The 67,336-nt window shown below is 43.6% G+C and overlaps 23 non-coding genes and 36 pseudogenes across 23 annotated transcripts; all 59 read right to left on the reverse strand.

Annotated features, from left to right (window-relative positions):
* Positions 1-15,375: 15,375 nt before the first annotated feature.
* On the reverse strand, positions 15,376-15,490 carry LOC136729867 (U5 spliceosomal RNA). Its single transcript, XR_010809129.1, has one exon. It is a non-coding gene; the product is annotated as a U5 spliceosomal RNA (small nuclear RNA).
* A 6,508-nt stretch (positions 15,491-21,998) lies between these two features.
* On the reverse strand, positions 21,999-22,117 carry LOC136730098 (uncharacterized; annotated as a pseudogene).
* A 221-nt stretch (positions 22,118-22,338) lies between these two features.
* On the reverse strand, positions 22,339-22,457 carry LOC136730346 (uncharacterized; annotated as a pseudogene).
* Positions 22,458-22,666: 209 nt separating this feature from the next.
* LOC136730227 (5S ribosomal RNA) lies at positions 22,667-22,785 on the reverse strand. The gene has a single exon (XR_010809268.1). It is a non-coding gene; the product is annotated as a 5S ribosomal RNA (ribosomal RNA).
* Positions 22,786-22,991: 206 nt separating this feature from the next.
* LOC136730352 (uncharacterized) lies at positions 22,992-23,110 on the reverse strand (annotated as a pseudogene).
* A 215-nt stretch (positions 23,111-23,325) lies between these two features.
* Positions 23,326-23,444, reverse strand: LOC136730080 (uncharacterized; annotated as a pseudogene).
* Positions 23,445-23,663: 219 nt separating this feature from the next.
* On the reverse strand, positions 23,664-23,782 carry LOC136730092 (uncharacterized; annotated as a pseudogene).
* A 217-nt stretch (positions 23,783-23,999) lies between these two features.
* On the reverse strand, positions 24,000-24,118 carry LOC136730195 (uncharacterized; annotated as a pseudogene).
* Positions 24,119-24,333: 215 nt separating this feature from the next.
* LOC136730304 (uncharacterized) lies at positions 24,334-24,452 on the reverse strand (annotated as a pseudogene).
* A 222-nt stretch (positions 24,453-24,674) lies between these two features.
* Positions 24,675-24,793, reverse strand: LOC136730015 (uncharacterized; annotated as a pseudogene).
* A 209-nt stretch (positions 24,794-25,002) lies between these two features.
* Positions 25,003-25,121, reverse strand: LOC136730140 (uncharacterized; annotated as a pseudogene).
* Positions 25,122-25,337: 216 nt separating this feature from the next.
* On the reverse strand, positions 25,338-25,456 carry LOC136729997 (uncharacterized; annotated as a pseudogene).
* Positions 25,457-25,666: 210 nt separating this feature from the next.
* Positions 25,667-25,785, reverse strand: LOC136730127 (uncharacterized; annotated as a pseudogene).
* A 218-nt stretch (positions 25,786-26,003) lies between these two features.
* On the reverse strand, positions 26,004-26,122 carry LOC136729947 (5S ribosomal RNA). Its single transcript, XR_010809205.1, has one exon. It is a non-coding gene; the product is annotated as a 5S ribosomal RNA (ribosomal RNA).
* A 208-nt stretch (positions 26,123-26,330) lies between these two features.
* Positions 26,331-26,449, reverse strand: LOC136730315 (uncharacterized; annotated as a pseudogene).
* Positions 26,450-26,666: 217 nt separating this feature from the next.
* Positions 26,667-26,785, reverse strand: LOC136730237 (uncharacterized; annotated as a pseudogene).
* Positions 26,786-27,339: 554 nt separating this feature from the next.
* On the reverse strand, positions 27,340-27,458 carry LOC136730111 (5S ribosomal RNA). Its single transcript, XR_010809257.1, has one exon. It is a non-coding gene; the product is annotated as a 5S ribosomal RNA (ribosomal RNA).
* A 216-nt stretch (positions 27,459-27,674) lies between these two features.
* Positions 27,675-27,793, reverse strand: LOC136730296 (5S ribosomal RNA). The gene has a single exon (XR_010809274.1). It is a non-coding gene; the product is annotated as a 5S ribosomal RNA (ribosomal RNA).
* A 224-nt stretch (positions 27,794-28,017) lies between these two features.
* LOC136730228 (uncharacterized) lies at positions 28,018-28,136 on the reverse strand (annotated as a pseudogene).
* Positions 28,137-28,351: 215 nt separating this feature from the next.
* On the reverse strand, positions 28,352-28,470 carry LOC136730181 (uncharacterized; annotated as a pseudogene).
* A 220-nt stretch (positions 28,471-28,690) lies between these two features.
* On the reverse strand, positions 28,691-28,809 carry LOC136730064 (uncharacterized; annotated as a pseudogene).
* Positions 28,810-29,025: 216 nt separating this feature from the next.
* Positions 29,026-29,144, reverse strand: LOC136730123 (5S ribosomal RNA). Its single transcript, XR_010809258.1, has one exon. It is a non-coding gene; the product is annotated as a 5S ribosomal RNA (ribosomal RNA).
* A 210-nt stretch (positions 29,145-29,354) lies between these two features.
* LOC136729906 (5S ribosomal RNA) lies at positions 29,355-29,473 on the reverse strand. The gene has a single exon (XR_010809167.1). It is a non-coding gene; the product is annotated as a 5S ribosomal RNA (ribosomal RNA).
* A 220-nt stretch (positions 29,474-29,693) lies between these two features.
* LOC136729849 (5S ribosomal RNA) lies at positions 29,694-29,812 on the reverse strand. The gene has a single exon (XR_010809111.1). It is a non-coding gene; the product is annotated as a 5S ribosomal RNA (ribosomal RNA).
* Positions 29,813-30,036: 224 nt separating this feature from the next.
* LOC136729846 (uncharacterized) lies at positions 30,037-30,155 on the reverse strand (annotated as a pseudogene).
* A 216-nt stretch (positions 30,156-30,371) lies between these two features.
* LOC136729922 (5S ribosomal RNA) lies at positions 30,372-30,489 on the reverse strand. Its single transcript, XR_010809181.1, has one exon. It is a non-coding gene; the product is annotated as a 5S ribosomal RNA (ribosomal RNA).
* A 221-nt stretch (positions 30,490-30,710) lies between these two features.
* LOC136729932 (5S ribosomal RNA) lies at positions 30,711-30,828 on the reverse strand. Its single transcript, XR_010809191.1, has one exon. It is a non-coding gene; the product is annotated as a 5S ribosomal RNA (ribosomal RNA).
* A 210-nt stretch (positions 30,829-31,038) lies between these two features.
* On the reverse strand, positions 31,039-31,157 carry LOC136730003 (uncharacterized; annotated as a pseudogene).
* A 218-nt stretch (positions 31,158-31,375) lies between these two features.
* LOC136729949 (5S ribosomal RNA) lies at positions 31,376-31,494 on the reverse strand. The gene has a single exon (XR_010809207.1). It is a non-coding gene; the product is annotated as a 5S ribosomal RNA (ribosomal RNA).
* Positions 31,495-31,705: 211 nt separating this feature from the next.
* LOC136730037 (uncharacterized) lies at positions 31,706-31,824 on the reverse strand (annotated as a pseudogene).
* Positions 31,825-32,035: 211 nt separating this feature from the next.
* On the reverse strand, positions 32,036-32,154 carry LOC136730075 (uncharacterized; annotated as a pseudogene).
* Positions 32,155-32,383: 229 nt separating this feature from the next.
* LOC136730022 (uncharacterized) lies at positions 32,384-32,502 on the reverse strand (annotated as a pseudogene).
* A 215-nt stretch (positions 32,503-32,717) lies between these two features.
* Positions 32,718-32,836, reverse strand: LOC136730323 (uncharacterized; annotated as a pseudogene).
* Positions 32,837-33,051: 215 nt separating this feature from the next.
* On the reverse strand, positions 33,052-33,170 carry LOC136730105 (5S ribosomal RNA). The gene has a single exon (XR_010809256.1). It is a non-coding gene; the product is annotated as a 5S ribosomal RNA (ribosomal RNA).
* A 211-nt stretch (positions 33,171-33,381) lies between these two features.
* On the reverse strand, positions 33,382-33,500 carry LOC136729850 (5S ribosomal RNA). The gene has a single exon (XR_010809112.1). It is a non-coding gene; the product is annotated as a 5S ribosomal RNA (ribosomal RNA).
* A 209-nt stretch (positions 33,501-33,709) lies between these two features.
* Positions 33,710-33,828, reverse strand: LOC136730230 (uncharacterized; annotated as a pseudogene).
* A 539-nt stretch (positions 33,829-34,367) lies between these two features.
* On the reverse strand, positions 34,368-34,486 carry LOC136729982 (5S ribosomal RNA). The gene has a single exon (XR_010809239.1). It is a non-coding gene; the product is annotated as a 5S ribosomal RNA (ribosomal RNA).
* A 209-nt stretch (positions 34,487-34,695) lies between these two features.
* On the reverse strand, positions 34,696-34,814 carry LOC136729989 (uncharacterized; annotated as a pseudogene).
* Positions 34,815-35,039: 225 nt separating this feature from the next.
* LOC136729972 (5S ribosomal RNA) lies at positions 35,040-35,158 on the reverse strand. Its single transcript, XR_010809229.1, has one exon. It is a non-coding gene; the product is annotated as a 5S ribosomal RNA (ribosomal RNA).
* Positions 35,159-35,373: 215 nt separating this feature from the next.
* Positions 35,374-35,492, reverse strand: LOC136730122 (uncharacterized; annotated as a pseudogene).
* A 220-nt stretch (positions 35,493-35,712) lies between these two features.
* LOC136729859 (5S ribosomal RNA) lies at positions 35,713-35,831 on the reverse strand. Its single transcript, XR_010809121.1, has one exon. It is a non-coding gene; the product is annotated as a 5S ribosomal RNA (ribosomal RNA).
* A 223-nt stretch (positions 35,832-36,054) lies between these two features.
* Positions 36,055-36,173, reverse strand: LOC136729847 (uncharacterized; annotated as a pseudogene).
* A 216-nt stretch (positions 36,174-36,389) lies between these two features.
* Positions 36,390-36,507, reverse strand: LOC136730039 (uncharacterized; annotated as a pseudogene).
* Positions 36,508-36,728: 221 nt separating this feature from the next.
* On the reverse strand, positions 36,729-36,846 carry LOC136729933 (5S ribosomal RNA). Its single transcript, XR_010809192.1, has one exon. It is a non-coding gene; the product is annotated as a 5S ribosomal RNA (ribosomal RNA).
* Positions 36,847-37,056: 210 nt separating this feature from the next.
* LOC136730004 (uncharacterized) lies at positions 37,057-37,175 on the reverse strand (annotated as a pseudogene).
* Positions 37,176-37,393: 218 nt separating this feature from the next.
* Positions 37,394-37,512, reverse strand: LOC136729950 (5S ribosomal RNA). Its single transcript, XR_010809208.1, has one exon. It is a non-coding gene; the product is annotated as a 5S ribosomal RNA (ribosomal RNA).
* Positions 37,513-37,723: 211 nt separating this feature from the next.
* Positions 37,724-37,842, reverse strand: LOC136730038 (uncharacterized; annotated as a pseudogene).
* A 211-nt stretch (positions 37,843-38,053) lies between these two features.
* Positions 38,054-38,172, reverse strand: LOC136730077 (uncharacterized; annotated as a pseudogene).
* A 228-nt stretch (positions 38,173-38,400) lies between these two features.
* LOC136730023 (uncharacterized) lies at positions 38,401-38,519 on the reverse strand (annotated as a pseudogene).
* A 215-nt stretch (positions 38,520-38,734) lies between these two features.
* Positions 38,735-38,853, reverse strand: LOC136730324 (uncharacterized; annotated as a pseudogene).
* Positions 38,854-39,068: 215 nt separating this feature from the next.
* LOC136730221 (5S ribosomal RNA) lies at positions 39,069-39,187 on the reverse strand. Its single transcript, XR_010809267.1, has one exon. It is a non-coding gene; the product is annotated as a 5S ribosomal RNA (ribosomal RNA).
* A 215-nt stretch (positions 39,188-39,402) lies between these two features.
* On the reverse strand, positions 39,403-39,521 carry LOC136730308 (5S ribosomal RNA). The gene has a single exon (XR_010809275.1). It is a non-coding gene; the product is annotated as a 5S ribosomal RNA (ribosomal RNA).
* Positions 39,522-39,740: 219 nt separating this feature from the next.
* LOC136730380 (uncharacterized) lies at positions 39,741-39,859 on the reverse strand (annotated as a pseudogene).
* Positions 39,860-40,075: 216 nt separating this feature from the next.
* LOC136730193 (uncharacterized) lies at positions 40,076-40,193 on the reverse strand (annotated as a pseudogene).
* A 220-nt stretch (positions 40,194-40,413) lies between these two features.
* On the reverse strand, positions 40,414-40,532 carry LOC136730368 (uncharacterized; annotated as a pseudogene).
* Positions 40,533-40,747: 215 nt separating this feature from the next.
* On the reverse strand, positions 40,748-40,866 carry LOC136730042 (uncharacterized; annotated as a pseudogene).
* A 212-nt stretch (positions 40,867-41,078) lies between these two features.
* Positions 41,079-41,197, reverse strand: LOC136729952 (5S ribosomal RNA). Its single transcript, XR_010809210.1, has one exon. It is a non-coding gene; the product is annotated as a 5S ribosomal RNA (ribosomal RNA).
* Positions 41,198-41,410: 213 nt separating this feature from the next.
* On the reverse strand, positions 41,411-41,529 carry LOC136729953 (5S ribosomal RNA). The gene has a single exon (XR_010809211.1). It is a non-coding gene; the product is annotated as a 5S ribosomal RNA (ribosomal RNA).
* Positions 41,530-41,753: 224 nt separating this feature from the next.
* Positions 41,754-41,872, reverse strand: LOC136730285 (5S ribosomal RNA). Its single transcript, XR_010809273.1, has one exon. It is a non-coding gene; the product is annotated as a 5S ribosomal RNA (ribosomal RNA).
* Positions 41,873-67,336: the final 25,464 nt, after the last annotated feature.

The raw sequence follows: 67,336 nt of genomic DNA on the forward strand, positions 1-67,336 counted from the left end.
AGAATTCTTTTAAAGGACTTTATTAAATAAAGAACTTTACAGACTGCGCTGCCCGCCTGTGCCCACCTGATCAGTGGAGTTTTACAGCTGGACAAATGACTAAGTCGACTGAATACGAAAGTGTCAGTCATTTAAATAGCTATTTGAGTTTTAAGAAACTTGACCCTTGGAACAAACAGGGCCCTGCTTTCCTCAAAGACTTTGTCTTCAAGTAACTACGGTGGAAACCTGCTTACAAAGAAGATTTTGTGCACAACCTTGGAGCCTTCAAACCAGTGGAAAATCTGTTTGGAAACGACTCTACTTTCGCGAAACCCCAACTTCCAGGTGCATCGACTGAGTGGAAGTTCTTGGACAAAGCCGAACCGGACTGCCTTTGTTCCAAACCACACGGACCTCGTGCCGTGTGCTGTTATCTGAGCCCGAAGGCAGAGAGGCCTCTCTGCGACGAAGTTCAGATAAGTTTAACAGTTTGGAGTTCATGATTCATGACATTTGAGAAATCAATTAGAAATGTTAATCTGTGATTCATAACTCTAGAATGTGTAATATCATTTAGTTTTCTTAAATATAAATGTGTGTTGCATTCAACTGTTTTGTTGATAATTTTAGAAATAAAATCTGTCAACGCCGAGAAATATCTTCTCATTCCTGTTTAACTGTTTAGTCTGAAATTGACACAAGTTAATAGACACCAGATTATAGGTGGCCCTGCCTATCCTTAATCATTGAATAATAATCAGTTAAGGGAAATTGTGGTAACAAGTAATGATAGGATCTTTCTCTCCACCTAAACGTTAATGAGACTGATATATATATAACGAGAAGTTACCTGACATAAATACTAACCTGCGTAGTTATTTAATGTCTGACTAATAATACTAACAAGAGACTCACCTTCATCTTACTAACTGGTATTGTAGTCAATGTGTTTATAACCTCTTTTGTTTAACGATTTGTGTTATCATATGCGATCCCATGGTCTTTGATTTGGTCACGGAAGTGATTTGTCTTTGATTTGTTGATCTAGAGTTGAATTTTAATTAGTTTTTCCCTTTTGTATAATTAGTGTAGTGCTACATTTAGTCTTTGTTTTGAATAAATTTGACAATTTATATCTTTGGAATTGGTGTCTGTGTCCAATTATTACAGAAATTGAGTTCTACAAGATTCCAGGATTCGTGATAAGGTGATACTATAAATTCACTTCTTTAATTGAAATTTATAAGTGTACCTTACGCTACAGGTGGAACGGGAGCTTCGTGCCCTGGATGTGCATCCCACAAATCTCCATCAACTGCAAGATGCTATCCTATCAATATGGGCCAACATTTCTAAAGAATGCTTTCAGCACCTTGTTGAATCAATGCCACGTAGAATTAAGGCAGTTCTGAAGGCGAAAGGGGGTCAAACACAGTATTAGTATGGTGTTCCTAATAATCCTTTAGGTGAGTGTATATGGAAAAGGAACAATATGTGTACATCTCTGCATATGGTGCCCTAACAGATGTGCAAGTTACATGACAGACAGACACTCACACACACTTTCAAAGACAGACAGACAGACAGACACTCACACACACTTTCACACACTCACTTTCACAGACAGACAGACACAGACACAGACACACTCACTTTCACACAGAGACAGGCACATTTTCACACAGAGACAGACACACAAACACACACAAACAGACACAGACACATACTTTGACAGACAGACAGACAGACAGACACATGCATATTATGGGTCTTTGTTGGGTAGTGAAATGGGTAGCATCAGTCGCAGTGTGGGTAATGTCAGGGAGCCAATCATAGTCCCCCTTATTTGCATATTGTGGCGCAAAGCATTCTGGGAAAAGCAACTAAACACGTTTAGTCATGTATTTGTCCATAGTTTACACATGAGATGAAAGAGACAGTATGACGTATTGAGCACCTGGGATTCCTCATGTGTATGTGAGGGGCAGAGGAACCGGATCCCAAGTGTGCGTCCCAGGTGCTATAGGTTTCAAAGCATGCAGGGGAATAGGCACCCCACCCTGACACGTATATAAGATTGGATAGGGAGATATAAATAGCAATGGGGAGACTCTTGTACTTGGTGTGGCTCTATCCATATAGTGGGGCCAGCAGGTGCAGCAATAGAAGCTCAGCCTGGGGAGACTGGATTTAGCATTTCCTCTCCATTTTGATAACTATCCATAATCATTTCTGCAAAATACTTCTATGATACCTATGTATGTTTTTTACTTGTACTATATTATACTATCAAGTATCAGTGTACACATACAATGTGACCTGTTACATTAATACAGAGGCCACGGAAGGCCAGATCACTAATAGCCACTGTCCCCTGATATTACACTTTTTTACAATCACTTTGGCACTCATTTCAGAACCTTGATGTCATTTTTCAAAACTCTAGACACTAAACTCACACCCGATGATCAAAATGCACATTTTTCAAAACTCTAACACTTTTTTACAATTGCTTGGATACAATACACATCAACCTCAGATCATTTGTTCATTGAACTAAAATGACACAACTTAACATCAAAGTATTACCATTTCAAAATGCAATTCACACATTACATCTGAGATCACTGTCTATTCATTTCATTACAGAGATCTAACTATCAATTGATACAGCTGCTCAAAATGATAAGTGACTGTTGCATTACTCTTAATGCATAGTTTTATGGAAACTGACAAACAGTATTCCATGTTTCGATCATGAAAGTTTCAGGATAATGAGATCCATTGACACCAATAACCGAGGAGCATGGTTTCTTAGGGTTACCATAGACTTGACTGTGTCTTCTTGTTTGTGAAGGAACAGGACTGTGTTTTCCTGTCTGGGTTCCCGCAGGCTTAAGTGGGTTTGACCTACTATTAGAAAAAAAAAAAAAAAGGAGCGCTAATTAATTGTTAAATATCTGATACGCCGGTGATAATATAAAATAACGTGTTTATAGTTTATAGAAGTTTATAGTGTTTATGGTAAATGAAGAAAAGTCATTAAGTTATATACAAGTTCTATAAATGCAAACATTGAAAAGCATGTTTGTTGTTATTCCTATATAGGATTTAGTATTATTTGTGTTTTCTTGTTTTTTGCTATGTTTTCTCCCCTGTCGTTTATTGTTATTTTGCGGGCTTGCACGCCTTGGTTGTTGTGTACAAAACGATACATAGAAAATGGGAAAACGTGTTACTGTGTGGGAACAGCTCTAGTAAGACGGGCGACCCGCCACTTAAAGGTACACATGTAAGGTACATGTATGATAACTATGGAGTGAAGCGGTGCGTTTGACTGGACAATAGGTGACAGAAAATTAAGGTTTCCAGAAGATGGGACTTTTGATTCAGATAGACTTGAGCACCTAAAAACGGTTTTGCAAAATAGGAATACAAAGCATTAAGAAATGAGAAACCAAAGCTAGCTATCTTAAAACATTTGTTAGAGAAAAGAAAGAAAAGACAACAGGCATAATTCAATCTGAATGCCCCGAAGACAAATTAAAAATATATATATATGTTTTTCAGTATAAATGACAGTCCTCAAGATACTGAAGGAAAATTACTAGATAAGTAATAAATAAGGGTAGTTTGAGACACTGCAGGTCAATATAACATGCCAACCAAAACCATGGTATCTGAATTTACTATGGATATAAATTAATATGTGTCTCTTTGTATGTTTGTACGTTTTCAGTTTGCGCAAGGTAAATGTCCATATTTTTACTTTTTCATGTACTGTATAGTCCAGAATATGACTAAGAGAGTCATAAGTCACAAATAGTTACAGAATGATAGCTAAAAAACACCAGTTAAATATGTTGTAATAACAGACCTACAAGAAAGTCAGCATTTAACTGTACACAGAATGCTATTGCAAACAGAAATAATAATACAAAATTAAGTTATTTAAATAGGTCTTACGAATACAGAAGTTAAAAGTAACATGTTAGAAATGGAATTAGAGCCAAATTTAGAAATAGGAATCCGAGGCAACCACAAACATTCGGTGAAGGTTTCTTACATATTGATAAATAGATAACCAGATACTCCAGGAAATTAACGATGTGCTCATTTGGAAGCTATGAGTTCCACAATGAAGAGTTTTTAAATCCCTAGTAATAGATCCCTAAATACAATGTGTAGGTAAGAAATTAACTATTGATCAGTTCAATCTGGATTCGGGAACAGTTCTTCTGAACCTGTACTGGTGTAGATTGGACTTCAATAGGAGGAAGTGACACAATAAAGACATGAGCCGCGCAGGAGGACAGTCTTAGTGCCCACGCAGGTTCTTAGTTGGGGAAATCATTGACTGGACACATTTTTTGAAAATGTGCTTTCCTGAAGTACCTGGACATCATTATTGAGATCAATGAAAAGGCTTATTTTCCAAAGATTAAATACATTCATTAACTACAATAATGTAGTGAAATGTATATAAATAGTAATAATACAAATCGATCAAATATAACTTGCATTTTCTTGTAAGAAATTAGGAATAGGAGAAAGAACAGCTGTTGGGATGCAGTGCGATGTTATCCAAAATTGAAAGCGGTTGAGAAAGGAGAGTTTGTTCTGTGTGAGACAAATGTACTGCCACGAGAGACTCTGATGGTGATTGACTGGAATATGAGGGAAAATAATGAAGTTACTACAGGTATAACTAAAGGTGTAACATAACTAATTTAATGAAACATAGTCATGGCAAGTTATAAAACTGTTTGGAAATAGTCCTTTCACAAACAGAAATACCCTATCAATTAGGAAGAGGGGGGCAGGGGGCAAGGGCCGTATGTGCTCCTCTGCTCCCCCTGTTCGCCTGAGCAGACAAGCAGCCTGAGATGAGAGAGAGAGAGAGAGAGAGAAGTCAGAGACAAGGCAGAGACTGTAAGTACGTGTAAGGGTTCATAACTTATTACAAACAGAGCAAGAGTGTAATGAATGGTAATTTACACTGCTTGTATTAATAATGATAATAATATTGATGTTGATACAGACGAATACATCACATACTAGATGACAACCGCATAAAACTAATAATAATGAAAATAGGAATAATAGGAGTATGGAAATAATTTCAAATTATGGTTTATTGGTAAAAAATGAATTGAGAAACAAAGATTAATAACTGCCATCATTTACCCAACTACTATTAACTATGGTGTTGAAGGAGCTGCTGTAATAGTTATTGTAATGTTCTCAGGTATTTAAGTTAGATAAAAGGACAAAGATAAGCACATTGTTTTGAAACTTTGACAACTCCACACAAAAAGAGTATCTACACTAGGAAGTAAAGCTGATTCAATAAACACAGGAGATATGATGCTGCTGACGACAGCTGAGTGCTGTACTGAAATAATTTGATAAATGAGATAAATTGGAATCAAGATTATTATTATTTTGAATTGTCCCTTTACTAGAAACCTTATAGATTGTGCGAATGTCAACTAATGTGATAGAGATGCCTTTTATAAGGACGATCTCTGATGTTGTGTGAACCACACATTGTGTCTTCAGACTGATTTATTCCACATGGCAGATATGCATATTATGAATCGTGTCCTGAAGGAACCGATGTCTGACCCATATGGAGAAGATGCTGGTGTTCTTGTTGAGACACAGTAGGCCGAGGGCGCAGCTTTAAAGACAGCCTCACAGCAACTTGAACAGACCAATGCTGAGGTCCACTACGCTGAAGTGATGCTTGACTCAGTGGAGAAATAAGTTAAAATACTATAATTAAAGGTTTTCCAGATTATAGGAATCTACAATATATTGTGAAACTGCTCAGATGACGTCCGCAGTAGCACATATTCTTCTATTGATAGTTTAATTTATAATGTAGTGGAGATGTCACATTATTCAAATGAATAGAATGACAGCCATGAAGTCAGAATCAGTCCATTGCCCTTCACTTAAGATTTGTACAATGTATAATGTTTATAAATCAAAACGCAACAAATATATGTACAATACAGTTTACAAACTGAATTTGTAAAAAAGAATGTTTTGCTGACTTTTGTATTCTCTTTGAAGCAACAAAATGTATGTGTTATGTATGTCGTAACTAGGGTTTGACTTTTATGACCTGGGGCTGGATGAAATTTAATTTGAGATGCACTGTAAAAGCTCCAGGAAATTGCAACTGGCCACTGCACCTTCCATAAGAGAGCTCAAACATTTGCTAATGCATTGGTTGCCTCACAGGCACTCTTTCCCTGGTTTGCCCATGTGGCGCATGGTGTTGGCCACACGGGCAAAGGGGGGATGTGTGCATCAGTCTTTTAAATTGGTTTGCCCCAGGTTTTATAGTAACAGCTTAGCAATATTGTAGAACTTGCCACATTTGTCAAGCTCATAATCCTGCAATATGCAAATAGATTGTGTTCAAAAGCTTAAATGTTGTGGATATGAATATATACTTGTAATAATATATAGGTGTTCTAAATGGGTTGAAGCCTATCCCGTAGGAAGGCTTAAGTAGTAAAAGTAGCAAAAATACAGTTAAGGGATGTTATATGTAGATTTCGCATTCCAGGGAAATTTCCAGTGATAGGAACACTCACTTCACTGGGACAATAGTGCAGGAACTATGCAAAGCCCTGCGAGGTAAACAACATTTTCACTGCCCCATCAGGCTCAGTCAGCTGGAGCAGTGGAGAAACAAAATGGGATATTAAAGAATAAGCTGTCTAATATATGCAAACAAACAGGACTCAAACGTCCAGATCCCCTTCCTATAGTCCTAATGACAATGAAATCGTCAGCAAATTGAGAAAAACAGGTCTTTCTCCGTGTGAGATTATTATGGGATGACTTATGAGACTCTCCATCACTCCTCCATTGTCTGTAAGGGAAATGGACATCCACTTGATGGATGATGCTATGTTGTCTTTTTGTATGGGACTAACACGTGCTTTCGAAGCTGTCCATTCACAGATGAAAGCCGCCCAGACTGAACCATCCCAGCAGGTTTACCACCCCTTCCAGCAAGATGACTGTGTATATCAAAGCACACAAGAGAAAGTCCTCCCAACAGCCCAGGTGGACAGGGCCCTACCAGGTGCTCCTGACCACCCACACAGCTGTGAAGTGCCTAGGAACGACGACATGGATCCACTCCTCACACTGCAAACTTGCCAATCGAGGCGATCAGCACAACCCTGGTGGAGAACAGAGGGATAAAGGAATTGTTCTTCCACATCAGATTTGACATTACTGTATGTATGCAGGCCCTTGTAATTGCTTTTCCAATACTGCCAACTGGTTATTGATGATTGATTTCACATTGTGGTACGAGTATCGAGTGAAATGCGTGCTATCCACCTCAACAACACAGCGATAACATGGAGCCGGCAGGTGATCCAGGTCACAATAGAGGTCAAGCAGTGGGAGGAGGAAGACGTGGTGGTCAAAGGTGTAGCGTAAGGTACACTTATAAAATTCAATTAAAGAAGTGAATTTATAGTATCACCTTATCACGAATCCTGGAATCTTGTAGAACTCATTTTCTGTAATAATTGGATGCAGACACCAATTCCAAAGATATAAATTGTCAAATTTATTCAAAAACAAAGACTAAATGTAGCACTACACTAATTATACAAAAGGGAAAAACTAATTAAAATTCAACTCTAGATCAACAAATCAAAGACAAATCACTTCCGTGACCAAATCAAAGACCATGGGATCGCATATGATAACACACAAATCATTAAACAAAAAAGGTTATAAACACATTGACTACAATACCGGTTAGTAAGACGAAGGTGAGTCTCTCATTAGTATTGTTAGTCAGACATTCAATAACTATGCAGGTTAGTATTTATGTCAGGTAACTTCTCGTTATATATATATCAGTCTCATTAACGTTTAGGTGGAGAGAAAGATCCTATCATTACTTGTTACCACAATTTCCCTTAACTGATTATTATTCAATGATTAAGGATAGGCAGGGCCACCTATAATCTGGTGTCTATTAACTTGTGTCAATTTCAGACTAAACAGTTAAACAGGAATGAGAAGATATTTCTCGGCGTTGACAGATTTTATTTCTAAAATTATCAACAAAACAGTTGAATGCAACACACATTTATATTTAAGAAAACTAAATGATATTACACATTCTAGAGTTATGAATCACAGATTAACATTTCTAATTGATTTCTCAAATGTCATGAATCACAAACTCCAAACTGTTAAACTTATGTGAACTTCGTCGCAGAGAGGCCTCTCTGGCTTCGGGCTCAGATAACAGCACACGGCACGAGGTCCGTGTGGTTTGGAACAAAGGCAGTCCGGTTCGGCTTTGTCCAAGAACTTCCACTCAGTCGATGCACCTGGAAGTTGGGGTTTCGCGAATGTAGAGTCTTTTCCAAACAGATTTTCCACTGGTTTGAAGGCTCCAAGGTTGTGCACAAAATCTTCTTTGTAAGCAGGGTTCCACCGTAGTTACTTGAAGACGAAGTCTTTGAGGAAAGCAGGGCCCTGTTCGTTCCAAGGGTCAAGTTTCTTAAGACTCAAATAGCTATTTAAATGACTTTCGTATTCAGTCGACTTAGTCAATTGTCCAGCTGGATGGCTGGGCACAGGCGGGCAGCGCAGTCTGTAAAGTTCTTTATTTAATAAAGTCCTTTAAAAGAATTCTTTGTACGGCTCAATCTCCTTCTCCCAGTTTAACCCTTCTGTTGCTGGTAAAGACTTAGTTGGTTTCTGGTTCCGGTTCTGGCAACAGAGATACAAGTTGAGCTGTGGCAGCGAGTTACTGGTTTAGGTGAGAGAGAGAGAGAGATGCCGTGCGTTACCCTTTATACGCCTGTCAGATCAATAGGTGATTGGTTCTTTAGTTTGTGAGATTGGATTTCGGCTTCAGCCCCCAGTGTCCTATTGGAGGGGGGCTTGATTTATGACTGATGTCAATCCATGCCATCTTTTGGAAATGCCGGTTGGCACGGGTTCGTAGCTCTGTGTCGGGATTTCGGCTCTCGTCCATTTCAAAGAGTTTTTATTTCCTACAGGCCCCCTTCTCCAGACATCTCACAGCAGGGATTCCAAGCTATTTGGCCCATTCTCGGTGCCATCTTCCCAAGACTGTCACTTTGATGTAAACCAGTTCACATGCTGATGAGTTAAGGAAATCTGATAAATTTGGGGGGGAGAGGTCTTCTTTAGATCAGTGCTTCAGCTCAGAGCTAAAATGCTCTTATCAGAATACACCCAACATAACGCTACACTGGTTAATTCTGTTCTGGGAAAACCACAATCCTGCAGGTTTAATAAGTCTCTCTACACATCAGTCCCTGAGTACCTTCAACCAATGGTCATTTTGACCAATTAAGCCCAAGAATTGAGTCAATTAAGTTGTCATGGACTACCCAGTGAAGACGTGAACTCACGACTAGGTCACACTGTGAGCTCACCAGAGCAGACATTACACTGAGCTCACTGTGAGCTCACTTAGCGCTTTTCCAGCGACATGGTGCCGGTGCTGGAGCCGGAGCTGCTGCTCGGCCTGGGATCCAGCTGATCTTTTTTGAACCGGCCCGCTTTTCCACCGGTTTTGACGTCACTGGATGTGGGCGTTCCCAAGCATGGAGTAGAAGTGGAGAAACACAGCAATAGTAATCAGCACCGAGGCGACTCTCTTTAAACCCCATTTAACATCACAATCAAACTCATTCCGCGTCTATGGCAAATCGTAACCCTAATGTTACAAATGTTCCCTAAACACCTATTTTGCAGGATCAATAAAAAATTATTAGGATTTTTTAAACTTTTACTGACACACATAGTTAATAGCAATGTGTTATAACTTTACCGAAAATAATAATCTGTATATCTTTAATTGTTTAGACGTTATTAAGATATAATGCATCTTTCACATAGGGAACATTTGTAACATGTTAGGAAAAACAAACAAATGATTTGAAAATATTCATAATTACAGCATACAATTTGTCAGGCTTCATAACAATGGTATTTATAACATACTCTGTAAAAATCAAGCAAATAGCATTTGTGGTTCACGAGAAAATATGTATATATAATCAAAGCTATCAGACTATAGCAGCCGGTGTATGAAGACACATACGATTATACAGCATTATTTGGCAGCTTCGCAAGACCTAATTTGAAACGTTGTTGGTAAGTTAGATAATTAGTGGGGACCCGCTATTTGCAGTTCTTCCCCTCCATAATTGCTAAAATAAAGTTTTACTGACATTTTATTGACCCTACCACTGCATAGGGCACATCTGTAACATGAACGCTACTGAATGGCACATACATTGAAAACTACGGAGAACTGAGACAAATCCACTTTACACTTCATAAATAATCTTAAAACGTTTCCAACCAAGGCAACACCCACTTGAAATACGTTCATTCTCATTTTTGGTAAACAAAAAGAGAGATTGTTACATATGTTCCCTATGATGCATCTACAGAGAGAGAGACAGACAGACACTAACTCTCTCTCTCTCTCTCTCTCTCTCTCTCTCAGCTGGGAGTGTGTGGGAGGGGTCTGCAGTGAGCGGGAGTGCTGCTGAGAGCTCTGTCCTTTGGCTGCGTTTTTTTGTTGCTTTACTTTTTTCAGTTTGTTTATTTTGTCTTCTGTTTTCAGTGCTTTTCTTATTGTGGGGGAACAGGGGAGGGGAGGGGGGAGTACCGGTAGTTCTTCCCGGGTCGGGGGGTCGGACCCCCTGAATGCGTCTTTTGAAAAACTGACCCGACGCCATGGAGTCAAGATCGCTCCGGTGCAGTTCTGCCCCCTAGAGCAGTGTGTGTTAGCGGTTGGGGAGGTAGCAGGGTGTGAAAATATCAAGTCTGCTGCCATTGTTATCTTCTTAAAAACCACTGATCTGCTCAATCAGCTAGTGGCTAATGGCACAGTGTTAGACGACACTTTCACCCCGGTGTTGCCGCTCGCTGCTCCTGCCCGGAAGGTAACGCTGTCTAACGTCCCTCCGTTCATCCGCACCGGCTCGGGCAGCTGATGTCCGGCATTAAGAGGGTCCCGCTGGGCTGCAAAGCCCCGCAACTGAAACACGTCGTGTCCTTCCGAAGGCAGCTGTATATGATCCTCAATAACATCAATGAGGATCTTAATGTCTCCGAAGTTGGATCTCTCTTGCTGCCACCACCACGAAGATTGCTCTTTAGTAATGTTGGAAAGTCAAAGACAGCAACCGTCAGGGTTCTTGCATATGACGTATTCGTGCTGCACCTCTCTGCAAGGATCCAGGACAGTTTGTCAATGTAAACTCCAGTGCCTGGGAACTTTTCCACCTAAAAGACAATGGTAAATAAAAAACAAGTTTATCCCCAAACTATTCTTATATTATGTTAAGTGGAATACATTATCAGTAAGGCTGTGATTTTGTTACAGAAATGTGTTATTAAAGACCACAGTATGTCTCAATTCTAAGTTTATTAATTTACAGACATAATAAAGTCAGTGAATCTGTGACACCCATAATTCAATTACATTCTTATTATCAACTTTAACTATGAATATAACTGATAATGTAGCATCATTAGATTGTTTACAACCAATATTTGTTTTCAATATATATATTTTTACCTTGTCTTTGTAATATTGTAGACTAAGAGTGTTATACCTGTTTTGGTGATTCTTTGTCAGATTCAGAACAATTTGCTGTGGGGCTGTCAGAACCACTTGATGGTGACACACTTTTGTCTTCATTGCTGATAAATGTGGCTTTTGTTAAAAAAAATTTCAGATTGTCCAAAAGGTCTGGAATCTCTGGAGAAAAAAACCTTAGTATTAAATGATAATCATTTCTAGTAATATATTTAATACAAAGTGAAAACAAAACCATCAATGCCTGCAATTATACTTGAGAGACTTGCTCTATGTTATTGGCAAACTGACCTTTTTGTGGGTCATTAACATTAGCTACGAAAAAAATAAAAGAGATAAAATACAACAATTACCAGGTCTAATGTAATGCATATAGTCATTAATGTAGGATTATGAAGTTATGTTGAAAAACTTTATTTAATAATCAGTATTATTAAACTATTAGACAGTGCACATTAAGAGTCTGTATTGTGGTTCTAGATTACTTCAGTATGATCAACTATAATACATTACTCTGGAATCTAAATTACTGAAGAATAACATTTATCAAGGTAAGGAATTATTTATTAAATACTGTGCTTTGACCATACAAATTAAGATGAACAGCCAACACTGAATCAAAACTGAAGTTAAATTAAATTAAATTATTATTATTATTATTATTATTAAATTATTATTATTATTAAATTATATCTGGTTTAATTTATTTTGTGATTTGGGGGATTTTATTGTAAAGCACAACACACAATAAATCGTTCTTACAAATGCCAGTCAAGTATGACGAGTTTTCAGCGCCCTCACCACCACCTACCATGTTATAAGAGTATGTTAGAAGTACAACACATTAATAACTTAAACATTCATTTCAAATATACTGTGATTGTATATATCAAATAGCATGTAAAGACTTTAATGTTTTTTTTTTTTAAATAAACATTGTTACCAGTCATAATGATCTGCGCTTCATGGACAGGCCATCCACCTTTTGGAGGTTTGTTCATGTCTCTCCACTCTGCTCTGAAGTTTCGAGTCGTCTCTTCGTCATCATCAGCAATGCTGAATAAATCAAAATTGCGAAAGCAAGCAGTGGGAATCACGCTGTAAGAGTCTTTGTCGACCCCGCTTTCCCACTTCACCAACGCGTGCATCACCGCCATACTACCTTCACCTTCTCGTCCGTTTTTTCTGCGCGTTTTTCCCCCGACAAGTCACGGCACAAAAAACAGTCCCGCTCTGCATTCTGGTACTTGGCGTTCTTAATAACACCAACAGGGTGTAATCGCATAGACCACTCGAGTATAAAGTACTACATATCCCATCTGTTACAGTTTTTTTTCTTCTTCTGAAACTGCAAGCGCACTACATAAAGTTTGGCAAATGAAGAAATTTGGATGATGAGTTTACAATCTTATAAACAGTATTTAAGTAAACCTAGATATGCAATTCCAAAAAGAACAGCATCGAGATGGAGAAACAGGATACAAAAATAATAATACAATGTTTATACTTTTTGTATTTTAATTACAGTATGTAATTATTGCCTTTTGATTTACATTTACAGAAAAAGAACGGCGGCAAACGTGGACTACCCAACAAGAAGCAACAAAGTTACTAAAATATCAGATTCTCAGGTAAGCTTCATGCAGCCATACATGTATAATTATAAAATCAATCCAAAAAATAGACCTTGTTTACCCTACAACTGATTTGAGTGTTAATTCTATTTAAGATATAAAAAAATATTTTGTTTTCTGAACTAATAATCTGTGAACATTCTATTATCTCTATAATTTTAATTAATACATTTATTTTATTATTGGTGGAACATTATATTTTTCAGCTCAGATGATTTCACGTACCATCAATTTTTCTGTTAATAAATGTGCAAAAACAAATCAGATGGATAGGCCCCTACATATGAACATTAAGTTAAAGGCCTAGAGTGAGTGTTCTTCAATTCCAGTCATGGCGGGCCACAATCCAGCTCTTTGTAACTCATCAACAACCAAAGACCTGGGAAAAGGGTTAAATGGCTTCAGTTAAGCCAATTAGGTAATTAAGAGCTCAACTGGAAAAAAAACAGCAGGCATAGGGGTACTTTAGGACCACAGTCACTGATATAACCTACAATGTTGTTGTAATGAAAATCAGCAGACAGTGGGCCTCCTCCAGGACTAAGGTTGAGAAGCACTGGTCTTGAAGACCACAATAACAATCGACCTCAAGGGCTAGGGATATTCGAGGTGATGCTAAACCAGTCCTGAATGTTTAAATATAATGTTATTTTCTTGTAGTGTGCCGTTGCTGTTAATGCAACCAGTTATATTGAGCCATCAAATACAGAAGCTGACGAAAGACATCAACATGTAAATTTAGTTGTAAATTTAAAGTGTGTGTGAAAAGTATTTTGTATATGGAGATTAACCCATAGTTTCACAGATAAATTGTGGACCAGTGATATTCAGGATCTTCAAAACAAGTCCTGAATGCTCAAACTTAACACTTCTTTTTTTAGAGTGTCGTTGCTGTCAATCCAGCCAGTGATGTGGAGCCATCAGATACAGAAGCTGATGAAAAACAACATGTAAATTTCCTAAATTAATATGGTGCATCAAAATACTTATTTAGCACTTTCAACTGTTTCTTTGTGATTCCTAAAATTACTTTACAGGCTGGGGCTGGGGGAAGACACTGCGCCCGCCTGGAGAAGCCTGTACAAGCCCCCCTCAATAAGAGAGCTGGCAATCTGCAGTGGAGGGTGTTACACACCATTATTGCTGTCAATTCTTTTATTACTGTTCTTAACCCTGCTGTGTCCGACGCCTGCCCATTCTGTGCTCAGAGAGAGACCGTGTTTCACTGTTTCAGCACTTGCTCTCGGTTGTCACCCATTTTTAGTCTTTTAACTCGTCTTTTTACTGATCTTAACCTGATTTTTAACACAAAGGTTTTTATTTTAGGGGCGCGATACACCAGAAGGACCAAACATGTGGACCAGCTGGTAAACTTCTTGCTGGGCCAGGCTAAAATGGCCGTCTATAAGACTAGGAAGAACAGAGTGTGTGGGGAGGGCAGTGAGGATGCAGTGAGAGTGTTTGCCATGCTGGTCAAGTGCAGAGTCAGACTAGAGTTTAACTATTACAGGCTGATGAATGATTTGGAGAGTTTTGAACAGGTCTGGTGTATTAATGATGCCCTTTGTGAATTGTATGACGGGGAGTTGGTTTTTATTATGTAATTCATTTATAGGGTTTAGTATTTGATGGTTGTTTTGTTGTGTGTATTGGGTTGCTTTCTTTAAAAGTGTACAGATCAGTGGCGGAGTTAATGCTTGTTGGGGGGAGACAAACAAAGGGGAACACTATTTTTTATTTATTTATTTATTTTCTTTTGTATGAATTATTGCGTGTTGCAAACAGGCAATGAAGTCTGATAAAAGTCAAAAAGTCTCTCTCTCTCTCACACACACACACACAGCCAGCAAGACACACAGAGCCAGCCAGCTCAGCGATGACATCACAAACATCTCTCTCAGGTGACTCCTATGACATCACAGAGCACGTACATTCCGTTGCTTGCCGTCTGTCAACCACTCAGTCACTGCCAGCCAGACTGGCTGGCTGACTGGATGGTGGGGCTGCTTGCTGCTGCTGCGTACCTTAGCAAGCTTATTTGCTTGACCGGCCTTCCTCCTCCGCCCACATGCCCACCTATGTCCGATCTGCTGTTCACCTGGATCACAGCTCCGCCCCAACAAGGCAGAGCCTCCCAAGAATGGTACAAACTCACCCACGATCCCCTCCACGGAAAGCTATAGCAAAAGGCAAAAGCATTATACGTAATGAAGAGGAACCCGAGTCCAAGACGCATCCGACCAGCCATACATATTTGTGTGTATTAAAGATCACATTTTATTACATTTAGATTTTCTGTACTTTATTACATCTTTTTGTGATTTTTAAATGTATTGTTTCTTTTCCTTATATATGTATGTATGTATGTATGTATGTGTGTGTGTGTCTGTGTGAAAGTGTATGTGTTTGTGTGTCTCTGTGTGAAAGTGAGTGTGTGTGTGTCTGTCTCTGTGTTTGTGTGTCTGTCTCTGTGTGAAAGTGAGTGTGTGTGCGTGTGTCTGTCTGTGAAAGTGTGTGTGTGTGTGTGGGTGTGACAGTGTGTATGAGTGTCTGTCTGTCATGTAACTCGCACATCTGTGAGGGCACCATTTTTGCAGAAAGAGATGTACACATTTTGGAGCAACATATGCTGCCATCCAGACATCGTCTTTTCCAGGGACGTCCCTGCATTTTTCAGCAGGATAACGCCAAACCACATTCTGCCCAGATTACAAGCGCATGGTTGCGTAGGCAGAGAGTGCGGGTGCTAGCATGGCCTGCCTGCAGTCCTGACCTGTCTCCGAATTGAGAATGTGTGGCGCACTATGAAGTGCAAATTAAGACAACGAAGGCCCTGTGCAGTTGCGCAGCTGAGGAAATGCATAATGGATGAATGGGGGAAAATCCCGCTTGCTAAACTTAACCAAGTGGTGTCTTCAGTGCCCAAGTGCTTAATAAGTGTTATTAAAAGAAAAGGTGATGTTACATAGTGGTAAACAGTCGACTGTCCCAACTTTCTTGGTTTCTTTTCACTGCTAATGAGATGCTGTAGAGTGAGTTAGTTATATTGCTTTCAGGAGCTCTAATCGTATTGATGAGTTCATGCAGCATTTGTAATTGAATTTCAAAAAGTAATCCTTGCTGTCTGGCCTGTGTGTATGAGATGTACTCTGTCAATCTTTGGCTAACAACTGAAACATTGGTAGAACAGAAATGGCAACATAAAAAAGAAAAGTACATTTTAAAAGAGCACATTAAATAGGATGAATATACAGTTTTTTACAATCACTTTGTCACTCATTTCAGAACCTTGATGTCATTTTTCAAAACTCTAGACACAAAACTCAAAACGGTCATCACTTGTAACACAGGCTGTCCAATGTTCAAAACATTGCATTGTGCATTCATATCTTTAAAGAAACCTTGCACTTGCAGACTTGTTGGTTCAAATAATTCATTTATCATGAAATACCATAGTAACATTTATTTAGATCACCCACACAGAAGATACCGATAGTTTCACTGTGTAGTTGTTCGTACAATCATTAAATATTGTAGTACAAAATATGTGATACATGTTTCATTATGGTACTACACATAAATACATCACTGTAAAAGGACTAGTAGAGAGAATACTACAGACACAGTGGAATCATTGAACAAAATCTGAAATGTATTGATGCAATACAATCAAATCACACCATAGGTTTCTTTGAAGCCATGCTACAATAATTAGCTACAAAAAAGAACAAAACTACAGTAAAATGTCAACTGCAGTGTTCCTCACCTGGCTTAGTGTAAAACAAAGGATTGATTACTGTACTTCTGAATTTCCATCAGCCCTGTGTTCAGGTTCAGGTTCTCACAACCATTTTTCACAAGAGGCATCTTGAAACTGAACATACCTGAACATACTCAGTCATCAGCTGCTTCACTCTGTCTGCATTTCTTTCAAAAGGCACACTATACTCTGTGCTACACATTGGTATGCAGTATACAGTCATTTGACAATTGAGAGTAGCCTAATGTTTAGTGCATGCTGAAGACTTGCCGCTTCTCAGTATGGACATTTCTGATGATTGAGGCCACAGTTGATCCTGAGTTGATTCTGAGGTTTGATTGAATCATTGTAGCTGCCTCAGTCATGGTCATGCCATGATTTACAACATGCTCTACAACTATTTCTCGGATTTCACTGGACACTATTTGCTGTTGCTGCCGCTGTCTGGTCCGTGGCCTTGTCCTCTACCACGTTCCCCCAACACCTCTCAAATGAGGCCCATGGCTGCCTCTCTGGTGAGGCCTAAGCCCTCCTCTATGACGAGGCCCACGACCACCTCTCAGAAGGGGTGCATGTCCCCTTCCATTCCTTTGACCACCACGTCTTCCTCCTCCCACTGCTTGACCTCTATTGTGACCTGGATGACCTGCCGGCTCCATGTTATCACTGTGTTGCTGGGGTGGATAGCACTCATTTCACTCGATACTCGTACCACAATGTGAAATCAATCATCAATAACCAGTTGGCAGTATTGGAAAAGCAATTACAAGGGCCTGCATACATACAGTAATGTCAAATCTGATGTGGAAGAACAATCATCTTCAACCAGGTTGGAGCGTTAGTTGCAATGCCTTTAATACACGCAGCGTGGAGAGGAACAGTGACTCAAGTAGATCCCAAAGTCGCTCTGCCTTCATTTTAACAGTCAGAGCTTTTATACACAAAAATCAAAGAGCTGGTTATAATCAGAAAGTCATTACTATGTTATCTTAAAAGTTAGCTAAGCAGAATTTATATCATTATAGGACAGAGTTCATAGATCAACACATGGATTAGGGAGCAGGCACTTCAATCATACTGTTTGACATTGTCTCCAAGATTCTCATCGTAAATAACAAACAGAAATCAAACTACCTTCTGGCCTGACCTTCTAGCTTGACCTTATCTTTCTTAAGTATACAAGAGAGAAAAACAGGTATTAGAGAAAAAAATTCTAACTTTCCTTCCACACTGCAAACATGGTGTGGAAAAGTGCTACATGATGATGAATGATGATGAAATATTACATCCATAGATAATGTAGTCCAACTGGTTCATGCTCCTCGTTTATTGATGTCAATGGATCTCATTATCCTGAAACTTTCATGATCGAAACATGGAATATTGTTTGTCAGTTTCCATAAAATTATGCATTAAGAGTAATGCAACAGTCACTTATCATTTTGAGCAGCTGTATCAATTGATAGTTAAATCTTTGTAATGAAATGAATAGACAGTGATCTCAGATGTAATGTGTGAATTGCATTTTGAAATGGTAATACTTTGATGTTAAGTTGTGTCATTTTAGTTCAATGAACAAATGATCTGAGGTTGATGTGTATTGTATCCAAGCAATTGTAAAAAAGTGTTAGAGTTTTGAAAAATGTGCATTTTGATCATCGGGTGTGAGTTTAGTGTCTAGAGTTTTGAAAAATGACATCAAGGTTCTGAAATGAGTGCCAAAGTGATTGTAAAAAAGTGTAATATCAGGGGACAGTGGCTATTAGTGATCTGGCCTTCCGTGGCCTCTGTATTAATGTAACAGGTCACATTGTATGTGTACACTGATACTTGATAGTATAATATAGTACAAGTAAAAAACATACATACGTATCATAGAAGTATTTTGCAGAAATGATTATGGATAGTTATCAAAATGGAGAGGAAATGCTAAATCCAGTCTCCCCAGGCTGAGCTTCTATTGCTGCACCTGCTGGCCCCACTATATGGATAGAGCCACACCAAGTACAAGAGTCTCCCCATTGCTATTTATATCTCCCTATCCAATCTTATATACGTGTCAGGGTGGGGTGCATATTCCCCTGCATGCTTTGAAACCTATAGCACCTGGGACGCACACTTGGGATCCGGTTCCTCTGCCCCTCACATACACATGAGGAATCCTAGGTGCTCAACACGTCATACTGTCTCCTTCATCTCATGTGTAAACTATGGACAAATACATGACTAAACGTGTTTAGTTGCTTTTCCCAGAATGCTTTGCGCCACGATATGCAAATAACGGGGACTATGATTGGCTCCCTGACATTACCCACACTGCGACTGATGCTACCCATTTCACTACCCAACAAAGACCCATAATATGCGTGTGTCTGTCTGTCTGTCTGTCTGTCAAAGTATGTGTGTGTGTGTCTGTGTGTGTCTGTGTCTGTCTGTCTGTGTGTGAAAGTGTGTGTGTGTCTGTCTGTCTGTCTGTCATGTAACTTGCACATCTGTGAGGGCACCACTAATGCAGAAAGAGATGTACACATATTGTTTATTTTCCATATATATGTATGTATGTATGTATGCATGTCCAATTGCTTTGACAATACAAATGAATTGAATTGAGAGGGAGAGAGAGAGAGTAAGAGAGAGAGAGACAGACAGACAGACATACAGACAGACAGAGAGAGACACACACACACACACACACACACACACACACAGAGAGCCAGCCAGCCAGCTCAGCGATGACATGACGAGCCTCTCTCAGCTTACTGCTATGACATCACAGAGCACGTACATTCCGTTTAACAAATCGTTAAACAAAAAAGGTTATAAACACATTGACTACAATACCGGTTAGTAAGACGAAGGTGAGTCTCTCGTTAGTATTATTAGTCAGACATTAAATAACTACGCAGGTTAGTATTTATGTCAGGTAACTTCTCGTTATATATATATCAGTCTCATTTACGTTTAGGTGCCGAGAAAGATCCTATTTGTTACCACAATTTCCCTTAACTGATTATTATTCAATGATTAAGGATAGGCAGGGCCACCAATAATCTAATGTCTATTAACTTGTGTCAATTTCAGACTAAACAGTTAAACAGGAATGAGAAGATATTTCTCGGCGTTGACAGATTTTATTTCTAAAATTATCAACAAAACAGTTTAATGCAACTCACATTTATATTTAAGAAAACTAAATGATATTACACATTCTAGAGTTATGAATCACAGATTAACATTTCTAATTGATTTCTCAAATGTCATGAATCACAAACTCCAAACTGTTAAACTTATGTGAACTTCGTCGCAGAGAGGCCTCTCTGGCTTCGGGCTCAGATAACAGCACACGGCACGAGGTCCGTGTGGTTTGGAACAAAGGCAGTCCGGTTCGGCTTTGTCCAAGAACTTCCACTCAGTCGATGCACCTGGAAGTTGGGGTTTCGCGAATGTAGAGTCTTTTCCAAACAGATTTTCCATTGGTTTGAAGGCTCCAAGGTTGTGCACAAAATCTTCTTTGTAAGCATGGTTCCACCGTAGTTACTTGAAGACGAAGTCTTTGAGGAAAGCAGGGCCCTGTTTGTTCCAAGGGTCAAGTTTCTTAAGACTCAAATAGCTATTTAAGTGACTGACACTTTCGTATTCAGTCGACTTAGTCAATTGTCCAGCTGTAAAACTCCACTGATCAGGTGGGTCTGTGAAGTTATTTATTTAATAAAGTCCTTTAAAATAATTCTTCGCTCAATCTCCTTCTCCCAGTTTAACTCTTCTGTTGCCGGCAAAGACTTGGTTGGTTTCTGATTCCGGTTCTGGCAACAGAGCTACAGGTTGAGCTGTGGCAGCGAGTTTCTGGTTCAGGTGAGAGAGAGAGAGAGAGAAAGACTGTCCGCTGTTCCTTATAGTCTGTCAGATCAGTAGGTGATTGGTCCCTGAGTTCTTGAGATTGGATTTCGGTTTCAGCCCCCAGTGTCCTATTGGAGGGAGGCTTTATTTATGACTGATGTCAATCCATGCCATCTTTTGGAAATGCCGGTTGGCCTGGGTTCGTAGCTCTATGTCGGGATTTCGGCTCTCATCCACTTCAAAGAGTTTTTATCACCTAGAGGCCCCTTTCTCCAGACATCTCATAGCAGAATTCCAAACTATTTGGCCTCTTCTCGGTGCCATCCTCCCCAAAACTGTCACTTTGATGCAAACCAGTTCCAAGCTGATGAGCTAAGGAAATCTGATAACTTTGGGGGGGGAGAGGTCTTCTTTAGATCAGTGCTTCAGCTCAGAGCCCAAATGCTCTTATCCAAATACAACCAACATAACGCTACATATGTATGTATGTATGTATATATGTGTAGAAGGAAAATTAGAAATTATTTTCTTACACCTGTTTTTCTCTCTTGTATACTTAAAAAAGATACGGTCAAGCTAGAAGGTCAGCCCAGAAGATAGTTTGATTTCTGTTTGTTATTTACGATGAGAACCTTGGAGACATTGTCAAACGGTATGACCTACGTGCCTGTTCCCTAAAACCATGTGTTGACCTATGAACTCTGTTCTATAATGATATATGTTCTGCTTAGTTAGCCTTTAAGATAACATTGTAATGACTTTCTAGCATGTATGGATGTATGTATGTATGTATATATATATATATATATATGTATGTATGTATGTCCAATTGCTTTGACAATACAAATGAATTGAATTGAGAGGAAGAGAGAGAGAGAGAGAGAGAGAGAAAGAGAGAGAGAGAGACAGACAGACAGACAGACAGACAGACAGCTCAGCGATGACATCACGAGCCTCTCTCAGCTGACTGCTATGACATCACAGAGCACGTACATTCCACTGCTTGTCGTCTGTCAACCACTCAGTCACTGCTAGCCAGACTGTCCCTAAGACAAAGTGTACAATACTTCAATTATATCTCCTCCAGACAGATAAAGAGTATTAAGAGCTACGATGAAGTTACCCAGGAGACGTAAAAAGCTTGCATCACCTGGTATTTCCTGGAGGTCACCCATCCAAGTACTAACCAGGCCCTGGCCCGTTTAGTTTCCAAGGTCTGACGAGATCGGGCACGTTCAGGACGGTGTGGCCGCAAGCCGAGATGCCTGGCTGCATGATGTCTCTTAAAGGCTGGCGGGTATTGACGGAATTTCCAGCAAAAAATAAAAAATTAAAAAATTAAAAAATGGAGGGAAAAATAACAGTGCAGGAAAGGGTGTTGAAAGTAGCCGGGAACGTGTACAATTCTTCAATTATATCTCCTCCAGACAGAAAGAGAGTATTAAGAGCTACGATGAAGTTACCCAGGAGACGTAAGAAGCTTGCAGCACCTGGTATTTCTAGGAGATCTCCCATCCAAGTACTGACTAGGCCATGCCCCGTTTAGCTTCCGAGATCTGACGAGACGGGGTGCGTCCAGGACGGTGTAGCCACAAGCCGAGAGGCCTGGCTGCATGATGTCTCTTAAAGGCTGACGGGTGTTGAGGGAACTTCCAGCAAATAAAAAAAGAAAAATGGAGGGAAAAATATCAGTTCAGCAAAGGGTGTTGAAAGTAGCCGGGTACGTGTACATTTCTTCAATTATATCTCCTCCAGACAGAAAGAGAGTATTAAGATCTACGATGAAGTTACCCAGGAGACGTATAAAGCTTGCAGCACCTGGTATTTCCAGGAGGTCACCCATCCAAGTACTGACCAGGCCCTGCCCTGTTTAGCTTCCGAGATCTGATGAGATCGGTCGCGTTCAGGACGGCGTGGCCGCAAGCCGAGAGGCCTGGCAGCATGATGTCTCTTAAAGGCGGGCGGGTTTTGACGGACCTTCCAGCAAAAAAAAGAAGAATGGAGGGAAAAATACCAGTGGAGCAAATGGTGTTGAAAGTAGCCGGGTACGTGTACAAATCCTCAATTATAACACCTCCAGGCAGAAAGAGAGTATCAAGAGCTACGATAAAGTTACCCAGCAGACGTAAAAAGCTGGCAGCACCTGGTATTTCCAGGAGATCTCCCATCCAAGTACTGACCAGGTCCTGCCCCGTTTCGTTTCCGAGATCTGACGAGATCGGGCGCGTTCAGGTCTGTGTGTCCGCAAGCCGAGATGTCTGGTTGCATGATGTCTCTTAAAGGCTGGCGGATATTGATGGAACTTCCAGAAAAAATAAAAAATAAAAAAAAAAATGGCGGGAAAAATATCAGTGCAGCAAAGGGTGTTGAAAGTAGCCGGGTACGTGTACAATTCTTCAATTATATCTCCTCCAGACAGAAATAGAGTATTAAGAGCTACGATGAAGTTACCCAGGAGACGAAAAAGCTTGCAGCACCTGGTATTTCCAGGAGGTCACCCATCCAAGTACTGACGAGGCCCTGCACCGTTTAGCTTCCGAGATCTGACGAGATCGGGCGCGTTCAGGACGGTGTGGCCACAAGCCGAGACGCCTGGCTGCATGATGTCTCTTAAAGGCTGGCGGGTATTGACGGAATTTCCAGCATAAAAAAAAAAAAAAAAAATAGAAAAATGGAGGGAAAAATATCAGTGCAGGAAAGGGTGTTGAAAGTAGCCGGGTACGTGTACAATTCTTCAATTATATCTCCTCCAGACTGAAAGAGAGTATTAAGAGCTACGATAAAGTTACCCAGGAGACGTAAAAGCTTGCAGCACCAGGTATTTCCAGGAGGTCTCACATTCAAGTACTGACCAGGTCCTACCCCGTTTAGCTTCCGAGATCTGACGAGATCGGGCGCGTTCAGGATGGTGTGGCAGCAAGCCGAGATGCCTGGCTGCATGATGTCTCTTAAAGGCTGGAGGGTATTGACGGAACTTCCAGCAGAAAAAAAAAAAGAAAAAGAAAAATGGAGGCAAAAATATCAGTGCAGCAAAGGGTGTTGAAAGTTGCCGGGTACGTGTTCAATACTTCAATTATATCTCCTCCAGACAGAAAGAGAGTATTAAGAGCTACGATAAAGTTTCCCAGGAGAAGTAAAAAGCTTGCAGCACCTGGTATTTCCAGGAGGTCTCCCATCTAAGTACTGACCAGGCCCTGCCCAGTTTAGCTTCCGAGAGCTGACGAGATGGGGCGCGTTCAGGACAGTGTGGCCGCAAGCCAAGACGCCTGGCTGCATGATGTCTCTTAAAGGTTGGCGGGTATTGACGGAACTTCCAGCAAAAAAAAAAAAAAAAAAGAAAAATGGATGGAAAAATATCAGTGCAGCAAAGGGTGTTGACAGTAGCTGGGTACGTGTACAATACTTCAATTATATCTCCTCCAGACAGATAGAGAGTATTAAGAGCTACGATAAAGTTACCCAGGAGACGTAAAAGCTTGCAGCACCAGGTATTTCCAGGAGGTCTCACATTCATGTACCGACCAGGTCCTGCCCCGTTTAGCTTCCAAGATCTGACGAGATCGGGCGAGTTCAGGATGGTGTGGCCGCAAGCCGAGATGCCTGGCTGCATGATGTCTCTTAAAGGCTGGCGGGTATTGAGGGAATTTCCAGCAAAAAAAAAAAAAAAAAAAAAAAAAGAAAAATGCATGGAAAAATATCAGTGCAGCAAAGGGTGTTGACAGTAGCTGGGTACGTGTACAATACTTCAATTATGTCTCCTCCAGACAGAAAGAGAGTATTAAGAGCTACGATGAAGTTACCCAGGAGACAAAAAAGCTTGCAGCACCAGGTATTTCCAGGAGGTCACCCATCCAAGTACTGACCAGGCCCTGCCCCTTTTACCTTCCGAGATCTTACGAGATCGGGCGCATTCAGGACGGTGTGGCCACAAGCCGAGAGGCCTGGCTGCATGATGTCTCTTAAAGGTTGGCGGATATTGACGAACTTCCAGCAAAAAAAAAAAAGAAAAATGGAGGGAGAAATATCAGTGCAGCAAAGGCTGTTGAAAGTAGCCGTGTACGTGTACAATACTTCAATTATATCTCCTCCAGACAGAAAGAGAGTACTAAGAGCTACGATGAAGTTACCCAGGAGACGTAAAAAGCTTGCAGCACCTGGTATTTCCAGGAGGTCACACATCCAAGTACTGACCAGGTCCTGCCCCGTTTAGCTTTCGAGATCTTACGAGATCGGGCGCGTTCAGGACGGTGTGGCCACAAGCCGAGTGGCCTGGCTGCATGATGTCTCTTAAAGGTTGGCGGGTATTGACGGAACTTCCAGCAAAAAAAAAAAAAAAAAAGAAAAATGGATGGAAAAATATCAGTGCAGCAAAGGGTGTTGACAGTAGCTGGGTACGTGTACAATTCTTCAATTATATCTCCTGGAGACAGAAAGAGAGTATTAAGAGCTACGATGAAGTTACCCAGGAGACGTAAAAAGCTTGCAGCACCTGGCATTTCCAGGAGGTCACCCATCCAAGTACTGACCAGGCCCTGCCCCGTTTAAATTCCAAGATCTGATGAGATCGGGGGCGTTCAGGACGGTGTGGCTGCAAGCCAAGAGGCCGGGCTGCATGATGTCTCTTAATGGTTGGCGGGTTTTGACGGAACATCCAGCAAAAAAAAAAAAGAGAAATGGAGGGAGAAATACCAGTGCAGCAAAGGGTGTTGAAAGTAGCCGGGTACGTGTACAATTCTTCAATTATATCTCCTGCAGACAGAAAGAGAGTATTAAGAGCTACGATGAAGTTACCCAGGAGACGTAAAAAGCTTGCAGCACCTGGTATTTCTAGGAGGTCAGCCATCCAAGTACTGACCAGGCCCTGCCCCGTTTAGCTTCCGAGATCTTACGAGAACGGGCGCATTCAGGACGGTGTGGCCACAAGCCGAGAGGCCTGGCTGCATGATGTCTCTTAAAGGTTGGCGGGTATTGACGGAACTTCCAGCAAAAAAAAAAAAAAAAAAAAGAAAAATGGATGGAAAAATATCAGTGCAGCAAAGGGTGTTGACAGTAGCTGGGTACGTGTACAATACTTCAATTATATCTCCTGGAGACAGAAAGAGAGTATTAAGAGCTACGATGAAGTTACCCAGGAGACGTAAAAGGCTTGCAGCACCTGGTATTTCTAGGAGGTCTCCCATCCAAGTACTGACCAGGCCCTGCCCCGTTTAGCTTCCGAGATCTGACGAGATCGGGCGCATTCAGGACGGTGTGGCCGCAAGCCGATAGGCCTGGCTGCATGATGTCTCTTAATGGTTGGCGGATATTGACGAACTTCCAGCAAAAAAAAAAAAGAAAAATGGAGGGAAAAATATCAGTGCAGCAAAGGCTGTTGAAAGTAGCCGTGTACGTGTACAATACTTCAATTATATCTCCTCCAGACAGAAAGAGAGTACTAAGAGCTACGATGAAGTTACCCAGAAGACAAAAAAGCTTGCAGCACCAGGTATTTCCAGGAGGTCACCCATCCAAGTACTGACCAGGCCCTGCCCCTTTTACCTTTCAAGATCTGACGATATCGGGTGCGTTCAGGACGGTGTGGCCGAAAGCCAAGAAGCCTGGCTGCATGATGTCTCTTTAGGCTGGTGGGTATTGACGGAACTTCCAGCAAAAAAAAAAAAAAAAAAAAGAAAAATGGAGGGAGAAATATCAGTGCAGCAAAGGCTGTTGAAAGTAGCCGGGTACGTGTACAATTCTTCAATAATATCTCCTCCAGACTGAAAGAGAGTATTAAGAGCTACGATGAAGTTACCCAGGAGACGTAAAAAGTTTGCAGCACCTGGTATTTCCAGGTGGTCACCCAACCAAGTACTGGCCAGACCCTGCCCCGTTTAGCTTCCGAGATATGATGAGATCAGGCGCGTTAAGGACGGTGTGGCCGCAAGCCAAGAGACCTGGCTGCATGATGTCTCTTAAAGGCTGGCAAGTATTGACGGAACTTCCAGCAAAAAAAAAAAAAAAAAAAATAGAAAAAGGGAGGGAAAAATATCAGTGCAGCAAAGGGTGTTGAAAGTAGCCGGGTACATGTACAATTCTTCAATTATATCTCCTCCAGACAGAAAGAGAGAATTAAGAGCTACGATAAAGTTACCCAGGAGACGTAAAATCTTGCAGCACCTGGTATTTCCAGGAGGTCTCACATTCAAGTCCTGACCAGGTCCTGCCCCGTTTAGCTTCCGAAATCTGACGATATCATGCGCATTCAGGACGGTGTGGCCGAAAGCCGAGAGGCCCAGCTGCATGATGTCTCTTTAAGGCTGGCGGGTATTGACGGAACTTCCAGCAAAAGAAAAAAGAAAAAAGAAAAATGGAGGGAAAAATATCAGTGCAGCAAAGGGTTTTGAAAGTAGCCGGGTACGTGTACAATTCTTCAATAATATCTCCTACAGACTGAAAGAGAGTATTAAGAGCTATGATGAAGTTACCCAGGAGACGTAAAAAGCTTGCAGCACCTGGTATTTCTAGGAGGTCTCCCATCCAAGTACTGACCAGGCCCTGCCCCGTTTAGCTTCCGAGATCTGACGAGATCGGGCGCGTTCAGGATGGTGTGGCCGCAAGCCGAGATGCCTGGCTGCATGACGTCTCTTAAAGGCTGGCGGATATTGACGGAACATCCAGCAAAAAAATAAAATAAAAAGAAAAATGGAGGGAAAAATATCAGTGCAGCAAAGGGTGTTGAAAGTAGCCTAGTACGTGTACAATTCTTCAATTATATCTCCTGGAGACAGAAAGAGAGTATTAAGAGCTACGATGAAGTTACCCAGGAGACGTAAAAGGCTTGCAGCACCTGGTATTTCTAGGAGGTTTCCCATCCAAGTACTGACCAGGCCCTGCCCCGTTTAGCTTCCGAGATCTGACGAGATCGGGCGCATTCAGGACGGTGTGGCCGCAAGCCGAGAGGCCTGGCTGCATGATGTCTCTTAAAGGTTGGCGGGTATTGACGGAACTTCCAGCAAAAAAAAAAAAAAAAAAAAAGAAAAAGAAAAATGGAGGGAAAAATATCAGTGCAGTAATGGGTTTTGAAAGTAGCCGGGTACGTGTACAATTCTTCAATTATATCTCCTCCAGACAGAAAGAGAGTATTAAGAGCTACGATGAAGTTACCCAGGAGACAAAAAAGCTTGCAGCACCTGGTATTTCCAGGAGGTCACCCATCCAAGTACTGACGAGGCCCTGCCCCGTTTAGCTTCCGAGATCTGACGATATCGGGCGCGTTCAGGACGGTGTGGCCGAAAGCCAAGAGGCCCGCCTGCATGATGTCTCTTTAGGCTGGTGGGTATTGACGGAACTTCCAGCAAAAAAAAAAAAAAAAAAGAAAAATGGAGGGAGAAATATCAGTGCAGCAAAGGCTGTTGAAAGTAGCCGGGTACGTGTACAATTCTTCAATAATATCTCCTCCAGACTGAAAGAGAGTATTAAGAGCTACGATGAAGTTACCCAGGAGACGTAAAAAGCTTGCAGCACCTGGTATTTCCAGGTGGTCACCCAACCAAGTACTGGCCAGACCCTGCCCCGTTTAGCTTCCGAGATATGATGAGATCAGGCGCGTTAAGGACGGTGTGGCCGCAAGCCAAGAGACCTGGCTGCATGATGTCTCTTAAAGGCTGGCAAGTATTGACGGAACTTCCAGCAAAAAAAAAAAAAAAAAAAATAGAAAAAGGGAGGGAAAAATATCAGTGCAGCAAAGGGTGTTGACAGTAGCTGGATACATGTACAATACTTCAATTATATCTCCTCCAGACAGAGAGAGAGTATTAAGAGCTACGATGAAGTTACCCAGGAGACGTAAAAAGCTTGCAGCACCTGGTATTTCTAGGAGGTCTCCCATCCAAGTACTGACCAGGCCCTGCCCCGTTTAGCTTCCGAGATCTGACGAGATCAGGCGCATTCAGGACGGTGTGGCCGAAAGCCAAGAGGCCCAGCTGCATGATGTCTCTTTAAGGCTGGCGGGTATTGACGGAACTTCCAGCAAAAGAAAAAAGAAAAAAGAAAAATGGAGGGAAAAATATCAGTGCAGCAAAGGGTTTTGAAAGTAGCCGGGTACGTGTACAATTCTTCAATAATATCTCCTACAGACTGAAAGAGAGTATTAAGAGCTATGATGAAGTTACCCAGGAGACGTAAAAAGCTTGCAGCACCTGGTATTTCTAGGAGGTCTCCCATCCAAGTACTGACCAGGCCCTGCCCCGTTTAGCTTCCGAGATCTGACGAGATCGGGCGCGTTCAGGATGGTGTGGCCGCAAGCCGAGATGCCTGGCTGCATGACGTCTCTTAAAGGCTGGCAGGTATTGACGGAACTGCCAGCAAAAAAAAAAAAGAAAAATAGAGGGAAATATACCAGTGCAGCAAAGGGTGTTGAAAGTAGCCGGGTACATGTACAATTCTTCAATTATATCTCCTGGAGACAGAAAGAGAGTATTAAGAGCTACGATGAAGTTACCCAGGAGACGTAAAAAGCTTGCAGCACCTGGTATTTCTAGGAGGTCTCCCATCCAAGTACTGACCAGGCCCTGCCCCATTTAGCTTCCGAGATCTGACGAGATCGGGCGCATTCAGGATGGTGTGGCCGCAAGCCGACATGCATGGCTGCATGATGTCTCTTAAAGGCTGGCGGGTATTGACGGAATTTCCAGCAAAAAAAAAAAAAAAAAAAATAGAAAAATGGAGGGAAAAATATCAGTGCAGGAAAGGGTGTTGAAAGTAGCCGGGTACGTGTACAATTCTTCAATTATATCTCCTGGAGACAGAAAGAGAGTATTAAGAGCTACGATGAAGTTACCCAGGAGACGTAAAAAGCTTGCAGCACCTGGTATTTCTAGGAGGTCTCCCATCCAAGTACTGACCAGGCCCTGCCCCGTTTAGCTTCCGAGATCTGACGAGATCGGGCGCATTCAGGACGGTGTGGCCACAAGCCGAAAGGCCTGGCTGCATGATGTCTCTTAAAGGTTAGCGGGTATTGACGGAACTTCCAGCAAAAAAAAAAAAGAAAAAAAGAAAAAAGAAAAATGGATGGAAAAATATCAGTGCAGCAAAGGGTGTTGACAGTAGCTGGAAACGTGTACAATACTTCAATTTAATCTCCTCCAGACAGAGAGAGAGTATTAAGAGCTACGATGAAGTTACCCAGGAGACGTAAAAGCTTGCAGCACCTGGTATTTCTAGGAGGTCTCACATTCAAGTACTGACCAGGTCCTGCCCCGTTTAGCTTCCGAGATCTGACGATATCATGCGCGTTCAGGACGGTGTGGCCGAAAGCCGAGAGGCCCGGCTGCATGATGTCTCTTTAAGGCTGGCGGGTATTGACGGAACTTCCAGCAAAAAAAAAAAGAAAAAAGAAAAATGGAGGGAAAAATATCAGTGCAGCAAAGGGTTTTGAAAGTAGCCGGGTACGTGTACAATTCTTCAATAATATCTCCTACAGACTGAAAGAGAGTATTAAGAGCTATGATGAAGTTACCCAGGAGACGTAAAAAGCTTGCAGCACCTGGTATTTCCAGGAGGTCACCCATCCAAGTACTGACCAGGCCCTGCCCCGTTAGCTTCCGAGATCTGACGAGATCGGGCGCGTTCAGGACGGTGTGGCCGCAAGCCAATAAGCCTGGCTGCATGATGTGTCTTAAAGGCTGGCGGGTATTGACGGAACTTCCAGCAAAAAAAAATAAAAATAAAAATGGAAAATGGAGGGAAAAATATCAGTGCAGCAAAGGCTGTTGAAAATAGCCAGGTACGTGTACAATACATCAATTATATCTCCTCCAGACAGATAGAGAGTTATTAAGAGCTACGATGAAGTTTCCCAGGAGACGTAAAAAGCTTGCAGCACCAGGTATTTCCAGGAGGTCTCCCATCCAAGTACTGACCAGGCCCTGCCCCGTTAGCTTCCGAGATCTGACGAGATCGGGCGCGTTCAGGATGGTGTGGCCGCAAGCCGAGATGCCTGGCTGCATGACGTCTCTTAAAGGCTGGCGGGTATTGACGGAACTGCCAGCAAAAAAAAAAAAGAAAAATAGAGGGAAATATACCAGTGCAGCAAAGGGTGTTGAAAGTAGCCGGGTACGTGTACAATTCTTCAATTATATCTCCTGGAGACAGAAAGAGAGTATTAAGAGCTATGATGAAGTTACCCAGGAGACGTAAAAAGCTTGCAGCACCTGGTATTTCTAGGAGGTCTCCCATCCAAGTACTGACAAGGCCCTGCCCCGTTTAGCTTCCGAGATCTGACGAGATCGGGCGCATTCAGGATGGTGTGGCCACAAGCCGAAAGGCCTGGCTGCATGATGTCTCTTAAAGGTTGGCGGGTATTGACGGAACTTCCAGCAAAAAAAAAAAAAAATATATAGAAAAATGGAGGAAAAAATATCAGTGCAGGAAAGTGTGTTGAAAGTAGCCGGGTACGTGTACAATACTTCAATTATACCTCCTCCAGACAGATAGAGAGTATTAAGAGCTACGATAAAGTTACCCAGGAGACGTAAAAGCTTGCAGCACCAGGTATTTCCAGGAGGTCACCCATCCAAGTACTGACCAGGCCCTGCCCCGTTTAAATTCCAAGATCTGATGAGATCGGGGGCGTTCAGGACGGTGTGGCTGCAAGCCAAGAGGCCTGGCTGCATGATGTCTCTTAATGGTTGGCGGGTTTTGACGGAACATCCAGCAAATAAAAAAAAAGAGAAATGGAGGTAAAAATATCAGTGCAGCAAAGGGTGTTGAAAGTAGCCAGGTACGTGTACAATTCTTCAATTATATCTCCTCCAGACTGAAAGAGAGTATTAAGAGCTACGATGAAGTTACCCAGGAGACGTAAAAAGCTTGCAGCACCTGGTATTTCCAGGAGGACACCCATCCAAGTACTGACCAGGCCTTGCCCCGTTTAGCCTCCGAGATCTGACGAGATCGGGCGCGTTCAGGACGGTGTGGCTGCAAGCCAAGATGCCTGGCTGCATGATGTCTCTTAAAGGCTGGCGGGTATTGACGGAACAGCCAGCAAAAAAAAAAAAAGAGAAATGGAGGGAGAAATACCAGTGCAGCAAAGGGTGTTGATAGTAGCCAGGTACGTGTACAATTCTTCAATTATATCTCCTGCAGACAGAAAGAGAGTATTAAGAGCTACGATGAAGTTACCCAGGAGACGTAAAAAGCTTGCAGCACCTGTTATTTCTAGGAGGTCAGCCATCCAAGTACTGACCAGGCCCTGCCCCGTTTAGCTTCCGAGATCTTACGAGATCGGGCGCATTCAGGACGGTGTGGCCACAAGCCGAGTGGCCTGGCTGCATGATGTCTCTTAAAGGTTGGCGGGTATTGACGGAACTTCCTGCAAAAAAAAAAAAAAAAAAAAAAAAAAAAAAAAGAAAAATGGATGGAAAAATATCAGTGCAGCAAAGGGTGTTGACAGTAGCTGGGTACGTGTAAAATACTTCAATTATGTCTCCTCCAGACAGATAGAGAGTATTAAGAGCTACGATAAAGTTACCCAGGAGACGTAAAAGCTTGCAGCACCAGGTATTTCCAGGAGGTCTCACATTCAAGTACTGACCAGGTCCTGCCCCGTTTAGCTTCCGAGATCTGACGAGATCGGGCGCGTTCAGGATGGTGTGGCCGCAAGCCGAGAGGCCTGGCTGCATGATGTCTCTTAAAGGCTGGCGGATATTGACGGAACTTCCAGCAAAAAAAAAAGAAAAAAGAAAAATGGAGGGAAAAATATCAGTGCAGCAAAGGGTGTTGAAAGTAGCCGGGTACGTGTACAATTCTTCAATTATATCTCTTCCAGACAGAAAGAGAGTATTAAGAGCTACGGTGAAGTTACTCAGGAGACGTAAGATGCTTGCAGCACCTTTTATTTCCAGCAGGTCTCCCATGCAAGTACTGAACAGGCCCTGCCCCGTTCAGCTTCCGAGGTCTGACGAGATTGGGGGTGTTCAGGGCGGTGTGGCCGCAAGCCGAGAGGCCTGGCTGCATGATGTGTCTTAATGGTTGGCAGGTATTGACGGAACTTCCAGCAATAAAAAAAAAAAAAAGAAAAATGGAGGGAAAAATATCAGTGCAGCAATGGGTGTTGAAAGTAGCCGGGTACGTGTACATTACTTCAATTATATCTCCTCCAGACAGAAAGAGAGTATTAAGAGCTACGATAAACTTACCCAGCAGACGTAAAAAGCTTGCAGCACCTGGTATTTCCAGGAGGTCTCCCATCCAAGTACTGACCAGGCCCTGCCCCGTTTAGCTTCCGAGATCTGACGAGATCGGGCGCGTTCAGGATGGTGTGGCCGCAAGCCGAGACGCCTGGCTGCATGATGTCTCTTAAAGGCTGGCGGGTATTGACGGAACTGCCAGCAAAAAAAGAAAAAGAAAAATAGAGGGAAATATACCAGTGCAGCAAAGGGTGTTGAAAGTAGCCGGGTACGTGTACAATTCTTCAATTATATCTCCTGGAGACAGAAAGAGAGTATTAAGAGCTACGATGAAGTTACCCAGGAGACGTAAAAAGCTTGCAGCACCTGGTATTTCTAGGAGGTCTCCCATCCAAGTACTGACCAGGCCCTGCCCCGTTTAGCTTCCGAGATCTGACGAGATCGGGCGCATTCAGGACGGTGTGGCCACAAGCCGAAAGGCCTGGCTGCATGATGTCTCTTAAAGGTTGGCGGGTATTGACGGAACTTCCAGCAAAAAAAAAAAAAAAAAATGGATGGAAAAATATCAGTGCAGCAAAGGGTGTTGACAGTAGCTGGGTACGTGTACAATACTTCAATTAAATCTCCTCCAGACAGATAGAGAGTATTAAGAGCTACGATAAAGTTACCCAGGAGACGTAAAAGCTTGCAGCACAAGGTATTTCCAGGAGGTCTCACATTCATGTACTGACCAGGTCCTGCCCCGTTTAGCTTCCGAGATCTGACGAGATCGGGCGCGTTCAGGATGGTGTGGCCGCAAGCCGAGATGCCTGGCTGCATGATGTCTCTTAAAGGCTGGCGGGTATTGACGGAACTGCCAGCAAAACAAAAAAAGAAAAATAGAGGGAAAAATACCAGTGCAGCAAAGGCTGTTGAAAGTAGACGGGTACGTGTACAATTCTTCAATTATATCTTCTCCAGACAGAAAGAGAGTATTAAGAGCTACGATAAAGTTACCCAGGAGACGTAAAAGCTTGCAGCACTAGGTAAATCCAGGAGGTCTCACTTTCATGTACTGACCAGGTCCTGCCCCGTTTAGCTTCCGAGATCTGACGAGATCGGCCACGTTCATGATGGTGTGGCCGCAAGCCAAGATGCCTGGCTGCATGATGTCTCTTAAAGGCTGGCGGGTATTGACGGAACTGCCAGCAAAAAAAAAAAAAGAAAAATAGAGGGAAATATACCAGTGCAGCAAAGGGTGTTGAAAGTAGCCGGGTACGTGTACAATTCTTCAATTATATCTCCTGGAGACAGAAAGAGAGTATTAAGAGCTACGATGAAGTTACCCTGGAGACGTAAAAAGCTTGCAGCAACTGGTATTTCTAGGAGGTCTCCCATCCAAGTACTGACCAGGCCCTGCCCCGTTTAGCTTCCGAGATCTGACGAGATCGGGCGCGTTCAGGATGGTGTGGCCGCAAGCCGAGATGCCTGGCTGCATGATGTCTCTTAAAGGCTGGCGGGTATTGACGGAACTGCCAGCAGAAAAAAAAAAAAAAATAGAGGGAAATATACCAGTGCAGCAAAGGGTGTTGAAAGTAGCCGGGTACGTGTACAATTCTTCAATTATATCTCCTGGAGACAGAAAGAGAGTATTAAGAGCTACGATGAAGTTACCCAGGAGACGTAAAAAGCTTGCAGCACCTGGTATTTCAATGAGGTCTCCCATCCAAGTACTGACCAGGACCTGCCCCGTTTAGCTTCCGAGATCTGACGAGATCGGGCGCATTCAGGACGGTGTGGCCACAAGCCGAAAGGCCTGGCTGCATGATGTCTCTTAAAGGTTGGCGGGTATTGACGGAACTTCCAGCAAAAAAAAAAAAGAAAAAAAGAATAAAGAAAAATGGATGGAAAAATATCAGTGCAGCAAAGGGTGTTGACAGTAGCTGGATACGTGTACAATACTTCAATTATATCTCCTCCAGACAGAGAGAGAGTATTAAGAGCTACGATGAATTTACCCAGGAGACGTAAAAAGCTTACAGCACCTGGTATTTCTAGGAGGTCTCCCATCCAAGTACTGACCAGGTCCTGCCCCGTTTAGCTTCCGAGATCTGACGAGATCGGGCGCATTCAGGACGGTGTGGCCGCAAGCCGAGAGGCCTGGCTGCATGATGTCTCTTAAAGGTTGGCGGGTATTGACGGAAGTTCCAGCAAAAAAAAAAAAAAAAAAGAAAAATGAATGGAAAAATATCAGTGCAGCAAATGGTGTTGACAGTAGCTGGGTACGTGTACAATACTTCAATTATATCTCCTCCAGACAGATAGAGAGTATTAAGAGCTACGATAAAGTTACCCAGAAGACGTAAAAGCTTGCAGCACCAGGTATTTCCAGGAGGTCTCACATTCATGTACTGACCAGGTCCTGCCCCGTTTAGCTTCCGAGATCTGACGAGATCGGGCGCATTCAGGATGGTGTGGCCGCAAGCCGACATGCATGGCTGCATGATGTCTCTTAAAGGCTGGCGGGTATTGACGGAATTTCCAGCAAAAAAAAAAAAAAAAAAAATAGAAAAATGGAGGGAAAAATATCAGTGCAGGAAAGGGTGTTGAAAGTAGCCGGGTACGTGTACAATTCTTCAATTATATCTCCTGGAGACAGAAAGAGAGTATTAAGAGCTACGATGAAGTTACCCAGGAGACGTAAAAAGCTTGCAGCACCTGGTATTTCTAGGAGGTCTCCCATCCAAGTACTGACCAGGCCCTGCCCCGTTTAGCTTCCGAGATCTGACGAGATCGGGCGCATTCAGGACGGTGTGGCCACAAGCCGAAAGGCCTGGCTGCATGATGTCTCTTAAAGGTTAGCGGGTATTGACGGAACTTCCAGCAAAAAAAAAAAGAAAAAAAGAAAAAAGAAAAATGGATGGAAAAATATCAGTGCAGCAAAGGGTGTTGACAGTAGCTGGAAACGTGTACAATACTTCAATTTAATCTCCTCCAGACAGAGAGAGAGTATTAAGAGCTACGATGAAGTTACCCAGGAGACGTAAAAGCTTGCAGCACCTGGTATTTCTAGGAGGTCTCACATTCAAGTACTGACCAGGTCCTGCCCCGTTTAGCTTCCGAGATCTGACGATATCATGCGCGTTCAGGACGGTGTGGCCGAAAGCCGAGAGGCCCGGCTGCATGATGTCTCTTTAAGGCTGGCGGGTATTGACGGAACTTCCAGCAAAAAAAAAAAGAAAAAAGAAAAATGGAGGGAAAAATATCAGTGCAGCAAAGGGTTTTGAAAGTAGCCGGGTACGTGTACAATTCTTCAATAATATCTCCTACAGACTGAAAGAGAGTATTAAGAGCTATGATGAAGTTACCCAGGAGACGTAAAAAGCTTGCAGCACCTGGTATTTCCAGGAGGTCACCCATCCAAGTACTGACCAGGCCCTGCCCCGTTAGTTTCCGAGATCTGACGAGATCGGGCGCGTTCAGGACGGTGTGGCCGCAAGCCAATAAGCCTGGCTGCATGATGTGTCTTAAAGGCTGGCGGGTATTGACGGAACTTCCAGCAAAAAAAAATAAAAATAAAAATGGAAAATGGAGGGAAAAATATCAGTGCAGCAAAGGCTGTTGAAAATAGCCAGGTACGTGTACAATACATCAATTATATCTCCTCCAGACAGATAGAGAGTTATTAAGAGCTACGATGAAGTTTCCCAGGAGACGTAAAAAGCTTGCAGCACCAGGTATTTCCAGGAGGTCTCCCATCCAAGTACTGACCAGGCCCTGCCCCGTTAGCTTCCGAGATCTGACGAGATCGGGCGCGTTCAGGATGGTGTGGCCGCAAGCCGAGATGCCTGGCTGCATGACGTCTCTTAAAGGCTGGCGGGTATTGACGGAACTGCCAGCAAAAAAAAAAAAGAAAAATAGAGGGAAATATACCAGTGCAGCAAAGGGTGTTGAAAGTAGCCGGGTACGTGTACAATTCTTCAATTATATCTCCTGGAGACAGAAAGAGAGTATTAAGAGCTATGATGAAGTTACCCAGGAGACGTAAAAAGCTTGCAGCACCTGGTATTTCTAGGAGGTCTCCCATCCAAGTACTGACAAGGCCCTGCCCCGTTTAGCTTCCGAGATCTGACGAGATCGGGCGCATTCAGGATGGTGTGGCCACAAGCCGAAAGGCCTGGCTGCATGATGTCTCTTAAAGGTTGGCGGGTATTGACGGAACTTCCAGCAAAAAAAAAAAAAAATATATAGAAAAATGGAGGAAAAAATATCAGTGCAGGAAAGTGTGTTGAAAGTAGCCGGGTACGTGTACAATACTTCAATTATACCTCCTCCAGACAGATAGAGAGTATTAAGAGCTACGATAAAGTTACCCAGGAGACGTAAAAGCTTGCAGCACCAGGTATTTCCAGGAGGTCACCCATCCAAGTACTGACCAGGCCCTGCCCCGTTTAAATTCCAAGATCTGATGAGATCGGGGGCGTTCAGGACGGTGTGGCTGCAAGCCAAGAGGCCTGGCTGCATGATGTCTCTTAATGGTTGGCGGGTTTTGACGGAACATCCAGCAAATAAAAAAAAAGAGAAATGGAGGTAAAAATATCAGTGCAGCAAAGGGTGTTGAAAGTAGCCAGGTACGTGTACAATTCTTCAATTATATCTCCTCCAGACTGAAAGAGAGTATTAAGAGCTACGATGAAGTTACCCAGGAGACGTAAAAAGCTTGCAGCACCTGGTATTTCCAGGAGGACACCCATCCAAGTACTGACCAGGCCTTGCCCCGTTTAGCCTCCGAGATCTGACGAGATCGGGCGCGTTCAGGACGGTGTGGCTGCAAGCCAAGATGCCTGGCTGCATGATGTCTCTTAAAGGCTGGCGGGTATTGACGGAACAGCCAGCAAAAAAAAAAAAAGAGAAATGGAGGGAGAAATACCAGTGCAGCAAAGGGTGTTGATAGTAGCCAGGTACGTGTACAATTCTTCAATTATATCTCCTGCAGACAGAAAGAGAGTATTAAGAGCTACGATGAAGTTACCCAGGAGACGTAAAAAGCTTGCAGCACCTGTTATTTCTAGGAGGTCAGCCATCCAAGTACTGACCAGGCCCTGCCCCGTTTAGCTTCCGAGATCTTACGAGATCGGGCGCATTCAGGACGGTGTGGCCACAAGCCGAGTGGCCTGGCTGCATGATGTCTCTTAAAGGTTGGCGGGTATTGACGGAACTTCCTGCAAAAAAAAAAAAAAAAAAAAAAAAAAAAAAAGAAAAATGGATGGAAAAATATCAGTGCAGCAAAGGGTGTTGACAGTAGCTGGGTACGTGTAAAATACTTCAATTATGTCTCCTCCAGACAGATAGAGAGTATTAAGAGCTACGATAAAGTTACCCAGGAGACGTAAAAGCTTGCAGCACCAGGTATTTCCAGGAGGTCTCACATTCAAGTACTGACCAGGTCCTGCCCCGTTTAGCTTCCGAGATCTGACGAGATCGGGCGCGTTCAGGATGGTGTGGCCGCAAGCCGAGAGGCCTGGCTGCATGATGTCTCTTAAAGGCTGGCGGATATTGACGGAACTTCCAGCAAAAAAAAAAGAAAAAAGAAAAATGGAGGGAAAAATATCAGTGCAGCAAAGGGTGTTGAAAGTAGCCGGGTACGTGTACAATTCTTCAATTATATCTCTTCCAGACAGAAAGAGAGTATTAAGAGCTACGGTGAAGTTACTCAGGAGACGTAAGATGCTTGCAGCACCTTTTATTTCCAGCAGGTCTCCCATGCAAGTACTGAACAGGCCCTGCCCCGTTCAGCTTCCGAGGTCTGACGAGATTGGGGGTGTTCAGGGCGGTGTGGCCGCAAGCCGAGAGGCCTGGCTGCATGATGTGTCTTAATGGTTGGCAGGTATTGACGGAACTTCCAGCAATAAAAAAAAAAAAAAGAAAAATGGAGGGAAAAATATCAGTGCAGCAATGGGTGTTGAAAGTAGCCGGGTACGTGTACATTACTTCAATTATATCTCCTCCAGACAGAAAGAGAGTATTAAGAGCTACGATAAACTTACCCAGCAGACGTAAAAAGCTTGCAGCACCTGGTATTTCCAGGAGGTCTCCCATCCAAGTACTGACCAGGCCCTGCCCCGTTTAGCTTCCGAGATCTGACGAGATCGGGCGCGTTCAGGATGGTGTGGCCGCAAGCCGAGACGCCTGGCTGCATGATGTCTCTTAAAGGCTGGCGGGTATTGACGGAACTGCCAGCAAAAAAAAAAAAAAAAAAGAAAAATGGATGGAAAAATATCAGTGCAGCAAATAGTGTTGACAGTAGCTGGGTATGTGTACAATACTTCAATTATATCTCCTCCAGACAGATAGAGAGTATTAAGAGCTACGATAAAGTTACCCAGGAGACATAAAAGCTTGCAGCACCAGGTATTTCCAGGAGGTCTCCCATCCAAGTACTGACCAGGTCCTGCCCCGTTTAGCTTCCGAGATCTGACGAGATCGGGCGCATTCAGGACGGTGTGGCCACAAGCCGAAAGGCCAGGCTGCATGATGTCTCTTAAAGGTTGGCGGGTATTGACGGAACTTCCAGCAAAAAAAAAAAAAAAAAAAATAGAAAAATGGAGGGAAAAATATCAGTGCAGGAAAGGGTGTTGAAAGTAGCCGGGTACGTGTACAATTCTTCAATTATATCTCCTGCAGACTGAAAGAGAGTATTAAGAGCTACGATAAAGTTACCCAGGAGACGTAAAAGCTTGCAGCACCTGGTATTTCCAGGAGGTCTCACATTCAAGTACTGACCAGGTCCTGCCCCGTTTAGCTTCCGAGATCTGACGATATCATGCGCGTTCAGGACGGTGTGGCCGAAAGCCGAGAGGCCCGGCTGCATGATGTCTCTTTAAGGCTGGCGGGTATTGACGGAACTTCCAGCAAAAAAAAAAAGAATAAAGAAAAATGGAGGGAAAAATATCAGTGCAGCAAAGGGTTTTGAAAGTAGCCGGGTACGTGTACAATTCTTCAATAATATCTCCTACAGACTGAAAGAGAGTATTAAGAGCTATGATGAAGTTACCCAGGAGACGTAAAAAGCTTGCAGCACCTGGCATTTTCAGGAGCTCACCCATCCAAGTACTGACCAGGCCCTGCCCCATTAGCTTCCGAGATCTGACGAGATCGGGCGCGTTCAGGACGGTGTGGCCGCAAGCCAAGAGGCCTGGCTGCATGATGTCTCTTAAAGGCTGGCGGGTATTGACGGAACTTCCAGCAAAAAAAAAAAAAAAAAAAAATGGAAAATGGAGGGAAAAATATCAGTGCAGCAAAGGCTGTTGAAAGTAGCCGGGTACGTGTACAATACTTCAATTATGTCTCCTCCAGACTGAATGAGAGTATTAAGAGCTACGCTGAAGTTACCCAGGAGATGTAAAAGGCTTGCAGCACCTGGTATTTCCAGGAGGTCACCCATCCAATTTCTGACCAGGCCCTGCCCAGTTTTTCTTCCGAGATCTGACGAGATCTTGCGTCTTCAGGACGGTGTGGCCTCAAGCCAAGAAGCCTGGCTGCATGATGTCTCTTAAAGGCTGGAGGGTATTGATGGAACTTCCAGCAAAAAACAAAAGAAAAAAGAAAAATGGAGGGAAAAATATCAGTGCAGCAAAGCGTGTTGAAGGTAGCCGGGTACGTGTACAATCCTTCAATTATGTCTCCTCCAGACAGATAGAGAGTATTAAGAGCTACGATAAAGTTACCCAGGAGACGTAAAAGCTTGCAGCACCAGGTATTTCCAGGAGGTCTCACATTCAAGTACTGACCAGGTCCTGCCCCGTTTAGCTTCCGAGATCTGACGAGATCGGGCGCGTTCAGGACGGTGTGGCCGCAAGCCGAGATGTCTGGCTGCATGATGTCTCTTAAAGGTTGGCGGGTATTGACGGAACTTCCAGCAAAAAAAAAAAAAAGAAAAATGGATGGAAAAATATCAGTGCAGCAAAGGGTGTTGAAAGTAGCCGGGTACATGTACAATTCTTCAATTATATCTCCTGCAGACTGAAAGAGAGTATTAAGAGCTACGATGAAGTTACCCAGGAGACGTAAAAAGCTTGCAGCACCTGGTATTTCTAGGAGGTCTCCCATCAAAGTACTGACCAGGCCCTGCCCCGTTTAGCTTCCGAGATCAGACGAGATCGGGCGCATTCAGGACAGTGTGGCCACAAGCCGAGAGGCCTGGCTGCATGATGTCTCTTAAAGGTTGGCGGGTATTGACGGTACTTCCAGAAAAAAAAAAAAAAAAAAAAAAATGGATGGAATAATATCAGTGCAGCAAAGGGTGTTGACAGTAGCTGGGTACGTGTACAATACTTCAATTATATCTCCTTCAGACAGAAAGAGAGTATTAAGAGCTACGATGAAGTTACCCAGGAGACGAAAAAGCTTGCAGCACCTGGTATTTCTAGGAGGTCTCCCATCAAAGTACTGACCAGGCCCTGCCCCGTTTAGCTTCCGAGATCAGACGAGATCGGGCGCATTCAGGACAGTGTGGCCACAAGCCGAGAGGCCTGGCTGCATGATGTCTCTTAAAGGTTGGCGGGTATTGACGGTACTTCCAGCAAAAAATAAAAAAGAAAAAAGAAAAAAGAAAAATGGAGGGAAAAATATCAGTGCAGCAAAGGGTGTTGAAAGTAGCCGGGTACGTGTAGAATTCTTCAATAATATCTCCTCCAGACTGAAAGAGAGTACTAAGAGCTATGATGAAGTTACCCAGGAGACGAAAAAGCTTGCAGCACCTGGTATTTCTAGGAGGTCTCCCATCAAAGTACTGACCAGGCCCTGCCCCGTTTAGCTTCCGAGATCAGACGAGATCGGGCGCGTTCAGGACGGTGTGGCCGCAAGCCAAGAGCCCTGGCTGCATGATGTCTCTTAAAGGCTGACGGGTATTGACGGAACTTCCAGCAAAAAAAAAATGGATAAAGAAAAATGGAGGGAAAAATATCAGTGCAGCAATGGGTGTTGAAAGTAGCCGGGTACGTGTACAATACTTCAATTATATCTCCTCCAGACAGAAAGAGAGTATTAAGAGCTACGATGAACTCACCTAAAGGATTATTAGGAACACCATACTAATACTGTGTTTTACCCCCTTTCGCCTTCAGAACTGCTTTAATTCTACGTGGCATTGATTCAACAAGGTGCTGAAAGCATTCTTTAGAAATGTTGGCCCATATTGATAGGATAGCATCTTGCAGTTGATGGAGATTTGTGGGATGCACATCCAGGGCACGAAGCTCCCGTTCCACCACATCCCAAAGATGCTCTATTGGGTTGAGATCTGGTGACTGTGGGGGCCAGTTTAGTACAGTGAACTCATTTTCATGTTCAAGAAACCAATTTGAAATGATTCCACCTTTGTGACATGGTGCATTATCCTGCTGGAAGTAGCCATCAGAGGATGGGTACATGGTGGTCAAAAAGGGATGGACGTGGTCAGAAACAATGCTCAGGTAGGCCGTAGCATTTAAACGATGCCCAATTGGCACTAAGGGGCCTAAAGTGTGCCAAGAAGACATCCCCCACACCATTACACCACCACCACCAGCCTGCACAGTGGTAACAAGACATGATGGATCCATGTTCTCATTCTGTTTACGCCAAATTCTGACTCTACCATCTGAATGTCTCACCTCTTTTTCCTATTTGTAGTGGAGATGAGTGGTACCCAGTGGGGTCTTCTGCTGTTGTAGCCCATCCGCCTCAAGGTTGTACGTGTTGTGGCATCACAAATGCTTTGCTGCATACCTCGGTTGTAGCGAGTGGTTATTTCAGTCAAAGTTGCTCTTCTATCAGCTTGAATCGAGTCGGCCCATTCTCCTCTGAGCTCTAGCATCAACAAGGCATTTTCGCCCACAGGACTGCCGCATACTGGATGTTTTTCCCTTTTCACACCATTCTTTGTAAACCCTAGAAATGGTTGTGCGTGAAAATCCCAGTAACTGAGCAGATTGTGAAATACTCAGACCGGCCCGTCTGGCACCAACAACCATGCCACGCTCAAAATTGCTTAAATCACCTTTCATTCCCATTCAGACATTCAGTTTGGAGTTCAGGAGATTGTCTTGACCAGGACCACACCCCTAAATGCATTGAAGCAACTGCCATGTGATTGGTTGATTAGATAATTGCATTAATGAGAAATTGAACAGGTGTTCCTAATAATCCTTTAGGTGAGCGTATATGTATGTATGTGTATGTATGTCCAATTGCTTTGACAATACAAATGAAATTAATTGAGAGAGAGAGAGAGAGAGAGAGAGAGAGAGGGAGGAATATGAGCTCCTAAAAAACATTTGTTTTTATACATAAGCGGATTTAATTTGTCATTTACAAATGAATATATAGCACTATAAACATACACAGAAGACATGGAATAGAAATTCAGAAGAAAAAGTATTCAAAAAATAATAATTTTAAGAGAAACACAAAAAGAAGAAAGCAGAGAGACAGTTCAGGAAGAAAAGTCAGAAAAGAAAAGCTGAAGACAAGAATTGGAGGTAAGAGTCAAATAATTAAACAAAAAAATATGTATTAATAAAATAAATAAGCATTCTCAGTAGTTGACTCAGCCAATGAAAATGCAGAGCTCCGATTTGAATAGAGTGACAGTAGGAGAGAGCCCAACTGCCACTGAGACTGATAGAAATCTATCGAACAGCAGTCTGACTGCAGAGCTGCCTTTTGAAATCCGATACCATGAAGACATTCGCTCTGCACAGGCTAAGAAGGACTACAAACAAGCTGTGATGAGAGCATCTCCTGAGACCCTCATCCTAGACTACACCGGTAAAGGAGAAAACAGGGTCAAGAACAATCTACTGTTCTACACCGCCTTTCACAAAACCCTGTGCCAGACATACCCCAATAACAACAAGAGGGGCATTAGCAGAGGCAGGCAGATCTCAGTGCCGGTAGAGAAAGACACAGACAGTGTGATGCTCACTTTTAATGTATACCACAACGGGACCATCATGGTGCAGGGCAGCGAGAGCAGCCTGGACCAATTAGCTCTCGGCTTCCACACCTCAAAGCAGCAGACTGAGGTAGAGAAACAAGAGCCAGAGCCGGCCACCCTGCAGTCTGCCCCCAGCCACACGGAGCCAGACAGTGCCCCATCTCCCATAGACTGCCCCCCTGTCTCCCCAAAACTCTCCAGCAACATTAAAACACTAAAGGAATGCCTATCAGTGCTGGAGCTGGAGTTTGCGGAGTTCAGGGAGCAGACCTTGAGCACCCTGGCCCAGACCTCCTTGTGCGATCAGCTCCGGGATGAGATGCACAGACTAAAGATGCAGCACAAGGCTGAGATCCATGAGCTGAGAGCAGCAGTGAGAGACCTGGAGGAGCAGAGCCAAACCCTGAGGACGGAGCTGCGCAGAGCGAGGGAGGAGCTGACCAGGACACCCCAGCACAGCCAGCTAAGGAGCCTGCAGAGCCAGCTGGAGGAGCTAAGAGAGGAGCTACACATCACTGGAGCACAGAGACTGCACTGCACTGACCCCACAACACCTCCAACCCCTGACGCACCCACTGATCCACCCACACTCCCCACCACTCCTGACACACCCACTATCACCAGACCTGCCACTAATACACAACCCCCTGAAACGCCACTCCCCCAAAACACACCCGCTGCCCCCACCACTCCCGACGCAAACCCGGAGTAGCAGGTCAACGCAGAGGTGGTCATTCTGAGCGAATCCAATGGGAAGTTCCTGGTTGAGAGGCGACTCTTCCCTGGCCGAAAAGTGAAAAAGCTTTGGTGCTCCACAGCACAGAGAGCCCTGGAGCTGCTCTCCAAGAGGAGGCTTTGCCAAGTCAAACACATCCTCATCCACACCGGCACTAACGACCTGAGTGCCCGCAGGGGCGATGTGGCCTCAGCCCTGAGACAGGTAGCAACGAAAGCCACAGAGGAATTCCCAACTGCCAAAATTTCCATCTCCACACTGCTGCCCCGCACAGACGTGCCCCTGCACATCATCCAGGCCATCAACGCAGAAGTGTCCCGAAGATGTGCCCTCCTCCCCAACGTCCACCTGGCACACCACTGAGACATCCAGCCACATCACCTGTATGACCACGTCCACCTCAACAAGACGGGTGTGAGGATCATCTCAAAGGTCCTCAAGGACACAACCCTGGGCCGAAACCCCACACACCCCCACCTCGAGACCAGGAGCAAACCCCCCAGCCCCCGGCCACATCCCCAGCCACCGGCTCCACCCCAGCCCCAGCCCCTGAGACCCCGCGGCCCCATTCCCCACCCCCCCATCCCCAGAGGGCCCGTCCAGCACAGCAGAGCGGACAGCCGGGGACCAGCACAGCCACACAGCCACGCAGCAGCGGCTTCCAGAGCCTGGAGGCCCGATGCTGCCCAGCTGGCCCAGATAAGGCAACTCCTCAGTGTCATCTGTACCACACTGCTGAGTTAACTGAGCCTCAACACACATATATATGGTTGTGGAGATGGAGAGTAAGAAAAAATGTGATTTAATTATTCTGATATTTTGATGCAAAGATAAAATCTTTGAGTGATTATTATGTATATCCATATATAATTATTAATAGTAATATAATATCAGTTGTAGACCACAAATTAAACTTTCTTATGTAGAAGAGACAAGTATAATAAAATATATTAACATGTCCTTTAAAATAAGCAGTTGGAATATGCAGGGTTTACGCTCCTCAACTTTTGGAATGAAGAGCACAGGCCCTGAACTGATCAACACTGTAAATAGTTCAGATGTTTTCATTCTTGTAGAGACTTGGTGCTGTGCAGATATGTCTATACACTGGATGGATACAATGGATACAGGGAGCTGATTGTGCCCTCCTATAAAAAACCCAAAGTCAGGTGTGGCAGGGCCTCGTGGGGGATTATCGTGTGGTACAGGGAGGAGCTCCGAGCAGCCCTATGCCCAGTACAGAGAGGAGACACACACCTGTGGATGAAAATCAGAAAAGACACCCTACAAAATAACACAGATATATACCTATGTGCAATTTATATGCCACCCGCAGACTCCCCCTACTATAATGAGGAAGGCTTTCATGAGCTTCAAAACGAAATCTGCCACTTCCAGACCCTGGGCTCTGTACTGCTGTGTGGCGATCTCAATGCCAGGACTGGCAGAGAGATGGACTACATCAATACAGAGGGGAACACACACCTGTTCGGAGACTCCCCGCTGTGCCACACACACACCTCCACACTGACACAGCCACGACAGCGTGGTAAACAAGAGCAGGAAGCAGGTAGTGCGCCTATGTAAAAGCCTGGGTCTATATATCATCAATGGCAGGACCAGGGGGTACTCTCTGGGGAGATTCACATACTGCTCGGCTCTGGGCAGCAGTGTGGTGGACTACGCCATAACTGACCTGGACCCACAAGCCAACAATGCGTTTATAGTCAGACAACAATCTCCACTATCAGACCACAGCCAAATAACACTTTACCTAAAAAGATCAGCGCAGCCACAAGTCAGAGCCAAACTTCCCACAAAACTGGTCTCCCTGCCACCCAGTTAGAGATGGTCAGAGCCCAGCACAGAGAACTACACAAGAGCCCTGAATAGTGATGAGATTGAAAACATGTTAGACAGATATCAATCCTCACACTATCAAATAAACCAAAACGGAATAAACTCAGCCACCAAAACACTGAATGAAATATTTGAGAGACTGGCTTTAAAATCAAACATTAAAACAATTAAAAACCAAAATATGAAATCGTCTAAAAGAAAAAAAGAACAGTGGTGTGACCAGGAGTGTGAAACTTCTAGGAAACACCTGAGACATCTCTCCAACACTAAACACAGAGAGCCCGACAACCAGGAGGCTCGCCTCAGCTACTGCCAGGCCCTGCGGCACTACAAGCAACTCCTCAGGAAGAAAAAAGACCACTATATGGGCAGAATAAATACCCCAAAAACAAAAAATGAAATACCAATTCAAAATGGAGAAATCTGGAAAACACACTTTGAAAAATTTTACCAAAATGTTGAAAACAATCCAAAGCCAGAACAGGTTAAAATATTAAAAAACCTAAATAAATTGGAAGAAATCATTAAGAATAACCAAAATCCCTTAGATAACCCATTTACAATACAGGAACTAAAACATCAACTCAAAATCTTCAAACCCAGGAAAGCCAGCGGCCCCGACAGCATAAGCCCTGAGATGCTGAAGCACAGCAGCCCGCAGCTGCAGGAGGCTCTGCTCAAACTCTTTAACCTGGTGCTGAGAGCCGGGTGTTTCCCTGAGGTCGGGAATCAAGGATTGATCACCCCGATTTTTAAAAGTGGAGACAAATTAGACCCCAATAACTACTGGGGCAGCTGTGTGAGCAGTAACCTGGGGAAGGTGTTCTGCAGTATCATGAACGCCCAGATACTGGCCTTCCTTACCAAGCACAGTGTCCTGAATAAGAGTCAGATTGGCTTCCTACCAAAACACCGCACAACCGATCATATTTACACTCTACACACCCTCATAAATAAATATACCCAAAACAATAAAGGAAAAATATTTGCCTGTTTTGTAGACTTTAGAAAGGCATTTGACTCAATCTGGCACAAGGGATTATTTTATAAACTTCTACAGAGTGGTGTAGGGGGTAAAGTTTATGACATCATTAAATCAATGTATTCTGAAAACAAATGCGGAGTTCAAATTGGCAACTCAAGAACAGAGTTCTTCACTCAGGGGCGGGGAGTGAGACAGGGCTGCAGTCTGAGTCCAACACTGTTCAACATCTACATCATCGAGTTGGCCACAGTGTTGGAGCAGTCTGACGCCCGCAGCCTAACTCTCCATGACACAGAGATCAAGTTCCTGCTCTATGCAGACGACCTGGTGCTGCTGTCGCCCACAGAGCAGGGGCTTCAGCAGAACCTGGCGCTGCTAGAGCAGTACTGTCAGAAATGGGCCCTGGCAGTCAATCTGGACAAGACCAGAGTTATGGTTTTTCAGAAAAAAGCCCCATCTCAGGGAAACAGGTACCGCTTCACTCTGGGCAGCACTGGATTAGAGCACTGCACCAGATACAACTACCTTGGCCTGACCATCAGTGCGTCAGGGAGCTTCAGCCTGGCTATAAACGCATTAAAAGACAAGGCACGCCGGGCATTTTATGCCATAAAGACACAATTTGGGAAAACAACAATACCAATAAGTATTTGGATTAAAATATTAAACTCCATCATCCAACCAATCCTGCTATATGGGAGCGAAGTGTGGGGTCCCCTCATGAACCTCAATAACAACAATTGGGACAAAAGCCCCATGGAAATATTCCACCTAGAATTTAATAAAAACATCTTACACGTACACAGAAACGCCCCCACGGCTCTGAGGCTCACAGAGCCCGAACACACAATGACCAAAACAACAACAATTGGGAAAATTGACATGTACCTGAAAAGCAAATACACAAAAGATTAGAGACACGAATTAGAATTACAAAACAAATTGGAATGCTACCAGGCCCTGAATAGAAACATTACATTGGCTGAATACTTAAAAATCCAAAATATAAAAGAGAGACAAAATCTAACTAAATACAGGCTCAGTGACCACAGCCTCGCCATTGAAAAAGGCCGCTACAGAAAATTCTGGGTTGCCAGAGAAGAGCGGCTGTGCAGCCAGTGTGACCTAGGGGAGGTCGAAACACAGGCGCATTTCCTGCTGTCCTGCCCTAAATACACAAAAATCAGGGAGACATACTTTAAAATATTAAAAATGCATATCCCTGAGTTCAGCATGATCCCCGATTGCTGCAAACTCCCCGTCCTGCTGGGAGAGGAGGAGCGCACTGCCTTCTTAGCAGCGCAATATGTATCCACCTGCCACAGCCTGCGAGACAGTGTGTAGACACCAGCCTGTGGCACTCCATTTGCAAAACAAAATAAAAACAGTGATTTTTCTGATGTCATGACACAAATTTTGATACAAACAACAAATATGGTTTATATCCTACTTAATTTTATTTCAATGTGTACTATATTTGTTCCACTGAATCTTGTATTGCAATGTTTTGTCTTGATTGATAGAACATTTGTATCTGCTTTGGCAATATTGTGATAGATCATGCCAATAAAGCACCTTTGAATTGAATTGAAATGAATTGACAGACAGACAGACACACGCACACACACACACACACACACACACACACACACACACAGAGCCAGCCAGCCAGACAGCCAGCCAGCTCAGCCATGACATCACGAGCCTCTCTCAGCTGACTGCTATGACATCACAGAGCACGTACATTCCGTTGCTTGCCGTCTGTCAACCACTCAGTCACTGCCAGCCAGACTGGCTGGCTGGCTGGATGGGGGGGCTGCTTGCTGCTGCTGCGTACCTTAGCAAGCTTATTTGCTTGACCGGCCTTCCTACTCCTCTGCCCACATGCCCACCTATGCCCGATCTGCTGTTCACCTGGATCACAGCTCCGCCCCAACAAGGCAGAGCCCCCCAAGAATGGTACAAACTCACCCACGTTCCCCTCCACAGAAAGCTTTAGCCCAAAATAAGGGACACATTCTGCCCAATATGTCAGCGCCAACCACAGCCTGAGGGACACAGTGACACACGAGCACCGGCTGTAAATATAATGTAAATACTCGTTTGTAATGCATGTCATTGTATTTCAAAAAAGGAATCTGGAAATGGTATACCCATTTTCTTTATTTGTATGTATTAAAGATCACATTTTATTACATTTTCTTTTTCTGTACTTCATTACATCTTATTGTGATTCATAATTCTATTATTTATTTTCCGTGTATATGTATGTATGTATGTATTGTGACAAACCAAGGGGCAGGGTCATACATGGCAGATATGTCAGGCCAGGTCTGCTGCAAGGTGTGTACTCTAGGGTAGAATACCGACCCTAGGCAACTACACTCCCCAGAAACCCTCAGGCAGCCATTCTAGCACCTAATGTGGTCACTTGGTGTTACTTCCTCAATTATTCACCAGGTATATAAGGCGGGCCTGAGAGAGAGAGAAGTGAGAGACAATAGGGTGAGTTATCTGGAAAACAGAGGTAGCTCATAAGGAGAAAGCCAAGACTTATTTATTCCAGACTTTGTTTAAAATAGAATGATTATGTAAGATTAGTTACAACTCCAGTGTGAGTTAGGTTTTGTTTTCAGATTTGTTTTGTTTGAAGTAAACATACAGGCACAGCCCTGTATTTGCAACCTCCTCCCTGGGTCATGACTGGTTTTTACTCCTAAGAAGATCACAGAGAAGACCCGCACATGTGTACAGCCAAGGCGTTTTGTCACATTTGGTGTAGAATGCGGGCAGCACCTCATGAAACCCAGACTGGCTGAGTGAATTTTTTTATCCAAAAAAAAAAAAACTACAGGCTGTAATAGCCCAACAGGAAGCGACCAGGGTGCAGCAGGTGGCTCACCAGGATGCTATGCGGATGCATCAGGAAGCACTGCAGGTCCAGCATGATACAAATAAAATGTTTAGAGAAGAGCAGGAAAAGGTGACTAAAGAGCTGAAAGAGAGTGTTGAAGCACTTGCAACCAGGATTGGGCCACAGGGGGCTGCAACCCATTCCACTCCCCGCACCAATCACTTTCTGCAGAAAATGACAAAACAGGACGATGTTGAGGCCTTCCTTATGACCTTTGAGAGGACAGCAGAGAGAGAGATGGCCAAAAGATTCCTGGGCAGGGCTTGTGGCACCTTATCTGGCAGGGGATGCACAGAAAGCGTACTTTGATCTGGAGCTGAAGGACGCCCAGGTCTATGATAAATTGAAAGCGGAGATAATGACCCGATTGGGCGTGACCACCGCAGTGAGGGCACATCGGTTTCAGCAGTGGGCCTACCAACCAGGACAACCAATCCGAACGCAGATGTTTGATCTGATCCATCTGGGCAGGAAATGGCTACAGCCAGAGGTCCATTCATCAGCCGAGGTGGTGGAGGCCATAGTCCTTGACAACTACCAACGCTGTTTGCCCAAGGACGTTCGACGCTGGGTTGGCCAGAATGAGGTGCTGTCCGCTGACACCTTGGTGGCCATTGTAGAGCGGTTCTATACAGCCGGAGCAGCAGAGCATGTACCGGAGGTTAAAAACTCGTTCCCCAGGCCATGACGAACCAGCGGACCGGGTAAGATGGTTCCAAAGTACTCTGGGAAACATGACGCGCTGGGTTGGAAGAAAAGAGCAAGACTGGGGGGGGCAAAGGTGGGGCCTAAAGCCGAGACTAAGGGTTATAGGGGGTCACCATCACAACCAATTGTCTGCTACAATTGTGAAAAAGTAGGACATATTGCGGCCCACTGCCCAGGTAGAGAGGAACCAATGCAATGTAATGTGTGTGATATGGGGAAAGAGAAACCGGTATTTTATGCCTGCCCTGTTGGGACGGATGTTTTCATAGGCGGAGTACCTAATCCAAAACACATGTGTACAGTGATAGTCGATGAGAAAGAAGTGGCTGCTCTACTCGACTCTGGCAGTATGGTTACACTGGTCACAGAAAAATTAGTAGCGACCAACAAGCTGGATAGACATCAGGAGCTCAGTATCACATGCACACATGGTGACACACGCCCCTATCCCACAGCCCTTGTAAACATACAGACAGAGGCCGGGAAACTAGATTACGAAGTCGGTGTGGTACCCAACATGCCATATGATGTGATACTGGGACGATATTTTCCTAATTTTGGAAAACTAGATAGAAAACATAGTAAATTGGAAATGCACACTGAAAACTGTAAGCCAGAAGTTGCCTCGATCCCACAACTAGAGCTAAAAGTAGACCTGGTTCCAGTTGAGTCGACAGTGAAGGTTTTGGTTGGGGAAAATTAAACTGAAAACATAGGGGTGGAATGTAGTGACGTAGATGACCCTATGGAGGGTGAGGAACCCAGCACTAGCAGGGTGGGTGAGAATCCATTCATAGAGACCCCTGAAGCTGACAATGTAGAAGTGTCAGTGTTAGAGGGACTCCCCACTGATTTTGGCAGTGCACAGGTGCGAGATCTCACTCTACACTATGCTAAAGAAAATGTGAAGGTAGTAAATGGGACCCCTATGACTACTGCAGACCCGCCAACAGCTTATCCTTATTTTATGGTAAAAAATGACCTATTGTACCGTGTAAATAAGATAGGGGTGGACATTGTGGAGCAATTGCTAGTTCCCACCCCATTCAGACGAACAGTTCTCAATCTGGCACATGGGCATATCCTGGGGGGACATCTGGGGATGGACAAAACCAAGGATAGACTCCTGAGGAGGTTTTACTGGCCAGGCGTACATGCAGACGTGACAGAACATTGTAGCTCATGTCCTGAATGTCAACTACATGCTCCTAAACCAGCCTTCAGAAGCCCACTGGTCCCTTTGCCCATCATAGAGACCCCCTTTGCTAGGATAGCTATGGATGTGGTGGGACCTCTCCCGAAATCAGCCAGAGGGCATCAGTATATACTGGTTATTTTGGATTATGCCACCAGGTACCCAGAAGCCATTCCACTGCGGACCATGGCTTCAAAAGGTATTGCAAAAGAGCTAATGTTGATGTGTAGTAGGGTGGGGATACCGAGGGAGATATTAACAGATCAGGGCACACCCTTTATGTCTAAGGTTATGACCGATCTGTGTAAATTGTTGCAGGTTAAGCAGTTGAGAACATCAGTCTACCACCCACAAACAGATGGGTTGGTTGAGAGATTTAATAGGACCCTGAAGTCCATGCTAAGAAAGGTAATCGATAAGGATGGGAAAAATTGGGAATTCATGCTGCCCTACTTGATGTCTGCCATTAGGGAAGTCCCACAGGCTTCCCTGGGCTTTTCGCCTTTTGAACTGTTATATGGGAGGCACCCCAGGGGGATATTAGACATAGCCCGTGAAACGTGGGAACACGAGTCCACTCCTTTCCGGAGTGTAGTCGAGCACATCAATGCTATGCAAGAGAGAATAGCCACTCCCATTGTGAGAGAGCACCTAAGGCAGGCACAGGAACACCAACAATTCGCCTATAATCGTCAGGCTACACTGAGGGTGTTCCAGCCTGGTGATAGGGTGTTGGTGTTGGTTCCCACTGTAGAATGTAAATTTCTGGCTACGTGGATTGGACCTTATGAGATTATAGAGCGAATACGGGAAGTGAACTATAAGGTTCAGCAACCCGGCCGCCGACCCCCAGAACAAATATATCATGTCAACTTAATAAAAGCCTGGAAGGACAGGGAAGTGTTGATGTTGACTTACCCCCCTCAGCCACTAGGGACACCGAAGGTGAATATTGCAGCTGCCTTGTCACCTGACCAGTTGAAGGAGGTGAACGACTTGATAATACATAATAGGGAAGTTTTCTCAGGCATACCGGGGCGTACCCATTTAGTCTCTCACAACATTGTGTCTCTCCCAGGAAAGAAGGTAAATATGAGGCCTTACAGGGTACCAGAAGCTCGCAGGAACACTATTAGAAATGAGGTTAAGGAAATGCTGGAGGCAGGGGTTATTGAAGAATCCCACAGTGAGTGGTCCAGCCCTATAGTCATGGTTTCAAACCTGATGGCTCCTGGAGATTCTGTAATGATTTTAGAAAGGTTAATGAAATTTCAAAGTTTGATGCATACCCAATGCCCCGAGTAGATGAATTGTTAGAGAATATTGGGAATTCTCGCTATATTTCAACTATTGACTTAGCCAAGGGCTACTGGCAGATTCCCTTGACCCCGGGTGCCAAAGAAAAAACAGCCTTTGCAACCCCAGATGGTCTGTTTCACTACACAGTGATGCCCTTTGGCCTGCATGGTGCTCCTGCCACCTTTCAAAGGTTGATGGACCACATACTTAGACCACACAGGACGTATGCGGCAGCATATTTAGATGATGTGGTCATTCACAGTCCAGATTGGGAATCACATTTGTCTCAGCTCCAAGCGGTATTGGATTCAATACATGCAGCAGGCCTGATGGCTAATCCAACCAAATGCAATTTGGGGTTGGAAGAGGCCAAATACTTGGGCTATACAGTAGGGAGGGGTATGGTGAAACCCCAAATATCCAAGGTTGAAGCCATAAACTCTTGGCCTAGGCCTGTCAATAAAAAGCAGGTTAGGGCATTTTTAGGGTTAACTGGGTATTACCGGAGGTTTATTCCCAACTATGCTACCTTAGCGGCCCCTCTGACTGATATGACTAAGGCTACAGAACCCAATATGGTTAGATGGGGTGATACAGCAAACCGGGCTTTCCGGAGCCTACAGGAGGCGCTCTGCCGCAACCCCGTTTTAATGGTACCTGACTTTCAGAAAGAATTTATAGTCCGGACGGACGCCTCTGAGGTGGGGATCGGAGTGGTTTTGTCCCAAAGAATGGGTGATCACGAACACCCGGTGTTGTTCCTTAGCAGAAAGTTGGAATCCAATGAAATAAATTATTTGGTAGTTGAAGAAGAATGTTTGGCAGTGAAGTGGGCTTTGGACAGTCTTCGATACTATTTGTTGGGCAGGCACTTCACCCTGATCACTGACCATGCCCCCCTCACTTGGATGCATCGTTCGAAAGACAGGAATGCCCGTGTGATGAGGTGGTTTTTGAGTCTCCAACATTTTCATTTCACCCTGCAGCACAGGCCAGGGAAGGCCATGGGGAATGTTGATGGGCTGTCCCGGGTGCATGCTTTTTTGCGGCTGTCGCTCGACCTATGGGGTCGCAGCTGGGGGGGAGGATGTGGGACAAACCAAGGGGCAGGGTCATACATGGCAGACATGTCAGGCCAGGTCTGCTGCAAGGTCTGCACTCTAGGGAAGAAAACCGACCCTAGACAACTACACTCCCCAGAAACCCTCAGGCAGCCTAATGTGGTCACTTGGTGCTACTTCCTCAATTATTCACCAAGTATATAAGGCGGAAAGATAGAGTCAAGCTAGAAGGTCAGGCCAGAAGCTAGTTTGATTTCTGTTTGTTATTTACGATGAGAACCTTGGAAACAATGTCAAACGGTATGACCTACGTGCCTGTTCCCTAAAACCATGTGTAGACCTATGGACTCTGTTCTATAATGATATATGTTCTGCTTAGTTAGCCTTTAAGATAACATAGTAATGACTTTCTAGCATGTATGCATGTATGTATGTCCAATTGCTTTGACAATACAAATGAATTGAATTGAGATGGAGAGAGAGAGAGAGAGAGAGAGAGAGACAGACAGACTGAAAAACAGACAAACAGACACACACACACACACACAGACATACACACACACACACAGAGCCAGCCAGCCAGCCAGCTCAGCGATGACATCACGAGCCTCTCTCAGCTGACTGCTATGACATCACAGAGCACGTACATTCCGTTGCTTGCCGTTGCAGACTGGCTGGCTGGCTGGATGGGGGGGCTGCTTGCTGCTGCTGCGTACCTTAGCTAGCTTATTTGCTTGACCGGCCTTCCTACTCCTCTGCCCACATGCCCACCTATGCCCGATCTGCTGTTCACCTGGATCACAGCTCCGCCCCAACAAGGCAGATCCTCCCAAAAATGGTACAAACTGATCCACGTTCCCCTCCACGGAAAACTTTAGCCCAAAATAAGGGACACATTCTGTAACAACATAATGGATGCCCACCCAACCTGTGACAAAACTGAGAAAAAAGAAAAACACTCAGTCCTCCTGGGGGAGGGACACACAGTCACCCTGGCTGCCCAATATGTCAGCGCCTACCACAGCCTGAGGGACACAGTGACACACGAGCACCGGCTGTAAATATAATGTAAATACTCGTTTGTAATGCATGTCGTTGTATTTCAAAAAAGGAATCTGGAAATAGTAAACCTATTTTCTTTATTTGTATGTATTAAAGATATTAAAGAATAAAGATTAAAGATCACATTTTATTACATTTTCTTTTTCTGTACTTGATTACATGATTCATAATTCTATTATTCATTTTCCGTGTATATGTATATATGTATGTATGTGTGTGTGTGTATATATATATATATATATATATATATATATATATATATATATATATATATATATATATATATATATATATATATATATATATATGTATATGTATGTATGTCCAATTGCTTTGACAATACAAATGAATTGAATTGAGAGGGAGAGAGAGAAATAGAGAGAGAGAGAGGAATATGAGCTCCTAAAAACATTTGTTTTTATACATAAGCAGATTTAATTTGTCATTTACAAATGAATATATAGCACTATAAACATACACAGAAGACATGGAATAGAAATTCAGATGAAAAAGTATTCAAAAAATAATAATTTTAAGAAAAACACAAAAAGAAGAAAGCAGAGAGACAGTTCTAGAAGAAAAGTGAGAAAAGAAAAGCTGAAGACAAGAATTGGAGGTAAGACCTTTCACCTATAGAGACAAATTATTAAACAAAACAATATATATTAATAAAATAAATAAGCATTCTCAGTAGTTGACTCAGCCAATGAAAATGCAGAGCTCCGATTTGAATAGAGTGACAGTAGGAGAGAGCCCAACTGCCACTGAGACTGATACAAATCTATCGAACAGCAGTCTGACTGCAGAGCTGCCTTTTGAAATCCGATACCCTGAAGACATTCGCTCTGCACAGGCTAAGAAGGACTACAAACAAGCTGTGATGAGAGCATCTCCTGAGACCCTCATCCTAGACTACACCGGTAAAGGAGAAAACAGGGTCAAGAACAATCTACTGTTCTACACCGCCTTTCACAAAACCCTGTGCCAGACATACCCCAATAACAACAAGAGGGGCATTAGCAGAGGCAGGCAGATCTCAGTGCTGGTAGAGAAAGACACAGACAGTGTGATGCTCACTTTTAATGTATACCACAACGGGACCATCATGGTGCAGGGCAGCGAGAGCAGCCTGAACCAATTAGCTCTCGGCTTCCACACCTCAAAGCAGCAGACTGAGGTAGAGAAACAAGAGCCAGAGCCGGCCACCCTGCAGTCTGCCCCCAGCCACACGGAGCCAGACAGTGCCCCATCTCCCACAGACTGCCCCCCTGTCTCCCCAAACTCTCCAGCAACATTAAAACACTAAAGGAATGCCTATCAGTGCTGGAGCTGGAGTTTGCGGAGTTCAGGGAGCAGACCCTGAGCACCCTGGCCCAGATCTCCTTGTGCGATCAGCTCCGGGATGAGATGCACAGACTAAAGATGCAGCACAAGGCTGAGATCCATGAGCTGAGAGCAGCAGTGAGAGACCTGGAGGAGCAGAGACAAACCCTGAGGACGGAGCTGCGCAGAGCGAGGGAGGAGCTGACCAGGACACCCCAGCACAGCCAGCTAAGGAGCCTGCAGAGCCAGCTGGAGGAGCTAAGAGAGGAGCTACACATCACTGGAGCACAGAGACTGCACTGCACTGAACCCACAACACCTCCAACCCCTGACGCACCCACTGATCCACCCACACTCCCCACCACTCCTGACACCCCCACTATCACCAGACCTGCCACTAATACACAAACCCCTGAAACGCCACTCCCCTAAAACACACCCGCTGCCCCCACCACTCCCGACGCAAACCCGGAGTGGCAGGTCAACACAGAGGTGGTCATTCTGAGCGACTCCAATGGGAAGTTCCAGGATGAGAGGTGCCTCTTCCCTGGGTGAAAAGTGAAAAAGCTTTGGTGCCCGACAGCACAGAGAGCCCTGGAGCTGCTCTCCAAGAGGAGGCTGTGCCAGGTCAAACACATCCTCATCCACACCGGCACTAACGACCTGAGTGCCCGCAGGGGCGATGTGGCCTCAGCCCTGAGACAGGTAGCAACGAAAGCCACAGAGGAATTCCCAACTGCCAAAATCACCATCTCCACACTGCTGCCCCGCACAGACGTGCCCCTGCACATCATCCAGGCCATCAACGCAGAAGTGTCCCGAAGATGTGCCCTCCTCCCCAACGTCCACCTGGCACACCACTGAGACATCCAGCCACATCACCTGTATGACCACGTCCACCTCAACAAGACGGGTGTGAGGATCTTCGCAAAGGTCCTCAAGGACACAACCCTGGGCCGAAACCCCACACACCCCCACCCCATATCTTGTTCATTTTCCAAAATACTTCAATTTTTGCCCTCTATCTGTTTCACTTCATCCTTTATTGACCTCTTGCTGTTGTAGTATTGAAAAAAGCTCTTTGCATTCGTTATAGAGCTATGTTTCTTTCTATTTCCCTCTTTGCTTTCCTGATCCCTTTCTTAAGATCTATTTGCAGTTCACCATATTCTTTGTATTTTGTTTAGTCTCTATCCCTTTTGTATGCGCTATACCACATTTTCTCTCTCTTCACATTTTTTTGCATACTTCCATTAAACCATTTTGGCCAATGTTTTTTGGTCCTCAATTTGCTAAGTTTTGGTATAAATTTCTCCTGAGCCTCAAGTAGTATATTCTTAAATATACCCATCCATTTTCAACTGAATCTGATCCAGTGTGCTCCAGTCTACCTCTTCCAAGTGTCGCCTCATACCTTCAAGGTTTGCTTTTCTAAAATTGTAGACCATTGCTTTAGACTTGGGCCTTGTTTCTAGAAAGAATCCCTCAAAGATGACCATATTGTGATCACAGTTTGCTATTGATTCTATAACTAATGTCCCTCTGACTCTATCTAACATCTCGGTTATTTGAAGGGAAATCTGTCAAGGTCACTGTTAAGGTACAACGCTTCAGTTGAAGCAGCCCTTCGGATCCCAGTGAATCGGGCAGTCAGGCCAGTCAGCGTTTCAGCTACAGGGGAGACTTTTCAGCAGGAGACGAGCGCTCGGGAAGAAAAATGCACAGACACAGAAGTAGTCCGTTCGTTTATCTTCAGTTTATTTAAAGTTTCACACAGCCTTTATACAGTCTAACAAACATCTTCAGTGATAGTTACGGGGCAGTCCCGATATGTAGTTACACACCATAATAGTACTGATTTTGCAGTGTTCCCACAAGCAGGTACACATGTCATGCCTCGTGGGAATGTTATTGTCCGAGGATGTGTGTAACCCATAATATATTTGTGTTTCGGGAAGGGGAAAATGTAGCACATACTGTACGAACAACATGTTTTGTGTCTGCCACAGCTGCTTGGATTACAAGCAGTTCTGCAAGCTATTTCAGCAGTGTGCATAAGACATAGATAATAAGTAAAGTTATGAATAACTCACAGTTCCTAACTAGTAACTTACTGGAAAGTTTCCTATATTTTCTAACAGTTATACAGTGGGTATATACAATACATAGGAGGCAATTTTACCCCAACAGTCACCGTTGACAATTGGAAACAGCTCCTCAGTGGAATATGCCAGTAATGAGGACATAAGTGTACAAACATAAAGAAAGTCCTGCTATTACAAACTGCCAGCAAATGCATGTAATGCATTACTCATCTATTCAAAATACCTAGTTTACTGCATTACTATGATTATTATTATCCAATATAGAAATATATTAACACATTAGTCTCAGTAACGTGCATTTTTCACCTTTAATTGTGTGTAATTTCCAGGAAAATAGTGTTGATACATTTTGAATAGTCAGTGAAACATATCAATTTTCAAAGACTTCATGTCCCTCTTAACAGCCCTAGCAAACAATGCATTTACAGCATATTAATAAATAAAGAATACTTTAAGGGGGATGGTGTAAAACATCCATAGGAACAGCAGAGAAACTGTAAGTTAAACATGAACCTGAGATATTTCCACAATGTTTCTGGGTTAAAAAATAGGATCACCAAATAAATAAGCAAGTAAATCTTAAAGTACAGCTATAGATAATTCATTTTTGTAAGGATATTATACATTATTGACAATGTTTTCTGTATCAGTTGTTAAAACCCCTAAAAAGAGCACATTATAAATGGTCAATGTGATATATTTCCAGCACACAATCCCCAAAGAAATGACAGGAATTTAGGACTGTGTTGTGGAAATACCATTTTAACTTGTATAAAAGGAAAGCTTTAAAGTTAATCTCTACTTTCTTTGGGTCTCAAATATTTAATTCTTAATTCCCCTAACTGGTCTTGGTTTGTATCGTTGAAATGCAATTTGATCACAGAATTTATCTATTTAACATGTCAAACAGTAGGTGGCAGAGTTTACATTACATTATTTGTCATTTAGCAGACGCTCTTATCCAGGGCGACTTACATTTGTACCCATTTATTATTATTATTATTATTATTATTATTATTATTATTATTATTATTATTATTATTAATATTTTTATTTCTTGGCAGACACCCTTATCCAGGGCGACTTACAACATAACTGCAAAAATACAGTGAAGTACAATCAATCAATCAATCCATTTTTATTTGTATAGCGCCCTTCGCAGGGTAGCCACAGAGTGCTTTACAGACTGGTAAACATACAACAAACGTACAGCAAAATAAAAAACATAAATACAATAAAATCAAATATAGACCTGTAAACATTTTACATGATCTAGAATAAAGTGAGTGAACATTTAAGTAAATAAAGCATTTAGGAACGGAGGAGAGAAAAACAAGAAAACTCCTAAGGATGGCATGTAGGAGAAAATGAATCTCTGGGGGTCCACGGCCTAGGGCCTAGGCCTAATGGTTGCCTCCCCTCCAGGCAGTATACTTATTACAGCAGCAAGGAGATCAGAAAGTTCTTTATCGGTGCTGCTGGCTGTGGTCTTCCCTGTGGAGGAGGCCTCTCGCTGGCCATCGGGGGTGGAGGGTTTGGACCATCAATAGGCTTTGGGTTGCGATGGCTCATCAAACCTTGGGTGTGGATGCCCCGTTGACCCTCCATTGTGAGGTGCTTCTGGGATGGGTTGTGCCTCATCAGACGGGTAGGGAGGTGCCAGTCCCTTTAGTGCTTTAAATGTTAATAAGAGCACTTTAAAGTCTATCCTGTAGTGCACGGGCAGCCAGTGAAGAGAAGCCAATACTGGAGTGATGTGTTCATGTTTTTATGTTTTTGTTAGGATTCTTGCAGCAGCATTTTGGACTGAAGTGCACAAATAGCTCTGTTTGTGCTGCCTGACAGAATGGCATTACAGTAGTCCAATCTAGATGTAACAAATGCGTGTATCAATTTCTCAGTGTCCTGTAACGAGAGGAATTGTCTTAGTCTAGCAATGTTTCTAAGCTGGAGGAAGGAAGATCTCGACACATTCTGAATGTGTGATTCAAAAGATAGATTATGATCACAGATGACACCCAGGTTTCATGCCATCCCCTTAGGGGAGAAATTAAAGTTATCATTACTCAGTTTTGTTAGTGAATGATGAACAGTTCGATTTTTGTCTCCTAAAATTATGACTTCTGTTTTGTCAGAATTAAGCATAAGAATTTTTTTTCTCATCCATGTTTTAATCTCAGACAGACAGCAGATTCGTTTTTCTAGGTCTATGGTGTTGTTAGGATTTACTGACAGATATAATTGTGTGTCGTCTGCGTAACTGTGAAAGTTAATATTATGTCGTCGAATGATATCACCTAAAGGGAGCATGTACAATGAAAAAAGTATAGGTCCGAGGACTGAGCCCTGTGGGACTCCGTACTTAACCTCAGTTAAATTTGAGTGGTTCTCGTTAATCTGTGCATATTGGAGTCTGTTTGACAGATATGATTTAAACCATGAAAGCACATTGCGAGATAGGCCAATACTGTTTTCTAAGCGGTGTATCAAGATTTTGTGGTCGATTGTGTCAAAAGCCGCACTTAAGTCTAATAAAATAATAACACTGGTGTGCCCTACATTGGAGGACTGAAACACGTCATTCAATACTTTTAACAGGGCCGTTTCTGTACTAAGGCCGGAACGGAAGCCTGATTGAAATTCTTCATAAAGATGATTATCGGTTAAAAAAGCTTGCAGTTGGTTTTCAACTACTTTCTCTAGAACCTTAGAAAGGAAGGGAAGGTTTGAGATAGGTCGATAGTGTTTAAGTTGGTTAGGGTCGACACTGGGTTTCTTAAGAAGTGGTTTAATTACAGCTATTTTAAATGATTCAGGAACAGATCCTGAGAATAAAGAGACATTGATAATATTGTGTATTCTGTGAATAATTCATGGCAGAGATTGTTTTAGCAGTTTAGTGCGTATAGGGTCTAGTGCGCAGGTTGTTGTTTTCATTTTAGTAATTAAGGAGACCAATTCCTGGTGATTTACTACGTTAAATGAGTCCAAGGTAGGCAGGGGCTGTGAAGGACTGCATGTGTCAGCTATAGTATCTGTGTATGTTTCCTGTTCTATCTGTTTTCTAATGCTGTTAACTTTGCTATTGAAATGATCCATGAAGTCACTACAGGTGAAATTGGGGGGGATGACCTCTGAAGGCTTTACCTTCTGGTTAGTAAGTGTCGCTATTGTATTAGAAAGAAAACGCGGGTTATTCTTATGCATCTCTATTAAATTGGAGTAGTAGGCAGACCTAGCAGAGGACAGGGCCTGCTTGTATCTTATTATACTGTCATTCCATGCCATGTGAAGACCTCTAGTTTTGATTCTCTCCATTTACGCTCACATCTACGGCATTCTGTTTTAAGTGAGCGAGTGTGTTCGTCAAACCACGGTGAGTGTTTTGTTGGTTTTTATTTGTCGTGTCCTTAATGGGGCTACTAAAGCAGTGCTTAGTGTATTGTTGAAATTATTTAATAATTCATCTGCAGATCCTTCTTTTGATAAAGCTAGCATTTGGCAACAGGGTAGTGAATTTATGAATAGCAGTGGGATTTAGGCAGCGAGTTTCTATGTTCCTTTCCGTGTGTCTAATTCTACTCCTCCTACAAGGCAATCAATCATTACAAATTAAATTTAGCTAAAACAGCAATTCAAAATAATACATTTTACAATTTTCAATTTACAATTTACACAAGTACAGTAAGTGACATCCTACATCCTTGACAGTGAAAGCTAAGTGCTGTCAAGATGTAGGGTCACAGTCAAGGGCTACGGGAAAGGGAGCAAGGAGGAAAACAATCAAGAACGCGAGAAGCATAATACAACTGTGAAGTGCTATCTAGCAGGGATAGAGGACTAATATTACAAGTGCTGTCGGAAGAGATGCGTCTTGAGTAAGTGCCGGAATGAGGTCAAGGACTCTGCTGTTTTGACTTCGGTGGGCAGGTCGTTACACCATTTAGGTGCCAGGGATGAGAAGGAGCGGTTCTGGAGGAGGCAGAGTTGGTCTATACAACTGGGTATTTTACTGGAGCAATCTAAGTGAAGTACCTTGCTCAAGGGTACAACAGCACTGCCCCACCTGGGATTTGAACCCATAACCCACAATATGAGTCCAGAGCCCTAAGCACTACTCCACAGTGTTGCATTAATCACAGACTGTACCAAGGCTCCATGTGATTCTTTATTGCACTTATACTGTTATTATTGTTTATTTGATTTAATTTTAATTATTCACTGATTGAGTCGTGTTCTCAAATTGTTTGTTTTCATTGATTGTATTCACTGATTGATTGACTTTAATTGATATTCACTATTATTGAACAGGCAGAAGCTTTGATCCCCAATGCGGCGCACCTGTATCACTGAGCAGCGGCCGCCTTCCCTCATGGCCACTACACCTGTGGACACTCAGCTGGAGATAAAGGCTGCCCTGCCAGAACAAAGGGGCACGGCGGAGCACCAGCAGGGACAGTGACTGCGGGACGGGTTACAGAGGAGAGGATATCGGCTGTGAGGGTGCCAGCCGGTAGGCACTAACTCCTCGCAGGGTCGGAGCGGGTCCCTGCAGATCGGGAGCTGCCTGGAGAAACATTAGCCGCTGGACGCAGTGACTCGACAGCGACAAGAGGATCTAAGGGACTATTACTGGCCAGAGACATTGACTTGGCTTCTACAAGACTGTATTCCTGGACTTGCCTTCTTGGCTCTGCGGTTTCCAGCTTCTCGGCGATAGACGGCACTTTGGGGCTCCGGACCAGCAGCCGGAGGGAGAAGTACATAGCGGACGGGTGAGAGGGACGCGCTCAATATCCCTGTGAGCTTGTGATCGCAGCACTTGCCAGTGAGCGAGCGTGTCCTCCTCCTGAGACTGCTCTTTGTCCTGGATTGGGGCTGCTTGTGCGGACGAGCTGCTCGTTTGTGAGGATCTCTAGCCTGGGACGGAACCGGAGGCCGAGCCGGGTTGGGACTGTGTAATTGAGACCATTCTCTCGCCATTCTCCATCGTTTCATACATACGTTTTTTGATTGTGAATATAGGGGGTATTGTCTGGGCTTAGTTTTATTTGGGAATTTAGTATAGTTTATTATATTTTCAGCTTTTGTATAGGTTTCTGTATTTTTATTTTTGCCCAGGTGATTAAAGGCAATTTTAATTGTAAAAAAAACATTGAGAGAACGGTCAGATTTCGTGCCCTGCTAGTTGCCCCTGTTGTATTGTACATGGTGAATTTTATTTAATGGACTAGAATAAGACCTTTCTTATTTACTGGTGACGTCTGTCCTGGGACCTTACCTGCAGGGGGAAATAAGTGAGTGGGAGCGAGTCCCCACCTCGCGTAACTCAGTTGGGATGGCGTCGCGAGACTTCATGCGACCCAGTCAGAGGTGATTCTAGGGTATGTGGGGGCCCCAGGCAAAATAAATCCTGATGGTGAAGCCAGGGAGAGCATGGTGGGGTTTCCCATTTGCGACACCCCTGGACCCACTGTTCACTGCCACTCGTGACAATTTTCAGGTTTTTCTGAATGCTTAAACACTAACAGTGATTCTTGAAGTACTATCTCTGAAATAATTAACACTTTTAGGCAATGTATTTAACAAGTGAGCAATGGGTTCAATCAAATATGAGCTGTTATACTGTTGCAGGTATAATTGGGATATTTTGAGATGGAAACCGGTAAGTGCTGTAGTCTTACTGGTACAGTAATATGTACTGTACTTTCATAATGAGAAGGATCTCTCACTACAGTTTCTCAGTCGTTTATACACTGTGACCGAAAGCATGCACAGAGTGATCCGAGGTTCAAGCTAACATCCCAGAACCACTTCTGCAGGACTATGCACACCTTCACCTTGCTTCAACTCAATTGGTGAGTCCAGTTCACTCATGTTGCAAAACATTACTCGCAACTCTCAATGTGTTGGCACAATTGTCATTGAGAAAACACCTGTACCTTTTGTGCAATACATGAGTCATCAGACAAAACTCAAAGTGCTAATGTACTACAACACACTTCACGTCTGCAAACCCATCCATCCATTTTCAAAACACACAATTCCTGTGAGGGTCGCGGGGCAGCCAGAGCCGATCCCGGCAGTGATAGGGCACAAGGCAGGAATACAACCAGGACAGGATGCCAGGCCATCGCTGGGCAACATATACACAGCAATTTAACATAACCTAAACTGCATGTCTTTGGACAGTGGGAGGAAACTGCAGAGCCTGGAGAAAACCCACACGGCACATGGCAAATAATGCGATTAGACTCAGAGAAATCCAAACGTGTATAATAGAGGATAATGGGATGTTTCAGAACATAGACCATGTTTCAATATCCACTATTGATCGTTTGCTGAGAAGGCACAGGATGAGCATGAAGCAAATATATCGTGTACCATTTGAGAGGAACTCTGATCGTGTGAAAGAGATGTGCTACTTTTACATGCAAGTGAGTATGAAACTGTTTACAGTACTATTGTGCACTTGGAAGAGACAGAGGTCCAGGAAGTGCAGTAATGCACCATGTTCTAATCACTGTTCCTACATGGTCAGAGAATACTCAAGCTTGATGCCAGCGATGACCACATTGAGTTCATCTATGTGGACGAGGTAGGATTCAAGAGGCGGTGCTGGGGAAGGAACATCATTGGCCAGCGAGCAGGTCCCTGGCCAAAGGGGTGGAAACATAACCATGTGGGCTGCTATCAGTCATTGCATTTTGTTGCTTGTTATATATAAATACATTGATAATTTTTGGGTAGGCAGGATCATCCATGCATCCATCCATTTTCAAAACCACTTAGGGTCGCAGGGAAGCTGGAGCTGATCCTAGCACGCATAGGGTGCAAGGCAGGAACACACCCAGGGCAGGATGCCAGGCCAGCACTGGGCAACACACACACACATACAGGGCAATTTAGTATGGCCAATTAAGCTAACCCACATGTCGTTGGACGGTGGGAGGAAACCCACATGTACCCGGGGAAAACATGCAAACTCCATACAGACAGGCAACCCAAGCTGGGTCTTGAACCTGGGACCCCTAGAGCTGTAAGACAACACACCACTGTGCCACGACTGGCCAGGATCAAACATTGTATAATATAAAGTTCTTTACTGTCTGTGTTGATGGATTCTTTTTGTTTTCCTACATGAATCTTCCATTTTGAGGAGAGAGTTTTATTTTTCTAAACACAGTGTATTCTTAATGCTCAGTGTGAGAAACAGATATGATGTATGTGTGTGTGATTCTGACCCAATTCTTTGATTTTGAGGGCTGTGTATATAGTTTTTAGGCCAGAATTTTCCCCTGTGAGTGTTTAGCAGATGTGACTTTTTATTATGGGCATTGTGTTAACAGTTTAGGAGTATTGTGGTATAATAGTGTGTATGCAATTGGGAAAAACTATAAAACCATTCAAATGTTTTTAGAGAACTGCAAGAAAACCAGTATCTGGTCGACTGTTCACCCCAGAGCAGGAAACGCACATTGTAAATATAAAATAACTGCATCACACAGAGAACTGCAGGACCACATAATGGCAGATAACACACATTCCACAACATCAACAGAGTGAGTCTCTCGGCACTCTCTCGTCTACTGAAACTTAATAGAATTGGGATGAAGCAGCTATACAGAGTTCCTTTCGAACAAAACTCAGACCGTGTAAAACAACTGAGATATGAATATCTGCACGTAAGCTATACTATCCTATCATTGGTACTGGATCTGGAAGTGCACGGTGCTACATCATATTGACTGATCCCTGTCTTTTCATACTGTGCTACATTGTTTTGTCATGGAGCTAGAAGCAGATTCAGTGCATCGTGAGCTAATATATGTGGACGAGGCAGGTTTCAATCTTGCAAAAACAAGCGGCCACGGCAGAAATATCATCGGACACCGTGCAATCATCAACATCCCAGGACAACGTGGTGGCAACGTAACAATGTGTGCGGTCCTTCACCATCATGCAATCCTTGGCCCATACAACACTGCACACATCATCACATTTCTGGACACCCTCCACAAACAGACTAATCCCTAATGACTGGGTGCCAGAAAAGCCCAGGTACGTTATCATCTGGGACAATGTTAGTTTCCACCGGGCTGCT

This window comes from Amia ocellicauda, unplaced genomic scaffold, assembly GCF_036373705.1.
Source record: "Amia ocellicauda isolate fAmiCal2 unplaced genomic scaffold, fAmiCal2.hap1 HAP1_SCAFFOLD_31, whole genome shotgun sequence".
NCBI lineage: Eukaryota > Metazoa > Chordata > Actinopteri > Amiiformes > Amiidae > Amia > Amia ocellicauda.